This window comes from Melanotaenia boesemani, chromosome 7 (assembly GCF_017639745.1).
Source record: "Melanotaenia boesemani isolate fMelBoe1 chromosome 7, fMelBoe1.pri, whole genome shotgun sequence".
Lineage (NCBI taxonomy): Eukaryota > Metazoa > Chordata > Actinopteri > Atheriniformes > Melanotaeniidae > Melanotaenia > Melanotaenia boesemani.
The window spans coordinates 4,415,488-4,477,527 of NC_055688.1; the positions used below are offsets into that span (position 1 = coordinate 4,415,488).

Below are 62,040 nucleotides of genomic sequence, written 5' to 3' on the forward strand. Positions count from 1 at the left end.
CAATGACTTTAATCCAATGAGTGTGTGAGTATCAGAGTAAACACTGCTTTGATAATTATCTCCTGTTTTCTGTGACTTTGCTGTAATTTAAATCATGTTCACAACAACTTCCTTTTATTTAAGTGTTCTACACAAAGAGCTGCTGCCCCATCTATCTATCTATCTATCTATCTATCTATCTATCTATCTATCTATCTATCTATCTATCTGTCTGTCTGTCTGTCTATCTATCTATCTATCTATCTATCTATCTATCTATCTATCTATCTATCTATCTATCTATCTATCTATCTATCTATCTATATGTCTGTCTATCTATCTATCTATCTATCTATCTATCTATCTATCTATCTATCTATCTATCTATCTATCTATCTATCTAAGCTCTCTACTGCCCTCTGCTGGTTCTTTCTTATTTATGTCCTGTTTTCACACCAGTTCTGGACTCATATTGTGTCTGTCTTTTCTTCTCTTTTTTTTCTTTGTTTGTTTGTTTGTTTTTGCAGAAATTTCCTGAAAAACTTCGGTCCTGCTCAAAACTACCAACCATTCAAACAATTTAAACACTTTAAAGTTGACTGTTGTCCCCACGTTTTAGCTCTAAAATGTCCCATTAAACCCACATTTTTATCTAGCAGCTGTTACAAAATATAATGATGCATTCTGTTATGTTAGAGTTTATTTTCTAGATAAATAGTAAAACATGAGCATAAAACACTTGTGGAAAAAATAAAAGTTGAATTCTAAACTTGTGAAGAGAAACTTTCTTATGAAGAATTGTGTCATATGCAGAGAGCTGCTAAAATGTTGGGCGGATTGAGAGATAAAAATTTACCCAAATGGAGAAAAATGTTCAAAATGATGCTGATGATGAGATTTAATGTTCTCTTAATGTTCTCAAAGTTCCAGATCAGCAGCAGTTTCACCACTGAAAAATGAAAAAGTAAAATCTACATAAAAATGAAGGCTTGGATGAAAGTTTGGATTAAGAATGCTACCAAACCATAAATAAACTAAATGAACCATGCGGCTGCTTTGCACATTTATTAAAACATGTTTCCTGAAGGGAAACCAGATTTTTACTCTGCATTGTTTTTATGTAGATACCATCACAGTTTTACATGTTGACTTTGTTTTTTTCTACTCGTGTCCATTAAAACTCATCATTCCTATTAAACAAAGCAAATATCTTGTGTTATTTAAGCTGTTCCTACTTGTTTCTCAGGAACGAGCTGTACCTGTGGTTCATGTTGTGTCCTGATGGTTTCAGCTCTACACAGAAACATGATGAAAATAAACCATCAGGACTTTTGCACTGATTAATAGACCTGAACAGACACACATGCTCATTCAGTGTGATTTCTGTCTCATTGTGACTGAAAACATTTCTGACTTCCACCATGTTTTATCCCAGTTTGCATGTGTGCATAATGTGTGTGTGTGACCCAGCTGCTGCCCTCCCCCGTCCTCTAAGGACATTTGTCCAGCAAACATGACATGAAGTCATTCTGTGATGTCTTCTTCTTCTACCACCTCTCTCTCTTTGTATTTCTGTGTCTGTTTGTTGTCAAACCGGCCTGAAGAAACAGGATGTGGTAAATGAAAGGCTGAAGAGTCACTGTGGTGTCCATGTCCTCTGTGTGAGGTCAGGTTCCTTCAGTCAGCCAACGTTCAGGATCACCTTACTTCAAGCCTGAGACCAGTCTGCCACCTTGTGGCCACAAAGGGAAGAAAACTCCAGATTCATGCATCAAAACTGAGCAGAATCATTAGATTTAATCATTGTTTAGTTAGTGAAGAGACCTCACTGACGAGCCACAGAGCACACACCTTTCTCCAGGTAACATCACCACAGAGTCAGGCTGAAGCTTCTTTTCATAGCTCCACCTCTTCCTCTGAAAGTGACTGAAAGCACGTGAAACCAGTAACCAGTCACAGCTGAGTCCTGATTCCAGCTCCAACGAGAAAAATTACCAAGAGTCTGGATGAGTAAAAGTATATAAAGTTTATTACAGGACAAGTATAGAATACAGAATTACTTGCAAGTTGAGAGCGGTTTTCTGACCCACGAGAAGTCAGCAGAGAACTCCAACCTGCTGCATCAAAGAAAAGTTTTATTCAGCCCAACAAAAAGCGAGTGAAAGGAGACTTAATGTCTTCCAGTTCTTAGACGGGATTCACGCACCCAAGGCCTGAAAAACAGGCTGGTATTTCTAAACAACATTCCCATATCCAAGGCCTGGAAGAGAGTCAGTCTGCCCTCACACAAGCGTGCACAATAAACCTGCAGAAAAACAGTAACTTCAGTATTCTGTAAAATGAAAACACACAGTATGAAAATGTAATGTAATAAATGAGTATCCAATAATAAATGAATAAAGAAAAATTATTATATATATGTGTGTTTATTATATGAGTAAATATGAGTGATTACCATTTGCAGTAAAATTACTTTCACAAGAGAGACGATCCAACATGACAACAGCTCGGCTTTGTACTCAGAATGTCTTTATTATTACACTGTTCAACAAATCTGAGGATGAAGTCTTTCACTTCGTCACCTAAACAGATCAAATAAATAGACAAAACAGAACAAATTAACAATAAAATTGCAATATGATTTTATGCAGTATTGTGAGCTGCTGGCTCGTACATCCTCATAGGCCTGTAGGGGAACCCGGGGTGAGAGGAGTTCCCGGGTATATTCTGTGCCCTCCTGTGCTTTGTGAGCTGCAGATCCTCCAGTGAGGGAAGGAGGGGGGGGGGGGTCCTCCTGTCTGCAAACCTCATGCAGATGCAGGTTAAAATTCTCTCATGTGACTGTGATTCTGAAACATGCATGTGTAGGATCACATTGCTGCAGCTTTCTGGTGACATTCATGTTTAATTCAATACAGCTTTATTTGTGTAGAGCCCATTCACAACAAAGTCATCTCAAGGTACCTTACAGACATAATCAATTCAAGCCGATTCATTGTGATCCAGTTTATTATACCTGTGTTCATACAATTCAATTATTATTATTATTATTATTAATATTCATAATAATCATAATAATCATAATAATAATAATAATAGCCTAGCCAAGGAAACCAATGGATTGTATCAAATCTAGACTTCAATTCAATCCCCCATCCTGAGCTGCAGGGGGTGGCAGGTGAAAGCGGAAAGGTAAAAACTCCCGTAAAAAACAAGAAGAAAAAAACCTTCACCAGAACCAGGAAGGACGGCCATCTGCATGGACTGGTAGGGGTGGGGAGGACAGGAAAGAAACGCCAACATCCAGAGAGAGAGAAGAAGAAGTACAAGTTAATGCTGCCAAATCTGTCATAAATGTATACATGGGAACTAAAGGGTTGAGAGATGTGCCCAATGCATCATGGTACATCCCTCAGCGAACTAAGCCAATGGCAGCATGACTAGGGATGGCTAGACCACCACTAACTACAAGATTTATCAGACAGTAAACGTTTGAAGTCTCATCTGAAAGTAAAGAAGGTTCAGAAGCCAAAGAGGGATCCTATAACCGGAGGTTCTGCCTCCAGAAGCTGGACTGGGAGCCGGACTAGGAGCCAGTTCCACGGAAAGGGGTCCGATGACCGGAGGTTCTGCCTCCCATTCTACTTCTAGAACCTCTAGGAACCACCAGTAAACCTGCAGTCTCTGGGTGACTGTATGTATAAATGACTGTAATGAAATGCTCCGATGGGAAAATCTGGAATCTGGAGGTCTTTGAGATCCAGTGGATCTTGGTCATTAAGAGTTTTACATGTGAGGAGAATTTAAATTCTATTCTGGATTTAAAAGGAAGCTGATAAAGAGAAAACTGGAGAAATATGATCTCTGATGGTAATTCTCATCAGAAACTTCGCTACATTTCTGGGACAGAACAAAAATCAGGAATTATTAGTCCAATCTAGAAGGAGCAAATCCATGAACTAGTTTTCCTGCATCGCTCTGAAACAACTCCTCATGGAAGCAGGAGGTCTTAGAAACCTGTTTTATATGTGAGCCAAAGGTCAAATCCTGGTCCTGAATAACTCCATGGTTCCTCACTGGAAGTCAAGCAATACAATCCAGAGTAATTCCATAGCTAGACAGTCTTCCTGAGGTTCCCGGGTCCAAAGACAACAACCTCAGTCTTGCCTTGAAGGGGGGTTGTTGTTTCTTTCCATGTGTGACGTGCAGGATCTTGACTGCTGAGAGGCAGATAACTGGTCTCCACACCTGAGAGTTTTTATAGAATAGAATAGAATAGAATAGAAATACTTTATTAATCCCTTTGGAGAGTCCTCAGGGAAATTTGGGAACCATTTTTACTGGGAACAGAAGGAATTAGAGTGCACAGATGACCAGAATCCAGTGGAGGTTTGTGTTTAGTGTGTTAAGCCACTGAGGTTTTAATGTGCACGTTTTAATGTCTTCTCTTTTTGGGAGGTATTTTTGGAGTGGTTTTATCTGCTGCTGACCACCATGGCTTCATCTGGCGTGAAGGGTCTACCGTCGATGTAGAAATCTGATTTTATTTCTGTGTTGACTTTTTATTGATTACATCATCCTCATTTAAACTTGTTTTGATGGAAGAGACCTGTCCAAACGGAAACCCGCTTCTGTCTTTATTTTAATGTTACCATGGTTACACAGTGCTCAGCATCCAGAAACGTCCACATGTAGATTCTCTGGTTAAACGGTTCCTCAGGGATCCGGCTGCAGCAGACTCTTGTTAAACTCACTTTGTCTCTGCTCTCTAAAGTCAAAACTTTTTAAACAGTCTTTTTCATTTAAGTGAACTTTATGCGTTTATTTTGAAAGCAGTCTCTCCTTACTTCCGTGTGATCCTGTCTCCATGGCAACCAGCCTGTAAACACAGCAGTGTGACAGGCTGCAGTCAGGTGTGTCCATTCAGCTTTATTCTAGACTCATTCATAACCTCAAGTATAGAAGAAAACCTCATGTAACTATTAAAAATAGTGTATTTGTGAGTTTCAGTGTGTAAAGATGCCAGCGAGTGATATAAAGAACGATATGGACCGGTTAGGTATCTTTATGGAGATGAGCTACATCTCTGTCGGAGACAAGTACACTCCACCTCACAACCGTAAGAACACATTTATTTATCATATCTTCAGTCAACAATGTTAAAACTCACGGATCAATCCAGAAATCTTGGTGTCATTTTAGACTCTGAGCTAAAGTTTAACATCCATGTTACAGCAGGAACCAGATCAGCCTTTTACCACCTGAAGCCAGAGCCGTCCGTCTGCTGAGTGAGAGAAGCTAAACTATGAAGGAAATCACGTGTAGACGCTTAAACGCTGCTTGTTGTGACAGTTTTTCCTCCATCTAGAGCCATTTGATTTACTGTACGTTAAACTTTTCACGATACATCGAGTACGTTCGTTATATCGTCCGGCTGTAATAGGAAGATATCAGAATGAAAAGACCGGGAGACAGTTCTGACTTTATAGTAAAGAAGAAGGACACAGATCAGGTGGAGGCAGACCTCAGACCCAGTATCAGCAGCCCCACAGTTCCCAGCATGGAGCTAGCCACGCCAGGATCCGGTCTACCACCACCACCAGACAGTAGACCAGAACCGATCCCCCTACTACCGCATCAGGATCCACTCTACCTCCACCACCAGACAGTAGACCAGATCCGATCCCCCTACTACCGCATCAGGATCCAGTCTACCTCCACCACCAGACAGTAGACCAGATCCGATCCCCCTACTACCGCATCAGGATCCAGTCTACCTCCACCACCAGACAGTAGACCAGAACCAATCCCCCTACTACCGCATCAGGATCCAGTCTACCTCCACCACCAGACAGTAGACCAGATCCGATCCCCCTACTACCACATCAGGATCCAGTCTACCTCCACCACCAGACAGTAGACCAGAACCGATCCCCTTACTACCACATCAGGATCCAGTCTACCTCCACCACCAGACAGTAGACCAGAACCGATCCCCTTACTACCGCATCAGGATCCAGTCTACCTCCACCACCAGACAGTAGACCAGAACCAATCCCCCTACTACCACATCAGGATCCAGTCTACCTCCACCACCAGACAGTAGACCAGAACCAATCCCCCTACTACCACATCAGGATCCAGTCTACCTCCACCACCAGACAGTAGACCAGAACCAATCCCCCTACTACCACATCAGGATCCAGTCTACCTCCACCACCAGACAGTAGACCAGAACCAATCCCCCTACTACCGCATCAGGATCCAGTCTACCTCCACCACCAGACAGTAGACCAGAACCAATCCCCCTACTACCGCATCAGGATCCAGTCTACCTCCACCACCAGACAGTAGACGAGATCCGATCCCCCTACTACCACATCAGGATCCAGTCTACCTCCACCACCAGACAGTAGACCAGAACCGATCCCCCTACTACCACATCAGGATCCAGTCTACCTCCACCACCAGACAGTAGACCAGAACCAATCCCCCTACTACCGCATCAGGATCCAGTCTACCTCCACCACCAGACAGTAGACCAGATCTGATCCCCCTACTACCACATCAGGATCCAGTCTACCTCCACCACCAGACAGTAGACCAGAACCGATCCCCCTACTACCACATCAGGATCCAGTCTACCTCCACCACCACCAGACAGTAGACCAGAACCGATCCTCCTATTACCACATCAGGATCCAGTCTACCTCCACCACCACCATAGACAGACCAGAACCGATTCTGGCTTGGAGAGCTCATGTGGGGGTGTCCCTGAGCGAGACACTGAACCCAAATTGCTCCTGATGGGTTGAGGTTAGCGCCTTGCATGGCAGCTTCCATCATGAGTGTGTGAATGTGTTGTGTGATATTAAGCGCTTTGGGTATCATTCCGGGTACAGTAAAGCACTATATAAATACAAACCATTTACCATTTAAATCAAAATCTCCACACAGACCAGTTAGAACTGAAGAACTCTTCAGATGCAGTGAAACATCTTCAAGAAACCAAGAAAAGGTCCAGCTGCCTTTATTAAAACTCTGCCCAGTCATGGTTTCACCCTCATTTCAGGTCCGTTCAATGAGTCTGCATATCGAAACAGACAGATGCAGGTGGGCTTCGCCAAACAACGATGTGCGCTTCAGTCCGGCTTCTTTGACAAGTCCTTCAAACGAATATTTGAACGGGAGGCTCTGAATGAACCCCTGAAACTGGCTCGACAGAACCGGATCCAGCAGGCTAAGAAGAACCTGGGAAAGGCCTTCATGCCTTGTAACGGGATCAAGAAGCCGTGAGACTGAAAACACGCATGAACCGACAAAACCTACATAAAAGTCTTAATCTTGAAAGCAGTGCATGTGAGAACAGACATCCTAAAACATCACTGATGTGTTGCTTCCTCTGTATTTACTGCTGTCTGCTCTCAGATGCGGTTCAGGAAGCTACCACGGGACTCTGTCCGGACCAGTTGAAGCCATGAGTCCACTGTCAGTCACCCAGAAACCTCATCGCTCACCAGGACGCAATATCATCACTTCACCCCCAAAGAAAGGCAGTGGTTACAGGTTTATGCTCTGCGTGCACAGAGAGAGCCTTGGTGGTGCTGAAGCACTTGCCCTGTGTGCTTTTTATCAGAATATTTGTGTTTATATACTGTGTATCGTATCTGGTCCACTATGTTGACGCGATCACACACCCCTTACACACACATGCACATGCGCGTATGCCCGTTTCATTCCCGTCGTTTCTTTGGCAACGTGATCACGCAAAGCGGGAGCCAGCGAAGCACACTGTAAGCATGTGCATTGTGCATTGCAGCAGCTGGACCGTCTGTGAAGTTACCTCCAAGTGCTCCACCTGCCAATACGCAGGTAACGCTGAACTATATTGAGGGCACCGTTTGCTCCTAAACTCAGCCTGATACAAACTATTCGTCCCTGTTGTAAAGTTGCCTGTCTGTCTCATTACAGCCTGAATGGTCAGAGCCAAGACCAGAGTCATATTAACTGTTTAAGGACTTTTAATAATTAATAAAAATAATAATAATTCCTTACATTTCTATAGGCTTTTCTAGACACTAAAAGCACTTTACAATGATTGGGGGACCTCAGGTTTTTAAAAATTAACTCTTCCACAAATTTTATTGAACCATGTGAATGTGTCCACAATGTGGTTTTGCAGCTAAATCTGGTACAAGCTTTATTAGCCCAGTACTTTATTCTGTAGTAACACAAACATAAGTTGTTTTTATGTTAGGCCTTATAGCATTCACACTTATCTTGTATTTATTGTAGGCTAATAATGAAATGTTGACCATCATAAATACCCAATTAGAATTTGTCTGCAGAACACAGCAAGTGGTGAGGCACTGAAGTCAGACTGTGGCGGTTGCAGACTGGTGTTAGTCTTAGTGGTCTTACTCAAAGATGCATCACTCTATTCTCTCTACTGTCCCACAGTAGGCCATCAACCAGCATGGAAGATGAGGATGATAGAGAGAGCAGTGTCAGATCAGTACCAGGTTCATGTACAGTAACATATGTCAATAAATTTGCAAGTACATAAAAGCCTTCAATGTTAGTTTTTTTTCACTATAATTAAACATAGGTGGCGGTTCCATGAGCTCTGCAAAGCGCCCTTTTTTAAAAACTGAGCACCTGCCAGTCAAAAAGTCTGTGCATGCCACTGGGTTTATGGCAAGAAGAAGTAGTTCCAACCTCTCCACAGGGATTTCCTCAGCTTAGGCCGAGCAAACACCACCTCTAAGATTAGATGCTACAATAATCCTCCCATAGGCCCAGAAAGCCTGATGTTCCAGCAGCAAGAAGTAGACAGAGTAAAAGTAGACACAAAACAAATATATTGAAGATATAATGGTAGAAGTGCTGCATGGTGGTTAGCACTGCAACCTCACAGGAAAAAGATCGCTGGTTCGATCCTCAGCTCGAGGGAGGTTTTGAACACTCCACACAGAAGTGGCCTTTCTGTGTGGAGTCCCTGTATGTACATGGGTTCCCTCCAGCTTCCTCCCACCATCCAAAGACATGATGTTACGTTAACTGGTCACTCTAAATTCTCCCCTGGAGGGAGTGTGAGTGTGAATGGTACGGGGGAGAATCATTGATGTTCATTATAGACCAAAACAAACTATGGATGGACCATTAAATCCCTGGGGGGAGGTTTGTGCCTGATTCAAATCTTACGCCTACAGTACAACTCTGGAACAGTCAGAGCTCACAGTAAAGAACAACCACTGATGAAAAGTCGTGTTCAAAAACCATGAGCTCCAGAAGCGTGCTATTTATTTTACCCTAATGTTAACAGAATTTAAACGGTGGCAAGTTTAAAACACATGAGAACTGCATTAGGATTCCAGTTTTGTTTTTGTCTTTTAATGAGGCTTAAACGGGAGAAAATGTAGACGTTTTGATTCTTGGAGCAATGTAGCTCAAAATTTGTAAGTCCCATCTTTAGCACCAAAGGTTCGAAGGTTTGAAGCCAACTTAAATTCCTCTGGTTTGATATAATTTGTGACGGGAAGGCAGCTCTAGGTGTGAGACACGTTTGTTTGAGAAATTTTCAGAATCTGTTTTTGGGCCAGATTTAGATTGGAAAGGGATTTTGGGCAATTTTCAGATTTTTCCTAAAGCGTAACCTGCGATTACATAAAACTTGTAAAAGATATTAAGATGTCCTTTCAGCCAGTTAAGATTTTATTTTTCCTGATCAGTTTAAACTTTGAATAATGTTTCTAGGTGAAAGTAGGCCAGAGCTGTAAGTTTCCAAAGCAGGCTGGGTTTTGGCTCATTTTGGCCAAATCCCATTCATTCCTATGGGATGAAAAGTCCCAAGTTTTTGCGAATTACGTAAACACTGTGAGATTTTTGTACTGCAAAAGTCATAGGACACTATTCCTGATAGATACACATGTTTTGATATAACTTTTGTGGGGGAAGAGTCGAAGTTGCGAGTTAGATGCTGGAAGTCATGACAAAGCGATAGTAATATGTGTGTCTGATGCTTTCAGAATTGGCACTCATAATGCTGCTGATTACTGATGTAGTCATGGCAACCAACATGCTGTTTCCTACAGTTATCCCAGTGTAACCCTGTCCCAGAATGAACCGTACACCTCCGATCCGTACAACAGAGCAGAAGAAGCACTGAAGGTAACACCTGAAGGGCATCAGTTTCTCAGTGGTTCTCTTCACATTATTTAGTCCCAATTTTCAGCCATTTTATTTTACGTGAAATATTCTTTAAATTAGTGAGTGAAAACATGTGTTTAACTTATGTTTCTGCATCAGACCAACAAACTAAATCTTATCATCAGTGACTCTAAGAGTTGTCACATTTTCAGTATTTAAACATGAAGTCGATTTGTAGCACAGGCTCACACAGCTTCTTCTATATATATATTTAACACACTTCGTTACTAAAGCTGAAACACAATTCATTCCAGAGGGTAAAAAACTGATTCTAAGTTGTGACTTTAGCTCCATCAATAAACTTCTTCAGTCGTTAACATTTCTTTATGTGTTTGGTCCAGAAGGAGGCAGCAATCCATCGCTCCAAGGTCCAAGACGGCCCTTTCAAGATCAACCTTCATCCTAGAGAATATTTCCAAAGCAATCCATATTGCAGTAACAAGCCCCTCCCACCTGTCCAGAAACCCCTCCCACCCCAGGAGAAAGTCTCTCTGGTTCCCTTCAAGCCCTCGTCCCCCAGCAAACGGGTGACTGTTTCAGAGGAGAAGGTATCATGGCTGACGTGATGCTGGTGGCTTGGTTGACACATTTAATTTGTCTGTTCCTGGTCAGGATGGAGGAATGAAAGCTGGGACGATCGGCTCTTATCCCTCACATTCTGCCGAACCGTACGCTATCCGCCGGTTCAAACCAGCCAGTGAAGAGCCAGTCTTCCGTCCTAGTCATGGTCCTAAGAGCACACCTGTCAAGAGCATCATCAACGTCAACGTTAACAGGTTGGATTTCTTGTGTTTGAGTCCTCCACCTTCCAGATGCTCATCCAACAAACAAACCACCTTCTTTAGTTAAAAACCATCCCACACAGAACGAAATCAGACCTCAGTTAATATCCAAAACCTCACCATCAAAACCTCAGCAGAAACATATTTGGATCTACACTCTGCTACAGACTGCTTTATATAAAACAAACATACTAGCAACAAATGGTTTGGAGTTCTTCCTCATTTGTTTAGTCATGCCTACTCGTGTCTTCTTGTGTCTATATGACTAAAAGCAGTTGAACAGGTGGAGCTGATGTAGCGGACGGTGAGTTTAGGTGTGGTGGTTATTTTTGGAAACATCTGAGAGACCGAACTTCATGACTGATGTTGTTTATTTGGATATTACAGAAGATTGCAATATTTTTTTCTATGTCAGATGGAAACAAGCCAAACTTCTTAAATTCTTCTTTCCCTTTTGAGAAAGTTATCAGAAAGTCATTTTAATTGGTTTAATCTCGTAATGTTTTTTGTTCTTGTTCTGCAGAAGAGTCCACTCAGTGAACTACACCTCCACCATCCTGGCTGTTATGACCCTCTGACCACATCACCCGTCCACCATCTGTCATGTGATGGATCAAACGTCTTTAAACCGGATTCTGTTCACTCATTTCGTTTGTTAGCTGCTGCTTATTTCATCTCCTTCTGTGCTTTTACTGTTCTTTTCTGGATGGGAAAACCAGTAAAGTGATCCAATGTCTATGTCTACATGTAAGTCTGTCTGTCAGCTGAAAACACAGTGAACCTGAACACAGTGTGTGCTTCTCTGAAAGGACATCTCTGACATACTAACACAGGGATCCATCAATATCATGTCCAAGGACACCTGGACATGTCGGCTCCTAACAACCTTCTGATTGATTCAGATGTCAGAAAATACAAACAAGATGTAAACGGTCAAATGTTTTAAGTGGTTGGAAAAGAAAAGATGTGGTGTTTCTTCAGCCTCGGGACGAGGACGAGGACGGCTCCAGGAATGGACATAACTGTCAGTGTGGCATTAAAATGAGCCAGAAACAGAGTTTTAAGGACAGAACATTGATTTAAGTTGGTAGATATAAACACAGGGAATTAAAAAATATCTGTGTTACGTAGAAATATTAAAGGTCGACACAGGTTGTACTTATTTAAACACATATCATAGAAAATCCTGCTGAAGAGCAGGAACAAACTAAACTAAAACCAAACAGATTTATGAACTCTGCCCACAGTGCTGCAAGCGTGGAGCTGTCACCCAAAATAAAAAAGAAAGGGGACTCACGCGACAGTTTGATGTAAAAACGCTAAACGTATCACCGTATACTGTGATAAGTTTTATTGTAAGAACAGATCTGAAAGGAGCTACTGTATGCAGATGTTTGTTGCAACCTAGAAATTTTGGAGCAAAGTACATTTTATGGGAAATAATTATGAGTTAATTTTCTCATTATCTCGAGTTAACAAGGACTGTTTTCTTTTGCTAATGAGATAATTAATCTTGTTATCTTGTGAAAACGAAGTTTGTTTTCTTGTTAGATGATTCAGGTGGGCTCAAAGTAAGCGTGTGACATGACAGCTGAAGGGAGGGGCTACAGTCATGGTGTAGATGTGTAATTATCTGAATGAGTGATCGGTGAAACTTAACAGTCAGACGCGTCAAAAATTTCAGCCTTTGTCAGACTTGATAGAGCTAAAATCAGACTTATTGATTAGAGATGGATGTTCCTCAGTCTGGCATCAGCTTGCATCCATTGCTGTAGTGAGACATCCTGGTACAGAACAACCTGAACAACTCCTTCAGAGACAGACTGCTGCATCCAAAGCGTGAAGGAGTGCTTGGAGAAGGTCTGTGATTCTCTCGGTAGACCACAAACACACTCAGTAAAATCTAATTTATGAATGTACATACTTAATATTTCTTATTTTTATCATTCTCATATATTAACAACCGGTAGGTTTCTGTTGGAACCTGTGTGGAGTTTGCATGTTCTCCCCGTGTATGCGTGGGTTCCTTCCACAGTCCAAAGACATGTTGGCTGAACTGAGTCCCTAAATTCTGGCTAGGAGTGAATGTGATTCTTATTGAATGTTTGACTTTCTGTGTTGGTTTCATGATGGACCGGGAGCAGCTCCAGTCCCCTCGCAGCTCTGCACATGAATAATCTGTTATCTCGAGATGATTTATCCAGTTATCTCGAGATGATTTATCCAGTTATCTCGAGATGATTTATCCAGTTATCTCGAGATGATTTATCCAGTTATCTCGAGATGATTTATCCAGTTATCTCGAGATGATTTATCCAGTTATCTCGAGATAATTCATCCAGTTATCTCGAGATGATTTATCCAGTTATCTCGAGATAATTCATCCAGTTATCTCGAGATGATTTATCCAGTTATCAAGTTATCTCGAGATGATTTATCCAGTTATCTCGAGATGATTCATCCAGTTATCTCGAGATGATTTATCCAGTTATCTCGAGATGATTCATCCAGTTATCTCGAGATGATTTATCCAGTTATCTCGAGATGATTTATCCAGTTATCTCGAGATAATTCATCCAGTTATCTCGAGATGATTTATCCAGTTATCTCGAGATGATTTATCCAGTTATCTCGAGATAATTCATCCAGTTATCTCGAGATGATTTATCCAGTTATCTCGAGGAAACAGTGTAAAAAAACAAACAAAAAAAAAAAAATACATGCGAGCCTGGTTGCTCTCGGCTTCCTTAGCTTTTCACCACAAAACGTATCATGTCTTTTTTTGTTTTTGGTTTTGTTTTTTTGTTTTTAGTTTTGTTGTTTTTTTTTGGTGACTGCTCTATGCTATACGCTGCTCTCTTAATGTTAATAAAACAGTCTCAAAAGAATTTGACAAAAGTGTTATTTAACTTTTTATGGAGGAACTAAAGCCACTACATAAAAAAATCAGTAATAATGAACTTATATGACTTTTACACTGTAAATAATACCTTCAAAATAAATTGGCTCAGACAATTCATCAAGAATCATCTTCACTCTGAAACTGTTTTTCTGAATTAGGAGGCCTGAATTTTACTTTACTTTGTAACTACAATGTTGAAAACATCCTCTAAACTTTCATAATCAGATGTTTCTGTCTTGGTCACTGATATATAAACACAATTTTTCCCCACATAGATACTACAGGAACAATAAAGACATTACAAACAGAAAGAAATCTTTATTTTAACCTTTCTAGTACTCACCATATGCTCCTGGTTCATCAGCTGTTTGACCCAGACGGGTCATTAATGATGTACCAAAAATTTATCTTATGGTATCATAATCCCGTTTATTGGATTTAACACAGTTAAAAATGCCTTCCTTGATGGAATAATAATGTTATTTAAACATACAAAGGAACAGAATCCAACATTATTACCTACTGATCTAACCAAACTTTAAACTGGCCAAACAGTAGTCGTCACATACGCTCATTATTTCAGAGAGAAGTCGTATCAGGTCCATACGTGGAATCTTACTGGAACACTTTCATTAATAATGTTGACTGGAAAAAGATGTGGAACTTGCCGGCTGAATACGTGATAAATAATAAAGTAAAACAAGAATCTTCTTAAATAATTCACAGATTTTGCCCATCAAATTTTTTCTACTGTGATTCAAAGAGGACACAGATAACCGGCTCTTTGTTTGACGGACACCCTGAAGATGAACGTTCTCCACCAAACTGTGGGAAGACATTTGCAACTTGTGTTCTACTTGTATTGAAACACCTTTTCCCTTTGAACACTGCTTTGTTTTGAACATTGGCTTCACTAACTATCCATCTGAGAGGAAAAATATATATATTTATATCATTAAAGTTATTATATATTTAACCAAATGGCATACCCACAAATGTCAATACACTATTCAAAAGCCTCTCTTCTCTCTCTTTGATAATGAGGTCAAACATTATATTAAATCTATTAGACATCCCACTAATATGAAGCTAGAAGACGTGTGTGTTCTGATGTATTTGTGTAAAATGATATTGTGAAAGATTGTAACCGCCCTGGCGGCTGAATTGTGTTGCTCTCCACTGTTTGTCTCAATGAAGCTCACAAAAAAAGAAAAAAAAACCTCTAGGCTTCCGTAATAACCGACAAACTAAGAATTCATGGGTTCCATGTGATGTCACTGTGTTTTAACGGCGCCATCTTTAGGACCACACTGAGACCCAGTGTTCCCAGATGTACGATAATTATCGTATTTATACGATAATTTAACACTCTGTACGACCAATAATTCCACAAATAATGTACGATAATTTGGTTCCGCCATTGTGTGGCTAAGCTATTTCCTGATTAAATACTGTTGGGATACAGGTCCAATGACTGCTCACAGTTTCCTGCTTATACGTCATCTTACAACCAATCAATGCTGGCGTAGCTCACAACTACACCTGGCGGTGTGAGGAAGAAGAATGTAAATAATCAGTGTGTGGCGCATGTAGCAATTTGCAGCTAGCAAAGTACTCGCCAAGAGGCACGGCATGAGCGAGGGTTTAAAAAAGAAACAGCATCGCCAGCAGTTTTACAGGCAAGAAAGGGAAAAATCCTCTATATTTATCATTCAAGGTCTAAAAAACAGCTAGATAAAGAAAAATGCCTGGTTCCAGCACAAACGTTGGTAGCACAATGTTTGCAGAAGACCCCAGAGACCGCTCAGCTCGAGACAGCCGTGAAAACAGAGGTGAAGTTGGCTGGCTTCTTAGCAGAGCACAACGTTGCCATGAGAGCTTTGGACCTTTTAGTGGATGTTTTAAAAGACATTTTCAAAGACTCAGAAACTGCACAGAGCCTCAGTTTGGCCGTACAAAGGCAACTGCAAAAGCCAAACATGTTATTGGTGACTGTTTTTTCTTAGAGTCTCAGAAATCCTGAAAAGGAAAAAGTTTAGCATTTTGATTGATGAGTCAACAGACACAGGGAACGTCAAAACCCTGTGTTGTCGACACTTTTTGGACGAGGAAACGAAGAAGGTTCAGACTCGTTTTTGGAAACACAGATTTTTCAGACCAACACAGACATTTCGTCAGAGAAGGGGCGACAGCAGAAAGGCTTTATGAGGGATCCTCAACTGGCCCACACTAAGGTACACCAGGAAACACTTTAACTAATAATTCTGTCTAAACTGTGTTTGCAAACCATCATATTCATTAGAATTTACATCATGTTTTATTAAAATATAACCGTCATGTTGCTGTATCATCTTAAACCTAAAAAGCCACCTCTCCTTTGCTTCCTTTCATGCTGAAAGAGCCTTCTCCAGAGCTCTGAACAAGAGGCTGGGCTCTTGACTTGCATGGAGATCGGAGATGTTAGGAACTCTTTCTTCATTTGCATGAATACCTCAATAAGACATTATAAAAAATGCCAAAAGCCAAATCCCAGCCACATATGTGTAATAAGGTTAGAAATCAGCTCTTTTTTTAAAATGTGGTTTAATGGTTAAAATTTTGTTTATAATACTGTTTTTACTTTTATGTGTTAAGAACACTTACGGTTAAAAAAGCTAAAGTTCAAAGCACAAACTTTGATTTGATGTGTATGTTACTGATGGTATTAAACATCATTGCAAAATGTTCTGTTCTTTAATGTTTGTTAAAATACAGACAGGGCTGCACGGTGGTGCAGTGGTTAGCACCGCAGCCTCACAGCAAGGTCGCTGGTTTGAATCTCAGCTGTGGGGAGATTCGAACCTTGAAGGCAGTGGCCTTTCTGTGTGGAGTTTGAATAGTGACCTGTACACTATAAAGGATTCCCTTCATCTACTTTTATTACTCATTTGTAAATGCTTATTAGCGGTAAAAATTATAGGCATTGCAACTTTCAAGCACTGCTAGGTGCAAGCCTCTGAACGAGTTACATCACCTGATCCTGCTAAGTGCATGGTTCCCTAGCATTAAAATCTCAGTAGATGCAGGTCTCCTGTCAAACTTTTCATCTATGTACCTTGTTGCCTCGGTTGCAGGTCTCTCTGCTCTGGCTGCCTCACTAAAAAGTGATGACGTGACTCTTCCTTCCCTCTGATCAAACCAAACCTTACATTTACTTTGCTCCCTGGTCTCATCCTCAACTATCACACACTGAAAAAAACAGCGACACATGAATATTTAGCAGTTAACTGAGTTTTAAAGTACACTGATGAAACTGAAACATCAGCCACAGGACAACTTTCAAAATGAACAATAAACAAATTTGATCTATTTCTCCTAAACTGAAACATTAATGATGTGACCTTTCAGTCATTACAGCTATTATACTCCAATAAAATGAAATTATACCTAGTCTGAATTTAAATACTTACCTGTTCCTGTGTAAGATGAAGATTATCATGGCACTCTCTACCAGAAGTGAAGGCAAGTCCGTCTCTAGCCGGTCCAGCTGCATCACCTCTGGGATGAACCTGAGAGGGAGGGACAGAGAGAGAGGGACAGAGAGGGAGGGACAGAGAGAGAGGGACAGAGAGAGAGGGACAGAGCGGGAGGGACAGAGAGGGAGGGACAGAGAGGGAGGGACAGAGAGAGAGGGACAGAGAGAGAGGGACAGAGAGGGAGGGACAGAGAGGGAGGGACAGGGAGAGAGGGACAGGGAGAGAGGGACAGAGAGGGAGGGACAGAGAGAGAGGGACAGGGAGAGAGGGACAGGGAGAGAGGGACAGAGAGGGAGGGACAGAGAGAGATGGACAGGGAGAGAGGGACAGGGAGAGAGGGACAGAGAGGGAGGGACAGAGAGAGAGGGACAGGGAGAGAGGGACAGGGAGAGAGGGACAGGGAGAGAGGGACAGAGAGGGAGGGACAGAGAGAGAGGGACAGAGAGGGAGGGACAGAGAGGGAGGGACAGAGAGAGAGGGACAGAGAGGGAGGGACAGAGAGGGAGGGACAGGGAGGGAGGGACAGAGAGAGAGGGACAGAGAGAGAGGGACAGAGAGGGAGGGACAGAGAGAGAGGGACAGAGAGAGAGGGACAGGGAGAGAGGGACAGAGAGGGGGGGGACAGAGAGAGAGGGACAGAGAGAGAGGGACAGGGAGGGAGGGACAGAGAGAGAGGGACAGAGAGAGAGGGACAGAGAGGGAGGGACAGAGAGAGAGGGACAGAGAGAGAGGGACAGGGAGAGAGGGACAGAGAGGGAGGGACAGAGAGAGAGGGACAGGGAGAGAGGGACAGAGAGAGAGGGACAGAGAGGGAGGGACAGAGAGGGAGGGACAGAGAGAGAGGGACAGAGGGGGAGGGACAGGGAGAGAGGGACAGAGAGGGAGGGACAGAGAGAGAGGGACAGAGAGGGAGGGACAGAGAGAGAGGGACAGAGAGGGAGGGACAGAGAGGGAGGGACAGAGAGAGAGGGACAGAGAGGGAGGGACAGAGAGAGAGGGACAGAGAGGGAGGGACAGAGAGAGAGGGACAGAGAGAGAGGGACAGGGAGAGAGGGACAGAGAGGGAGGGACAGAGAGAGAGGGACAGAGAGGGAGGGACAGAGAGAGAGGGACAGAGAGGGAGGGACAGAGAGGGAGGGACAGAGAGAGAGGGACAGAGGGGGAGGGACAGAGAGAGAGGGACAGGGAGAGAGGGACAGAGAGGGAGGGACAGAGAGAGAGGGACAGAGAGAGGGACAGAGCGGGAGGGACAGAGAGGGAGGGACAGAGAGAGAGGGACAGGGAGAGAGGGACAGAGAGAGAGGGACAGAGAGGGAGGGACAGAGAGAGATGGACAGGGAGAGAGGGACAGAGAGGGAGGGACAGAGAGAGAGGGACAGGGAGAGAGGGACAGGGAGAGAGGGACAGAGAGGGAGGGACAGAGAGAGAGGGACAGAGAGGGAGGGACAGAGAGGGAGGGACAGAGAGGGAGGGACAGAGAGAGAGGGACAGAGAGGGAGGGACAGAGAGAGAGGGACAGAGAGAGAGGGACAGGGAGGGAGGGACAGAGAGAGAGGGACAGAGAGAGAGGGACAGAGAGAGAGGGACAGGGAGAGAGGGACAGAGAGGGAGGGACAGAGAGAGAGGGACAGAGAGGGAGGGACAGAGAGAGAGGGACAGAGAGAGAGGGACAGGGAGAGAGGGACAGAGAGAGAGGGACAGGGAGAGAGGGACAGAGAGGGAGGGACAGAGAGAGAGGGACAGAGAGAGAGGGACAGAGAGAGAGGGACAGAGAGGGAGGGACAGAGAGAGAGGGACAGAGAGGGAGGGACAGAGAGGGAGGGACAGAGAGAGAGGGACAGAGAGAGAGGGACAGAGAGAGAGGGACAGAGAGGGAGGGACAGAGAGGGAGGGACAGAGAGGGAGGGACAGAGAGGGAGGGACAGAGAGGGAGGGACAGAGGGAAACGAAATTTAGAGCTAAATTTCAACTACAATGAAAACAGAGACATATGTGATGCAGCTGCTTAGCAGCATCTACAAAATCCACCTTACACATCGACGTATGTCTGTTCTCCTGCAGACATAGGAGGAGATGAAAAGGAGACACTTTTAAAGTTGTTGGTGTACCAGAAATGGAACAGTAGTTTCCACAAGGAGTGGCATTTATCTATAAAAAAGTAAAGGTTTGGAGGGCTTTTTCAGGCCATCTAATCTGTCTTACCTGTAGGAGTGGCCTTCTGAAACAGAGGATGACACTTTTGGGCTTGGACTCCTGCTTCTCGCTGTCTTGAAGCATCTCAAGAAATCTCTGGTAGTCTTCATTTGATGGTGTGATATCAGGACCAGGAGCTTGAGTCTGGCGGGGCTCTTCATGAGAAAAGCTGATGTTGCGTAGATGCCCCACTCGGCTGAGTCCAAGCACAGGGCTTCTGCGTGCAAGCCTGTCCATTTCTAATCTCAAAGCAGCCACGACTGAATACATGAGGGCTGCTGCATGAGAGCACACCTCTCTCAATCCTGCTTTACAGGTTCAAGGAGCCATAACAATGGTCCCATCCTCCTGCACGGTGATCCAGGGGTGTGTGGGGGTCAGTCAGACTCTGTGAATATTTCACCTGCAGTTGACCACACACACACACACACACACACACACACACACACACAAAGAAAAACAAAAAAAGAAAGGAGGTTTGGTGTTCCAGCACCTTTTGATTACGTCCACTGCCAGATAATCAGGATATTATTAGATTATCTGGATATTTTTACATCAATTATAATCATACCTGTCAAGAAGGTCAGAAGACTCCCGTATTTTACTTGTCTTTCCCGTGTTATCATGTTCCCGTAAATCTCCTGTATATTGGTTACAAGGAGAAAATAAAACTTAAAAAATGTCCGACCGGAGAGGAACCTGTGGCTGACACATCTCTTTCTCCCCCCGCCGCCCTCTCGGCTCATGTCGGAGAATTTCCCATATTTTCTAATCCAGACCTTGACAGATATTATTATAATCAAATAATTAAAGAATAAATAAATAAACGCCCCCTCCGCTAATTTTATGGCTGTTTTTTTTTTTACAAAGCAAACTAACGCACTTGTAAATAATATTATCTAGACAGAAGAGATGGCAAATGTGACTTTTGTCATACTGCTAATCGTCCATAAAGCTGGTAAAGTAGTGAATAAAAACACAACGTACCTTTTCTATGACCAAGAAAAGATTTTAGTCCACTAGGTGATGAAGTTTGGCCTCAGTTACCCATCCTGATGTGAAGTAACGGCAGGCGTCGATACTCTTGGACTCTTGGTGTAGGGGGAAGGATTGTGAATTAGATAAATATAGACGTCGGCAAAAGACAAATTAGGCAATTGTTGGGCAGATTTCAGAGGACTCAGTTATTCAGATAATATATGATGTGGGTCCAACCCTAAAATACCGTTTTTTTTTTAATAGCGTTCTTTTTTTCTAGCAGAGATGAGCGATTGCCATTTTTCTCTGAGAACAGTTGATGGCGCTAGGTCCTAAAGATGGCGGCCTGAGACCGTCTCAGGGTAACTTGAAAGGTGACACATCTTTTCTCGCAACGATCTTTGGTAGCACTTCCGGTTTCCCATAATGCACCGCGAGAGACGCTTTATTAAACTGCGATCTACATCCGGTCTGTCTCTCGGTCTGAACCATGCGGGACAGCAGAAGAAATGATGGACTGTCTGACTCTGTAAGTTATTCAGATTTGATCTTTATCCATTGAAAGCTGACAAAATAAATAAGATCAGTAACTTGTTCAGATTTTATCTTTAACCATTTAAAGGAAACGCATATATATATACATGACTAAAGAAAACGTTAATATGGACGTAAAATAGAAAAAAACTCAGAGAGGAGTAATAGAATCAGAATAAAAGAAAAACCGCGGTTTCCTTCTTGGTGTGAAGTGGATTTCAGAGTTTGGGTGAATTGGGGAATAGTTTCAGTTCTTACCAGACTGGCCTAAATGTATGTGAATTAATCTGGAGAGTCTCGCGCTGGTAAGAAGCACGAGGGCGCCCTTCGCCGTCCTACAGATAATTATAAATCTTCTATTTAAACTACAATCTAGTTTTCCTTTATGGAGCAAATCATTCATTTTCACTCAGTAACTAGTTGTTCTGTTTGTGAGGAAGCAGATAAAATTTTAAAAAAGAAAAACTTTAAATATGTTTTAATATCCAAAAATAGTTTTTATCATGTAAAAAACTTTGTGCTCCTCACTGTGTGAAAAGAGCTTTAAAAATAGAATTTAGTTAGATGATGCCACATGATTGGTCGTGTATATTTTTCATCACTGGGCTTCATGTTTGTTTTTTCCTTGCAGAGGTTCCGGTTCCCCACCTGAACATCATGGAGGCTCATCAGCCATGACGTAAAGCCCCCTGGACCTCCATGTGGACCTCCAGGTAAGCCTTCAGTCAGGTGACGTCCTGCTGTGTCCCCAGCTCTCAGTCAGCTGACCAGACATGTTGTGTCTGGTTCAGTGTTACAGGGCTGGCAGAGGGAGTCTCTGTACTTGGTCTCGGTGGTTCAGGTTCTGTTTTAGGATCTGCTGCTGCCGAGCTGCTGCAGAGCGCCGCCCAACGAGAGTGGCCGGTTCTGATCACCATCAGGACCGGCCTAGTAGAGGGCTGCACACCACATCCTCTCCCCACCTGCAGAGTCGCTTGGTGTGAAGCTGGTTCTGATTGATGGTTGTGTTGCAGGCGAAGCCTCTGCGGCCGCTCGCTGTGACGCCGACGATCCTGATGAAGACGTGATGAAGGTGAGTCTGAAATGCTGCTGATCTGAAGATGTCCTGCTGTGATGACTCAATATAACACATCATGCTGACAAACCTCGTGGTGAAGTCTTCTGTCTGAGCACGGCTGCAGGATGAGCAGAGATCAGTGGTCTGGTTCTGTTTTCTGACTGATCCTCATCCCTGTTCAGATCCAGGAGGAGGAGGAGATCCAGCAGCAGGAGGAGGAGATCCAGCAGCATCAGCAGGAGATCCAGCAGCAGGAGGAGGAGATCCAGCAGCAGGAGGAGGAGATCCAGCAGCATCAGCAGGAGATCCAGCAGCAGGAGGAGGAGATCCAGCAGCAGCAGCAGGAGATCCAGCAGCAGCAGGAGGAGGAGATCCAGCAGGGGTACCTGCAGGTGGGTGGGGTGCAGTATGGTGTATGTTGGACCCAATCCAGTACTGCTGTGGCAGACTCGGTCTCCTCTGCTGCAGAATCTGAGGATTGGGAGAGAAAGTCGGGACTTTGGCACAGGTTGTTGTAAATGTGATTTACTCAAACCTGACTGAAGACCTGGAACATTGTGTGTGTGTGTGTGTGTGTGTGTGTGTGTGTGTGTGTGTGAGACATGAGCTGAATGGCGGTAAAATGACGAGTCTTCTGCTTTCAGGCTGCAGGGATGCTTCTGCTCCTCATCAGCTGGTCTGGACCAACGGGGCTGCAGCCATCAGTCAGAAACCTTCCACCATGACTTTATGGCCATTTATTTTATGATGTTTTCAAATAACTGTATACAGAGTAGTTTGTATTAATTTAGTTTCTAACATTTCAGATGAAACTTTTCTGTAAAACCAGGTTTTGATAAACTGAATTGATGTTTGCAGTGAAAAGTCAGACATCACATAAGCTGTAAGACATGATCCCGATTATAACGAATAAATGAAACTTTTCTCTTTTAGGCTGAATTACTGAAATTTAGGTTTTGTGCGAAACTCAAATCTTTTGAGGTGTGTGTGTGTGTGTATAAAATTTTATAGAAGTATGTAAATATAAGTATGTAACATACCATAGACAGAAATCCTGGGGGGGGGCGCGTGACGTCATCAAGCAGGTGAGGGAAGAAGGCAAAGCGGCAGTTTCAAGGTCCATACGGCTTCAGCCAAGGTAGAACCATCCATGAGGGGCCACAAGACGCAGGATGAAGGCCGAGGAGGGTCTGAGTTGTGGTCGAGACGACTAAACGTGGGACTTTTAACGAGAGGATGAAAGTTAGGGTTCTACAGGAGGTCTGTTTTCCAGAGTTAATCTTTCTCTTTTGATGGAAGGGGACTCAAAAAACCGTGTAAAGCTGTTTTTGGTTTTGTAAAGGACAAAAGTCTGATTATCTCTTCAAGAAACACTGATCAAAAAGACGTTAAATTTTGGACTCGATGAGGATAAAATGCTGTGGGACGAATCGATCAGCAGGACGCGTGTTCCCACAGATGCCTGCTGGGAGGAAACGGATGATGATGGACAGCATGTGTGCTACAGACTGATGTGCTTTCTTAGTTCTGGTAAATCTATGGAAACGATGAACAGATTAATGGGAATTTGTTAAAGCAGTTCCAGACAGAAACACGGTGGTGGGAGGAGGTTTTAACCAGACTCCTGCTGAGTGGATGTTCATCTGTTATCTGGAGAGCCTCAGATAGACGTAGACAGCTGACTGGCTTTAAACAGACGAAAGGCACCACTGCAGCAGAAACTTGACTTACCAACAGATTGTAATGAGGGTGGAATAAACAGTATTAAATGGCTTCAGTCTCTTTTTTTAATGATAAATATGGTTTAGACCGTCTGGTGTTTAGTAAGTTGGATGGTTTAGAATTTTTGTTAAAATCTCCAAACTTGCAGGAAAAGTTTCTGCATTTCAGCAGCATGTCCTGCTGCTGCTGAATGAAGGGGGGACGTGCTGGAGCCGGAGGAAGCCAACAAACAACTTCTGCTGGTTGTACAGAAGAGTTATCTGAAGCATCCAGCTTCGGATAAACGAGCAGTTTTCTAAGACGGCACATGGTCATCTTCATGTTTCCAGGCCCGCCAAAGATCCTTCAGAGTTACACCAGAGCTGAACTCAGAGCTGTAAGGTTTCCCCATCCCTCCTAAACATCAGGAAATCCTTTCCAAACTAGAAATGAAACATATCCTGTAAGGAATTTATCAGATGCAGAGGAGAAGTAGGTCGTTGTTTCTGTACTGAGGAGTCAGCTGAACACAGACGCAGGAGGAGCTTCAACGAGAATCCAGATTTTCTCTTTCAAACAGATAAAATTTGGTACGGCGATGAGAGAAAAGCCAGTAGACTTCTTAGTCAATAACATTTTACCAAGTTTTACACATAAAAGCCGTTTGTCTGACTGCCCCAGTGTGGAATGCTTTAAAACAAACTAAAATGATTTTACAGAAGTCTAAAATAAATAAAAAACCTATATGTTCTTACCTCCAAATATAACTTAAGCTAAGCTTCTATTATTTATATTCTATTTATTTGTCTTTATTTTGAATAAAAGTCTTGTTTTTGTTTTGCTTTTGTGGCAGCATGAGGTGGTGATGTTTTTAAGGGACCAGTAAACGCCACCCAGAGGGAACACGGACACATGGTGGTTCGGCGCGCCGGTTCGTCGTTACACCACAGGGCACAGTAAACACAAATAAAATCAAGAAAAGGTTCAATGAAACCACCCTAATTAAAAGTATGGGGCTGGGACCAGCAGCAGCATAAAACCAAAACAGGAGAAACTCAAACCAAACCAGCCGTGCTCTACATGCCGACGAAAAGCCACCACCAGGAAAAGGGAGGCTGCCTCGGGCCCAGCACCTGCATACAAAATAAATGTTAAAAACCACAATAAAACAATATCAAACTTTATAAAACACAATCAGTTAAAAGTGTCCGCAAGATAATTTAAATAAACAAAAGGACTGTGCTGTTGCACTAAAAAGAGGAATCCAGAAAGTCCAGGCGGTCCTATGTGCTGGACCTATACTGTGAATGAACCGGAAACCAGAAGGATGCGAGAGCGAGAGCGCCCCCTATCTATGATGCCCCGCCACTGCATGTCATCAATCTTTATGAAATTTGCTACACGTGTTCTAAATCCTGGGGCAAACAAAAAATCCTCTTGGAGCACTGCCCTAAAATAAACAGGAAGTCGGCCATTTTGGGTCAAAGTCGCCATTTTGGGGTTTTACTGACCTTGAACATTTGAACGAACTCCTCCTAGAGATATTATCGTACTAACACCAAAATGGCTCAGGATGTTCAGAAGGCATGTGTGATCAAAAGTTTTCAAAAACTTTCTCAAAGGAGTGAGGGCGTAGAGGGGGCGGGGCCTCAAAGTTTGATGTCTCTCCATGAAAGACGAAATTGATATAACTCCCACATAAAACAACACATCTGAACCAAAAAGCCATGTATGATGCCAGTCCCATCCTGAACACATCTATATGTCAATATTTGGATTATGAACAGGCCACGCCCCCCTGGTGACAGGAAGTCATGTTTTTTACTCGATGAACCCCTTCTCTGACATTTTGAACACAACCGGGGTCAGTCTTCACCAACGACTAGTTTGTGGTGGCGTGACTTCCGGGTTGTGGCGTAGGTTTGCGCTCATCCATACTGGGAGGGGACACAGATTCTGGCAGACTGAGAAGCCCTGGCTGCCAGAACTGCGCCCCCTGTACAACTGTGTTTATAAATACTAAACTTTCTCATATTTATTGTCATAAGTATAACTTATCTGAGTCAGTCTGCCTCCAACTTTAGTGAAGAAAGTGTCAATTTCTTCCCATTTTCTAAAGTACTAAAATATGATCAGGTGTGCAACACACCTTGTAACCAGACTGAGCTTGAAAGAGAGAGAACATAATAGACTGTATGCACAGAATGATGGTGGAACTTCAGCTACTGGTACCTAAAAATAGGCTTTTTGCTATGGAAATGCCATTTATATATTTACTATAAATACTGCAAAGTTCTGCATGCTTCACATCAGTCACTGAGCCACAGGAAGCGTAACAATGATTGCAGGTTCTTTTAATAGTATCTTGTTTCGTAACTTCTTACAGCGAGTCAGAATTTCTTTATAGCATATGTAATCGACTCATGAAGGACATAACGACGTCATAATATTGTTAAATGATTATGGAAACTGTGCTTGTGGAGCAAAACAATTCAGGTTGTGGTGTACTTTTGACACAGTAGACCACATTTTTTAAACTGAATGAGGGAAAGAGGGGTCATGTTGTTTGGAAATACCCTCTTTCCAAAGTCACCAGCGTTGGTGTCACCATGGACGACGATTTTAAACTTGACAAACAGCTCAATGCTGTTTTAAAATCGAGCTTTTATCACCTTCATCTTTCATCAAAAGTTAAATATTTTTTATCTTTTAATCTTTTTAAACAGGTTGTGCATGCTTTTATATCTTCTCTTCTGGACTACTGCAACGCTCTTTACTCAGGCATCTGCAATAACTCACTTTCCCAGTTGCAGTTAGTCCAGTTAGTCCATGACTTTTAACTGGTGCCAGGAAATGTGAGCACATCACCCCTATTTTAGCTTCTTTGCACTGGCTGCTTGTACATTTTAGAACTGATTTTAAGATTTTATTGTTTGTGTTTAAAGCTTTAAATTGACTGGCCCCCAAATACATTACTGACTGCCTCCTAATTTACCCTCCAGCATGTGCTGAGAGCCGGTCCCAGCTCGTGGTGCCTAAGACGAGACCATCAACTGGAGGGGACGGGGTTCTCTGTAGTCGGCCCCAGACCTCCATGTCCAATCTGCCTCCACAGTGGAGGCTTCAAGTCTCGTCTAAAGACCCACTTTTATTCTCTGTAAGCATATACCCACTGACCGGAATATAAAATGTTATTTAATTAGATGTTTTTTAACTGAAAAAGATTTAAATTTGTTTCTGAAATACACTTAAAGAAATTATTAGATAGAATTTAAAGTATATTATATACTTTATATATAGTTTAAGTATTGTAAGTATACAAACACTAATACCTTTTCACTGTTTATTTTTTGTTCTGCACTTCAAGTCATTAAAATAGATTTTTACAGTTTGTACTGTTAAATACTGAAAATGAGCATTTTGGAAAAAACAAAAACGTAGCAAAGTTGGCAGGTATGATACCTGACTCCGTACCAAACGCACCATGAGCGAGCTTGAAGAGTTTGTACTGCTGACAAGCTGGAACTAGAACACAAGAATGTCCACACACTCATGGCGGAGAAACGGCCTTCTTAGGGACCGTCAACAAATAACCGAGTTTCTCTAAAACGGAAACAATATTTTCAATAAACTGTCCTCATGACCCAGCGGAATTCTGACAGAAACAGAGACAAATATATTTTCCTTGTTATACAGGGTGCCAAATCTTTGGATTGCTCCATATTTAATGGAAATTAAATCATTTCTCTTGAGAAAAAATGAATTCTTCAGTTGCTTCTAAACCATGTACCCAGTCACTTCAAACCACAGCTGAAATAAAGCAGGTGGCAATCCAAACAAGACACATCTTCCTGCTTTTTTTCACCTCTTGTCATATTTTATATGAATATATTTATTAAGATAATCAAAAATCGTTATTGAAAGTCTATTTATTGAGTAGTTTGAAGCTGCAATTGTCCCGGAACACAAAAGAAGTCCTCCTGCACTCTAAACACTCATTATATTTTATATTAATAACTTTGTAAAAATAATCAGTAACTCCTGCTTTAAAACTGTACTTTCATTATTAATATATAGTATTTCTAAATGTGCCGCATCAAATTTATTCCAACACTGTTTTAATCTATAAGACATTAAGACAATAAAACCCTTCTGTTGTACTTTCATTGTAATTATTGATTTTGTGGACTCCTTCTGTGTTTGCGCATCAGATTGCCTTCGTCATAACAACCACATTTTGGATAATTTGTGTAGTATATGACTCACAGATCCACACCACCAGGATCTACAGCAGGGATATCGAAATGTCATCTGGACTGAAGAAATGTGGCTGAATAGTAACAAAGAGAGGGAAGGTGGTCCATATAGAGGGCATTGCACTCCCAGAGGGCAGAATAATATGTTGAGGAGAGCTAATGATAACTGTTCCCAATCCCACAAGGAGTAAGACAAGTCAGGTCTACAACACCAGGCAGGAACCCAGGGGCAGGCTGTGCAAAGAGGCCCCTGAAACAATCCAGCACCTCACAGCAGGGTGGAAGATACTGGTAGGAATACATGGAACGCCATAACCAAGAAGCCGGCAAAGTGAACAGAAACGTGCAGAATATGGACTGGACCCCTTGGTCACAATGGGAAACACCTCCCACCTCCTGTTTGGATGGTCATCTGCTTCACTTCAGCTGTGGTTTGAAGCTGGGTGCGTGGTTTAGAAGCTATTGAAGACTAACTTTTTTCTCAAGACAAATGATTAAATTTCTATTAAAATATGAATCAATCCAAAGATATGGCACCCTATAAGAAAAACACGTTATTTGTCTTCAGCTAAAGTCAAATAAAAATGTGGGCTCTGTATAAAAGGCCGTTTTCTTAGCGGATTTACCAGGACTTTGTGTCTTTATGTCGGAACTGGAGCATGTGGACAGTTGATTGAAAATATTGTTGTACGTCCTTCATGAGATTTTCCGTTTAAGGGAAAACTGGCTATTTGTTGATGGTCCCTAGCAGAGACACTGGCAGCTCCAGGGAGAAGATCTGCAGGATAAACCTGGTTCACCGAGGCCAGCGGAGCCACTTCCGCTCGGATCCGCGGCGGGGTCGTGAGTTCTGCAGAAACCCGGACGGATGTTTTCATCACGAGTCTGTTTGCAGTCAGCAGCTTCCCGCGGACACACAGAGGCCTGGAAAACCTGGAAACCTGGAGAATCCGGTAAGAAAACGGCCTTTTATGCAGAGCCCACTTTTTTTTTTTAAATCAGACTTTAGCTTAAGTTTTAATCCAGAACCGGAACCAAGAACCCCGCAGAGCTCTGCTGCTGAAACCAGTCCAGGTCTAGGATCCTGTTCGGACTTTAAACTGGGAATTGCTTAACTTTAACTCAGTCAGCTGCTTTGTGAATCTTTAACTTCACATCTGAGTTTAGTATGACAGCAGGTCCAGATCTGGTTCAGTTCTGGGTCTGATCTGTCAGGTTTGGATCATGTGATCAGCTGAGTGGCAGCAGGAGGTGAATCAGCTTCTTTTAAACTTTGGAGGAAACAGATTATTTCTCAACGTGCTGCAACTCTGAAAAGAGAAGTGGACTCTGATTGTCCAACACATGAGGAAATCAGTCCAGATGTGGACATGAAGTCCCCCCTGAAACAGGAAGTACTGGTGAAGCTGCAGTTCCCTCAGGTAACATAAGCTCTTACCTGTCTGTGAGTCCGCAGTGAACTGAGCCAGGTCGTCTCTCTGGATCCAGCCTGCCAGCATGGCCCGGTACCTGAGGTACTTCACCACCGTAGGAGACCAGCAGCCGGGGCAGTGGGAGGAGGAGGAGGAGGAGCTGCACCAGAACAGCGAGGACCTGAGTCCGGCTGCGGGACAGTTCCCGACCTTTAGGGATTCCCTGAAGAGGCTCTACGGCTCAGAACGCTTCCAGGTAGGAACTCAGAGGACTTTTCCTCCACCAGCACTGCGGTGGAGGAAAAGTACGAGTCAGCTACATCTACATCTACGTCTACTGTATGTCAGCTGTATGAACAGTCCTGCTGTTGATACAGTATCCATGGTAACGTGAAGGACTGACATGGCTGATGAGAAGCCTGTTTAGTTTCTGTGTGAATCTGAGTCAGTTTGTTATGTCATGTGATAGAAAGTCCAGCTTCTCTCACTTCTGAGCTTTTACTTGTCAGGACATGAAACCACCTGTTGCTTGTCAGCTGTTGGAATCGAGTATTTGAGCTCACACCAATGATGCTGATCAATTACTGTATTAGTTCCTGATCAAGCGGTTTTTTCACTTGTTCTGTTTTCTGTTAATAAAAGATGACACAGTGAGACCTACGTTAATATTCAGAGCCCTCATTTCCACCAGGTGTGTCAGTCCACACCGGGGGGGGGGGGGGGGTTAGTTCAGCTTTATTTATACAACAACAATGTACAAACATCCATCATATGATCCACACCAGTCCAGTTTATAATAACTATGTTCATATAAACCAGTTCATAAAATAATGACCTAAGAAAACCTTCACCAGAACCAAGACTAGGAATAAAGCTGGAAGGCCGACCATTGTTGTAGAAAAATTACCAAGAGTCTGGAATAAGTAAAAGTATATAAGGTTTATTTACAGGAGAAGTATTAAATAAAGAATTACTTGCAAGTAAATGAGAGTAATCGTCCCGACTCGCATGAAGTCGGGAGAGACTCTGGTCTCCAGCTGAAGGTCAAACAGCAAGATAATATGAGGAATAGACGATTTAGTGGCGCCACTTTCTTCCAGTTTTCAGACAATGCCCACATACCACAACAAGCTGATATCCCAAACAACTATTGCTGTCTAGCAGGTGGAAAACCAGTCTAAACTCTGCCATATCAGAGTTCTGGGAAGAAAGTGGTCAGTCTGACCTCACACACACACACACACACACACACACACACACACTGAAAACTGTAACTTCAGTATTCTGTAAAATGAGAACACACAATATGAAAATATAAAAGTGATTGGATTAACAATTTTAAATTAATAAAGAAAACTGAATATACGTGATTATTATATGAGTATATGTGAGTGATTACCGTATACAGCTAAATTTCTTTCACACCATCTTCCTGGATCTTCCTGGATAAGTGGAGTTTCCTGGTGTATTTTCCTGACTAATGAATGAATTTGAGTTTTTCAGACGCAGGAATGAGGAACGTCAAACCTCCAGCCAGTTTTTCTCCAGCCAGCAGTCAGACCTTCCTGAGTGGAGGAAGGTTTGGATGAGCAGCTGCGGTGTGTTTGCAGATTCTGGTGGTGTGTTTGGTCATCCTGGACGCCTTCTTCGTGCTGGCGGAGCTGCTCATCGATCTGTCTGTCATCCAGCTGGAACACGGTCACCTTGCTCCTGAGGTGACGCAGCTTTCCTTCAGACTGGAATAAAACCCTCAGACCCACAGAAGGACTAACCCTGGTTTGTGTTTGGCAGATTTTCCACTACCTGAGTCTGGCTCTTCTCACCTTCTTCATGGTGGAGCTGGCTGGGAAGCTGTTTGCTTACCGCCTGGAGTTCTTCCAGCACAAGTTTGAGGTGTTTGATGGCTTGGTGGTGGTGGTGTCTTTTGCGCTGGACATCGCCTACATCTACCACGAGGACTCCTTTGATGGGATGGGTTTCCTCATCCTACTGCGACTCTGGAGGGTGGCCAGGATCATCAACGGTCAGTTCACCCTCTAACAGATGTTAGCCATGAAAAACTAGCATATCTGCTCATAAAGAGAGAAAGCTCGTTAGAGGCTGGGGAATGTTGGTCATTAAAGACGAGGAAATCTCTGAAAGGTGATTCATCTCCATCCCAGTCAATCTGCCCTCGTCCATGTTCCTTTGACACGTTACTAGGGTAACCCGACGTCCACGTGTACTTGGACTGGTCCTTCTGTTAGACCTAAAAATGCATCTAGCAGGATTTTGCTTCATGTCTGCCTCAGATGAGCTGATTGGCTCTATGGATGGATTCGAGGGCATCACACCGGTGGGGAATGAAGATGTTTTAACATCTGCACTTTTCCTGTATTTATTAAAAAAACTAGAACTAGAAAAGTTCTAATAGGGGGCCGGGCAGGAAAAGGGGGCACAGATGAGACCTTTTTTTAAAAGGTCTACATTTAATTAAATATTGAAGTGAATATTACAACTAAAGTTCTAATCTAATGTAAACAAGTGAGGCCAGTTAACATTTATTAGGACAGAATGATTTAATGACGGCGTGTTAATGTGCTGCAGGGATCCTGCTGTCGGTGAAGACTCGCTCAGATCAGAGAATCCACAAGCTGAAGACGAGCTACGACCACCTGGTCCAGAGAGTGACGGAGCTGCAGAAACGCAGCGATGAGCTGGTGATTCCTCGGTTTCTTCTTTTAAACCTGTTAGCTGGTAAAATCCTCCTTCAGTAACCCACACTCAGCCATGCTTCTCATCTCTGTTGTAGGCACAAGAGAACCAGAAGCTGCAAGCTCTCCTGAAGAAACACAACATCGACTTCTAACCTCCACCATCATCATCATCATCCTCTTTCAGATGCTGCAGCAGTTTATTTTTAAGTCACATTATAAAAACTTTTATTTCAGCACATCTGTCTGTAGCGTCTCCATTTCCTCCTCTTTAAGGTCTCCTCTCACTTCATGTCAAGTTTCCTTGTAAATAAATAAAAACTTCACCTGGACTCATACAGAAAATATTTACGTTTCATGTTGTGAAATCAGGTTTCAGTATGCAGCGTTAAAAATTATTAAATAAAAATTTATTTACAATATTCACACAGTTTACTGATGCAGATTGAGGTGATGAAGGGGAGGATGGAAGCATTACACAAACGGGAAGAAGAAGTCAAAGGGCAGCTTGGCATCGATGGTGGGCGTGGCTCTGTATCCTGGAACAGCTGCTGCAGATGCAGGGATGAAGGCCACGGAGCTGCTGACCGGGAGGATGCTGCTGCTGGAGAGCACCGTCTGTCGACCACAGTCACGCTGGTCACTTATTAACGCTGACAAATCTGGATTCTTTCTAAAGATTAAATCACCTGTTTGATTACCAGCTGTGTCCAGATAAGCTGATCAGTGAAACATCAGGAGCTTATTGATAAACCTTCCACAGAAAATTATTTCAATGCCATCCTCTGAATAAAATTTATTTCTGTGTGCAGACATAAATAAATCCGTATTTATCAGCCATGAATCATATAAACATCAATCTGAATGAACGTTCCTGCTCATTCACGCGCAGAAACGACCTGGTTGGCCACATGTGGTAACAGCAGAGAGGAAACAGCAGCCACGTTTACCTGGAGCTCAAATATAAAAGCTCACGATTGGAGGGTTGGAGTTACACGGGAGTTCTCCACAAGGTCCCACCTTAAAAACCTGAAACAGCTCTCACGGAAATTTCTGTTAACAGCCACAAAAAGCAGGAAATTAAAGCTTGTTACGTACTCTGTGAGAAGCAAGAACTTTGTTCTCACGGCCGCAATAACAAGAAAAAAAGTTGGTATTAATCCGGTCAGTTCATCCTCCACGAGAAGCGCCGCCTGCATCGGGCGGGGTTGTGCGCGTGGCGTGTCTTTAAATCCCACGTGTTGTTTATGTACTTTCTCACCACCCCAGTCAGATGATCGTTAAAACTATGTGTTCATCTTAGCATCAGGGGAAATGCGGAAGCCACAACTTTCCACGTTAACCACGCCCACCTCACATGTCCGACCAATCACACAACACTTCCCGGAGCCCCATGAGAAGAAAGTTCTTATTATTTATTACACTGTTAAAAACGAAAAGGAAATTAAGGTAATGGTTCAGGATGAGAGGACAGATTTCTGTCAGAAACCATTAAAAAGTGTGTGAATTCTGATGAAACGTCTTCCTTCTGTCACTAAAACACTGGAAATCTTCTAATGAAACAACAACAAACATGAACGTGAAGCAGATGTTTCCTAGAAGAAAATGTTTAGATGGGAAACAAGAAGCTGAGAAAGTGAATGTCTGAATGACCTGAAGCGGAAAACGGAGACTGACTCGGAGGTCGAACGTGTGCTAAAATGTCAGCTGATGTGACCTGAACTTTGTGTGTGAAGCAGGAAACAGATCTGCTGGGTGTCTGTAGTGTTGCCATGGTGATTTAAGTACAAGATTCTGCCTGGACTCAGCCTGAAGCTGCTCTGAAGCTTTGTCTCAAATCTTTATTTTCTGAACAAACCAAATTCCAGTTTTCCCAGCGTAGGAACAACAAGTTTTACTGAGCGGGTGGCTGCAGCATGTGTTTCTACCTTTTAGCCTGGAACACCCATAACGATTTTTGGGCTGTTTATGTCCCGATTTTGCCTCTACCCGACCTCGGACAGGAAACGTCCAATCATCATTGTGTTACGAGCCGATTTGTCCCGATAATCCGCTCTGAAACAGGTCGTAGCCGACAGATGGCAACATTGATTGTGTTTAATATTTCAGAGCCGATTTCTGAGGAACATCAATGACTCGTGCATTGTGACTGCGTGGGTGGTGACGTGGTACGGGATGTAGCCAATCAGAGAGCGAGCTTTTTCTGTTAACAATAGTCCCAAGACCACCATCATTCCCTCGTCCTATATGTCCTCTTCCATGCTGTGTGTTGTGTTTGCCGGTTGTTGCTATGCTTCTTCTTCTACATTTCGACGTTTGTCCGGCTCGGAGGACTAGATTGTAGATCCGCTGCTGGACAGCATCGTCATGTGTGTTGTTCTGTGATTACATTTTCGGCACACACCACACACAATACGATCAAAACAGATTTTTTTATCTTCACGTGTGAGGTCTCGACCAGATAAAAAATCTCATAAGATTAAAAGTCGTTATGTGTGTACCAGGCCTAAGGGACAGACTGGAATCAGAGCGAGTCAGAAAAAGAAGGGCAAAGAGGGGAAAAAACTACAGAGTGAGACATCGTCTTCTTTTTTTTTAAAATCTCTGCTGAGAGTTGCACATGAGCAATAAAGTCCGCCAGGGGAAAAATATGGTGGCGTTCTAGGGAGGAAAACGGCGGCAGAGAACGTTAAAAGTCTGGGATAACTTCACCTTAAACTTACAAAATAAATTAAATACATGTGAGATTTGTAAAGCGGACCTTGTGTACCACGGAAGTACGTCTACAATGCTCGAACATTTAAAGAGGAGGCACGTCGGACTTACTTAACAACCTGAAACAAGCTGAAAGTGAAATAAGATCCATATATAATAATCATGAGATACATAATAGTCGGTGACTAATCGACCTATCAGAATAGTCATTAGTTGCAGCCCTACTCTGAATAACTACATACTGGGACCATGGTGGCAATAAACAAACATACTGTACCAACACAAACTTCCTATAATGTTAGCTCATGCAAAACATCTGAAGAAGCAGGTGTAGGACTGTCAGGAGACCACGATCCAGGTCTAACTTCAGGTCTTACCAAACTGCTGGTGTTGGTCTGGATGACTTCTCTGATGCTCACTATCTGAGCCTGGGGGTTCAGCAGGGATCCATATTTGGTCCATTCAACTTCCAAATGACGTGACAGAGGGATGCTGCAGCCCGGAGAGTCCTGCAGATGATGAAGATCCCCGTTCACTTCAGCTTCATGATCCAACAGCAATTATTTTTATTATTAATACGGATGATCATTTTTACTATTAACTACTAGATATGGCAACATTTTGATAAAAGTAATGGTTATTATTATATTACATTATGTTCATGTCAAATAGACTGAACTCATCACACCTCAGGATTTCCATGTGAAACGAACAATAATAGCTCCAGGACGTTCAGGTGTGTTATTAAAATAATTTTAACTTCTAAATTTTAGAGGAAGTGGGTGCATTTCAGCTGAAACAGGAGAAATGTGGTCTCCCGTGTTTAGACTAAATTCCAGTTTCAGTCCTGGATGCGAGGAAAGCTGGAATCAATTTTTCAGCTTCGCTTTGGGACAAGATGAAATGATAGAAGATACTTCTGGAAACTCTGGAAACCTGTTTGACATGTGAATTAAAAGATAGCTGTGATGACTCAAAGGTTCCTCACATTCGTACTGGGAGCCACGGTAACACCACTCAGAGAGACGACAGTTTGAGTCCCGACCTGTAATCTGAAGTCAGGAACAAACCTGAACTTGTACTCCTACCCAGGAGACCTCCTCCCACCACTGAGGCTCCATTTTCAGACTCACCGAGGGATGCACCAGGCTCCTGATCTGTATCCAGTCCAGTGGACTTTCTAATGGAGAGTTTCCAAAGGAGGCCACATACTGGGGATAGTCTGGTCCTCTGAGAACATCCAGAACCAGCTGGGAGACCAGGGAGCAGTTAGTGTCCTCCAGTCTGCAGAGACAAGTCATTGTTACAAACACAGCAAGACCCACCGACACCACAGTACCAGTTCCCAGGTCCAGGATGTGTTGACTGGAAGAAGCCGTGCCTTAATGTGCAGCCGGACACAGAGTCCAGGCCGAACAGGACGGGGGAGCGCCGATGTGGACCCTGCAGACAGTCTTGGTCTGGACTGCTGTGGAGGACAGACAGAGTGTCTCTGAGGTCCAGGCTTCGGCTGATCCCATTAGAGAGTTGGTCAAGGATGAATCCTGGTCTGTGGAGTCATCATTCCATCACAGAAAAACACACCTGGACATGAACTTTCATCTTTTAATGAAAATGAATCGGTTTTTACGCTACATTCATCCTGAGGGAAAGCAGCTGTAGACTGGGATTGTGCTTCCATGGATTCCTGCTCGGGAAAAGAAAAAAAAAAGGATATTTTGTTGTTCTTGTTCCGGACACGAGCGGCATTCCCACCACGTAACCTGGATTTCCACTGTACTGCACAGGCATGTCTCCTCCGTTCTCCTTTTCAGAAGACAAAAGACAGGTTCAGGATAAGTACAGTTTCAGTCGTTTGCTTCCATTTAGCTGCTTCTTCTCTAGATATTATGAAGCTGCTTCAGTCGCTCACATTTAGATCCACTCGCTTCCTCGTACAGCACCAGTAAAACACACATGAAGCTGCATATCAGTGAAAACACAAGAATCCAGAAACACCCCTGGATGGCATTAAAGTTCATTTAAAATCTTCTTAGTTTTTTACATCAAGGCCTGGCATCCACACAATGTTTTTCTCTCATCAGTTGCTCAGAACAAGAAATAAACAATAATAAAAGCTTTTTTATTTATGTAGGAACTCGAGTCTGAGGAGGTTGGTGTGAGGGAAATCTGGCTGAGGACGGCAGAATATGAAGACGTAGGTGAAGGAGGTCGGTCAGGTTCTGAGGAGCCACCCAGAGGGTTAACGGGTGAGAAGGATGCTGTAGGTGATGTGGGATGGGTTCGGGAGCCAGTTGAGACAGGAACATCGTGAGTTGGAGAGGTCGGTCTGAAACCTGGGGAAGGCTGAACCAGAGAGCCAGCTCCCGCTTTCCTAGTTATGACATGACTGATCACAAAAAAAGGTTACCATGACAACTTGAGTAACTTTCTGAAAAGTTTAGAGCTTTTCCTCCAGGTGGTGGAAAACACTCTGTATGGACCTCAGACCTATCTGAGCTGACGTGGAATTTATTAAATACATCAAATTTCCAATAGGAGAGAAAAATCTTTGGCAGCCAACATGTCCAACAGGAAGTACCTGGATGAACGTGAGCTGGAACTCCTGCTCCAGCAGAACTGCAGCTTGACGGATGAATCCCAGCACCAGAGACACCGTTGCATTCACCACGTATCCGGCCGACGTGTACTTTATCACATAAACAACCTGCGGACACAGAAAGGCTCTACTGAGTCCAGATCCAGAGACCAGATCCTTTCATTTACGGGTTCTGAGTCCAGATAACGTCACACTGACTGGTTAGTCTGCTGCATCACTGAACGTTGTGCTGAGACCCAGATGTCCACAGAATCTGCACCTCTTCTCTTTGGCCTTTCAGTCAACTACCTGATCATTTGTATTTAATTGTGTTTTTATTATAGTTTTGCTGTAAAATACCTTCATTTAACATCAATATTCATCATGTTAAACGTGTTTTAATATGATTTTGAGCAAAGTCTTTCCATAATTTAATCTCTACAATCCTAAACCAGAGAAAGCTGGGACAGAATGGAGGAAAAAAAAAACATTGATTCCTCCACAGCAGACAGAATGAACTATGATGTTTCATATTTTGTCTCCTCAAATTCATGAGTTAACATAAATTTAATTTTTCATTTCACACCTGGAGTGTATTCCAAAACAAGTTGGGACAGAGAAACTCAGGGTTAGTCAGCAAGTCTAAAAGCCCAGAGATTTATGATAGTATGGGTTCGGATCAGGGTTCTGTGATGGTATGGGGTCGGATCAGGTTTCTGATGGTATGGGGTCGGATGAGGGTTCTATGATGGTTTGGGGTTGGATCAGGGTTCAGTGATGGTTTGGGGTTGGATCAGGGTTCTGTCATGGTTTGGGGTCGGATGAGGGTTCTATGATGGTATGGGGTTGGATCAGGGTTCTGAGATGGTTTGGGGTTGGATCAGGGTTCTGTCATGGTATGGGGTTGGATCAGGGTCCTATGATGTTATAGGGTTGGATCAGGGTTCTATGATGGTATAGGGTCAGATCAGGGTTCTATGATGGTATGGGGTCAGATCAGGGTTCTGTGATAGTATGGGGTCGGATCACGGTTCTATGATGGTATGGGGTTGGATCAGGGTTCTGATGGTATGGGTTCAGATTAGGGTTTTGATGGTATGGGGTTGGATAAGGGTTCTGGGATTGTATAGGGTCGGATCAGGGTTCTATGATGGTATGGGGTCAGATCAGGGTTATATGGTGGTATGGGGTCGAATCAGGGTTCTGTGATGGTATGGGGTTGGATCAGGGTTCTGAAGGTATGGGGTCAGATCAGGGTTCTGTGATGGTATGGGGTCAGATCAGGATTCTATGATGTTATGGGGTTAGATCAGGGTTCTGTGATGGTATGGGGTTGGATCAGGTTTTTGATGTTATGGGGTCAGATCAGGGTTCTGTGATAGTATGGGGTCGGATCACGGTTCTATGATGGTATGGGGTTGGATAAGGGTCCTGGGATTGTATGGGGTCAGATCAGGGTTCTGTGATGGTATGGGGTCAGATCAGGTTTCTATGCTGTTATGGGGTCAGATCAGGGTTCTGTGATGGTATGGGGTTGGATCGGGGTTTAAATGTTATGGGGTCAGATCAGGGTTCTATAGGGTTGGATAAGAGACCAGAACCACAACCCCGTACGTCTTTGAATGAAGACTGGGACAAACAGCACCTGAAACTCTCCATCAGTTGGTATCTTCTATGTTAGAACTCCTCTAAAAACTTCCCTAGAGGGGAAAGGTGAGGCTGAGGAACGGTACGTGATGTTGACATAACATGCCCTGCCTGTTGTGATATGTGATGATGTATTATGTGAATGTGTCCTGCTTATGGGAAAAAGTGTGCGAAGGGTAATGGAAAAAATCATTTAGCAAAACAGTGTCGATCAAAGTGCGAAACCAAATCTGTAAGGTTGGTTGATGAACCTGAGCTTTGTGAAACTTTCTTTGTGGGCATGGTGTCATGTGAAGGTGCAGATACTTATAAAAAAGAAAATGATGTATATTCAGACAGTGAGGATTCATGGATTGTTTCTCTCCCTTTAAATTGAGCGTTGGTTGCACTGAGAATTGATACAGGGGCTAATTTGATCAGCATGGCAGATGTATATGCTATGAAGGAAAAGCCCAAAATATTTGATAAAAGAGCGTGTTTAAAATACTACAATGGAAAAGATACTGAAAGCAAAGACTCAAAGTGATGGTAAAGAACAAAGTTCACAATGTACTGTTCACCATTGTATCTGAAGATCGTGAATCATTGCTTAGTGGGGCTACTTCAAAAAAATTAAATCTAGTCAAAAGAGTTTATAATGTTCGCTTGTCACCAAACATGGAAACAGTGAATTCCATTGTGAAGCAGTATGACGATGTGTTTAAAGGTTTGGGATGCTTACCATATACTTACAAGATTCAGCTGAAGGACGATGCAGTACCAGTAAATCATGCATCAAGGCGAGTTCCAGTACCACTTTGGGATAGTCTTAAGAAGGAACTGGACCGAATGAGTCTGTTGAAAGTCATCACCAAAGTAGAGGAACCAACTGAGTGGGTTAACTCTATGGTTTGCGTGGACAAAAAGAACGACAAAAAAGAACTGAGAATATGCATGGATCCTGGTGACTTAAATAAGAACATCAAACGCGAGCATTATCAGATTCCAAAACGAGAAGAAATTGCTAGTGAGATGGCTGGAGCCAAGAATTTTTCGAAGCCAGATGCTGCCCAAGGTTTCTGGCAGATCAGACTGGACGAAAAAAGTTCCAGGTACTGTGCTTCTAATACACCTTTTGGCAGGTACAGGTTTTTGAGGATGCCTTTCGGGATAATTTCAGCTTCTGAAATCTTTCATCGTGCCATGGACAATCTGCTGGAAGCACTTGAAGGTGTTCCTTGTTACGTGGATGATGTAATAATATGGGGTTCCACTTTACAAGAGCATAATGAAGGACTGATCAAAGTGCTACAGAGGGTGCGTGAAAATGGGTTGAAGCTGAATCTAGCCAAATGCCAGTTTGGTGTACCTGAAATCACTTTTCTTGGAGATAAGCTGTCTGCTAAGGGTGTTGAGTTAGATGAGTGTAAGATTAAAGCCATACTTAGCATGCCTAGTCCAACTGATAAGAAAGGTATACTCAGAATAATGGGTATGATCAACTTTGTGGGGAAATTTATACCGAACTTATCAGTGAGAACGTCGGCTTTACGTGAGTTGCTGTGTGACTCTACTGAGTTCAAGTGGACATGCAGACATGAGCGGGAGTGGAATATGTTAAAATCTATTCTTACATCTACGCCAGTGCTAGCTTATTATGATCCAGTTAAACGTCTGAAAATATCAACCGATGCATCTAAAGATGGGCTGGGTGCTGTGTTATTGCAGGTTGAAGACGACACTTGGAAGCCAGTAGCATATGCTTCTAGATCAACGACTAAAACGGAGATGAAGTATGCTCAGATTGAAAAAGAGTGTCTTGGTTGGTCATATGGTTTGGACATTTTTCACTGCTATGTTTATGGTCTACCTACTTTCACGTTGGAGATGGATCACCGCCCACTGGTGTCCGTTGTAAAAAAGGGTCTGGATGAGATGACACCAAGAATTCAGCGCCTCATGATGAAGTTGCAGAGGTATGACTTTGACTTGATATACACGCCTGGCAAGCAGTTGGTGTTGGCAGATGCTTTGTCACATGCACCGGAATTAAGCTGCAGAAGCACAGCTGAAGAAGGGGTGGAAAGGCCCGTGCACATGATTGCTGAGTCTCTACCAGTGTCAGATGCTAAGTCAAAGCAAATCAGTGAAGAAACTGTAAAAGATGCAGAACTTCTGTTGGTGATGTCGCAGCTTCAGACAGGTTGGCCGAGAGGGTCATGTCCGTCGTATTATCACATTAGATCAGAGCTCAGTGTGGTGAATGGATTGTTGCTGAGAGGTAGGAGAATTGTGATTCCTCGTAGCATGAGGACGAACATGCTACAGAAATTACATGAGGGACACTTGGGCATAGAGAAATGCAAGAGAAGAGCAAGAGATGCTGTATACTGGCCAGGTATAAATAAGGATATAGAACAGCTGATCGCAAGATGTGAGGCATGTCAAAAGTATCAGAGCAGTCAGGCAAGGGAACCGATGGTGATTCAGGGTCTTCCCAATGTACCTTAGAAGAGGGCTGGGACAGATCTGTTTCATTACAAAGGAAAGGATTACTTGCTGGTAATTGATTACTACTCCAACTATCCTGAAATAGCCTTGCTCTCAAGCACAAATGCGATTAATGTTATCACACTTGTTAAGTCTATTTTTCTAGACATGGCATACCGGAGACTGTAGTGAGTGATAATGGGCCATGTTACAGTTGCAGAGAGTGGCGGCAGTTCGCTATGCAGTATGGTTTTCAACACGTGACGTCTAGTCCTCAATATGCACAACCTAATGGAACGGCAGAAAAAGGTGTACATATCATCAAACAACTTTTGAGGAAGGCCACTGATAGCAGGTCAGATCCATATTTAGCTCTTTTGAGTTATAGGACAGCTCCGCTAGAGTGTGGTTTATCCCCTGCAGAGTTGCTGATGAATCGCAAGTTGCGTACAACTTTACCTTGCTATACCGATGACAGACAGCAGGTTGGTTTGAAAACTAAACTGGATAATTTGAAAAGGAAACAAAAATATTACTATGATAAGCCAACCAAGGTACTTTCACAGCTGGAGAAGAATGATGTCCGAATATAAGATCAGGTTGCATGGAACAAAAAGGCAATGGTTTTACAGGAAGTTGGACCGAGGTCTTACGAAGTGAAAACTGAGGATGGTAACGTTCTCAGGAGAAATCGTAGACATCTTCTGAAGACTTCAGAAGTCTTCCAAGAAACTAGTTGTGTTAATGAACAAAGTGCGAATGCTGGGATATCTTCTTCTACAGTGTTGGAATGTAAACCAGATGAGCTGAAATCGGAAGAACATGAGCAAGTAAATGAGGGTACATCAGCATCGTCTGTGTTAAGGAGGTCGAGTCGGCATATAAAAAAACCTGATAGGCTGCAATTGTGAACCTGTGGATTCATTGGTGTGTGTTTGACATTGGTTTATGATGGACTGTAAATCATGGGTTGATATGTGCGGAAGGTGAAATGTTTAGTGCTCATGTGTGAGAATACTGGATGTGTTATTTTATTATTAGCAAAACATGTGAAAAAAAAAGAAAAAAAAAAGTAAGAACTATGTGTGTTAGTGGTGTTATATTTTAAAGCAAAGAAATATGTTAAGTGTTTTGATGGAAATTTTAAAAAGGGTTCATTTGGTTGTAAGGGGGATGTTGTGATATGTGATGATGTATTATGTGAATGTGTTGTAACAGCAGAGGGCGCTACTGAACCGACCTGCTGCTGAGACTATATAAGCTAGTAGGCATGAAGAAGTGCTCACCGACAGTATGTATTGACATTTAAACAAGAGCGCAATAAAGTTTAGAGCGTAAGCTCATTTGATCTGTAATGATGCCTCCTCATTGACAGAACAAAACACTGCCCTGCCGTGTTCCCCTGCCCGCCACCGGCAGTGCCCAGGGGAACGGGGGTGTGAGAGGTCCCTATTGCCCTCACCCTCCCTGCTCCAGACTGTTTGTGAAGTGTGTGTTATTCGCAATTAAAACTGAGGGGCAGTGACTGCACTGTGCTGGGAGCGGGGCCACCTTAGCAGCCCCGCCCGCATGGCACGCCCCCAAGAAGTGGTTTGTGAGTTGTGTTTTGAATCAAAACTGAGAGGCGAGTCACCACAGGGTGCAGCCAAGGAGGCCACTTAGATGGCTCCCTCCGCTCCACCCTGCACGACGTCCAAGCCTCACAAATTTTTACTTTTACTTTACACACAAGATTTTACTTGTGTGTGTGTGAGAGAGAGAGAGAGCGAGAGAAAGAGAAAGAGAGAGAAAGAGAAAGAAAGAGAGAGAGAGAGAGAGAGAGGGGGGGGGGGGGGGGGGGGGGGGGGGGGGGGGGGAAGAGGGCTAGAAAGTGAACTTCCCTCTAGATGGTGAGCTGCTAGCAGCACTAGGCACCCCAGCTCCCCGGGAGGCCTCCTCAGGGCAAGACAGGCCGGGAGCAGCCAATCAGCCGCCACCGAACCCAGAGGGCACCAGGGCTCCATACTGCGACCAAATGGTCGCATTTTATGACTAAAATGTGAGATAGCGCGAGTGAATTTTTCATCTACTCATGCAATGGCGACCAATACATTTGCCGGTCTTTTTCTTGTAGTAGTTATAACTGAACGTATTTTGTCACTAACAAACTTCGGCTCCCCTCTTCAGCCCAGAAGTTCACAGTAATGCAAATTAGCTGCTGGTTTGCCGACTCAAACCAACTTCAATACGAGAAAAGGAGACGAACACCAACGAAGAGGACGACAGCCAATGTGCATGTGAGCGTGGAAAACGATTGGCTTATGTGTGAGAAGAGGTGGGTCTTTGGGGAATTTATTATTCCTCAGTGATGCCAACTTAGCGACTTTGTCGCTATATTTAGCGAGTTTTCAGACCCTCTAGCGACTTTTAAAAAAGCGACTAATGACAAATCTAGCGACTTTCTGGTAATATTGGAGCCTTTTGAGACTGATGTGAATGAATGTATTTTACTCTTCCCATTTAGGAGTGGGTGCTGCGCAGACCCCTCCCGCTTACAAAGGGAGCTCCCAGCTGTTTTCAGAGCAGACGACAAAATGACTGTCTGCTGCAAACCACGATGCTTTCCAGAGGGACAAATTAATAAAGTGATGATGGTGATGATGATGTTACTGTCACGGAGTATAAAAAATTGACTGAACCAACTTTTTCTGGAATGTTTCAGGTCAGTTATGTAAAAATGGATCAATATTAAATAATTAAATTAAGCTGAAGTGAAAACAAAGTTAAATATGTTGAGTTCAAACAATCCACTGCATTGTTTTAAATACCTGCATCATCACAGCATTTTCTGATTTCAGGTTACAGTAAAATCTTCTATACTGTTAAATAGTTAAAGGATGACCTGCAAAGTAACCTGGTACAGCAGTACTCTGAACCATGAGCTCAGTAAACTTCCTAAAGTACAACATCACACCTGCTGACTCCAACGTGATGCTGAAAGATTAAAACCTGAGACTTTGTGCTGTTTGGTCAGAAAAGAGATGGACTGTGTGAAAGAAGCAGTTTACACCAGAACCTGGATGACTTACCTTCAGCACCACATTAGCACAGAGGGTGGGCCTGAGAAGAACAGGGCGGAGGTCTTCTCCACCACTGATGGTCAGCTCTGTCTGCGTCCCCTCTGCAGACTGCAGGATGATGGATTTCACCTCCACAGGAACAACCTCCAGGAACACAGTCACAGTTTTTACTTTCTGCTTTATTCTAAGCTTCATTTACAGGTTTACAGGTTTATTCTCTGGAACATGTTGCTGCTCGCTGTAAGTCTGCATGTTATCATGTGATTTTGTTCATGTTGGAGCTTCATGTTTGTTACAGGGAGACCGGCAGTGGAGCAGAACATAAGCAGCTCTTTCTGCAGCAAAGTTAGAAGACAAGTTCAGACTCGGATCATCTGGGCAACACATCTGATTCCCTTCATGTGAACTGATGACAGTCACCTCTGGGTGCGGTCTGAACCGCAGTGTCTGGCTTTCTTCTGCATGTTTAAGGTTGTCTTTAAGTGTGTTCTGTTGCATTCAAAACTTCAGCTGAAGAAACATGAATGTTTGATTCTGAATTAAAGCTCGTCATTAACTGGGATGGAGAACAAATCTCAATAAAGTCCTACTGAGTTCAAATTAGAAACTGTTCAGTTTCAACCCAGTTTAACCCAATTTACAATACCAGTTCCCAAAAAATGTGGGATGCTGTGTAAAATGTAAAAACAGAAGTCATAAACCTCATCAAGTCACATTTCATTTTCCAGTAGAAGATAAACAACATGTCAGATGAAGAAATTTTACCAGTTCATGGACATTTTGAGCTGATAGGGAATGAACTGGAACTGTGGTTGGACTTGTCCGTCTGAAAAGTGTCTCAGCTGAATCACTGACACTTTCCTTGTGGAGTCATTTTACTGAAAGTTTCAGGAAGATAACGCACCCGTGGCTTTGACACAGTGTGTTGTCAGAGTTTCTGAGGACTTCTTTAATTTCATGCCACGAGTGTGAAGTTGAGTCACAAGGCCAGAGCAGCTGAAGATGCACAGAAACTTTACAAAATCACAGAATACTTACTGCTGCATCTGTTTTCTTCCCCTGTGGAGCAGAAAGGACAGTATTTAATAACCTTAACAGACAGTAAAGTTCAGGAACATTTCTGTGGTTTTTAAGCATTGGAGGATTTAAAGAATTCTGGTGATGTTGGTGAATCGACCTTCTCTTCCAGAAGAAAAAACACTGACTGGGACTTCATAAAAGACCCTGGATCAGGACTGAAACCAATAAAAACCCAACGGGCCACTACAGCCATGTGTTGTTGTCCTCCATGGAGGAGGATTGGATCAATAAGAACATATGAAGGGAAAACAGTGGCAGTATTTTAAATTTCTGTTAAATGAAGCTCCTAATTACAAAAACTGGTCCTTCATAAATCTGAATACCAGCTCATATAATGAAGTTTCGACTTGTAACGTATTAAAAGATAAACCAGTAAAAAGTTTCCAGTTACAGTCAAATATTCAGACGAAACAAAAGAGAGTCGCACCTGAAGCTCAGAACTCAGAAAAACTAATGAAATCTAAAACTGCTGCAGCTGAATGAGCGGAGGGAACTTTAAAAGGTATTTTTGATCACATATCAGATCTCTGATAGCAGAATCCTTCCACACAGCAGCTGATCGATCAGAGTGATCAGCTGATATAACAGACAGACAGTTAGCTTCCACTGATCTGTAAAGTCAAATAAATGAGTTTCAGTAGAGTTAAAACTCCAGAAAGTGGCTGCAGCACAGAGCTGGGAAAAACTCTGATACCTGCAGCACGTGAGGCAAAGTCGTACAGCAGGTCTGATCTTCTCTGACTTGGGACAGTATAAAACTTCCTTCTTTCCTTGTGCACATGCTGCTTGGTGTACGATGGCAGCATGCACATGGTTGACACGACTGCGATGCAGACAGAGTGAAAGAATATCTCATAATCTCCGCTGGACGTTCCTCTGCCAGCTAACCGCAGAAACCACTTTCAGGTGCTGGGTTTCAGCTTTTTTTTTTTTTTAAATGAGATTCGTAATGTTGTTGTTATTGTAATTTTATTATGTAAATTGCTGGAACAAAAGCAGTATGAGCTTCAAAGAATCAAGAAATTCGGCAGCCCGTATCGGCCATCGGCTGGGATATACTTGCTGTTAGCACACATCTGCGTACGTATCATGTTCCCAGTGTTCGCTTGGCAGCTGCAATATTGACTTGAATGCTAGAGGCGACCATGAGAACAAGAAAATGAACACAGGTCTGAAGTAAACACAATGGCGGTTAGTTTTGAAGACTGTCTCGCGGATCTTGTCCACAGCTACCAGAGTCTGTAAGATTTTTCCTCCCCGTTGCACAGAGACAAACACTCGTGGCTTAATAGTTGGTAACAAATTGGGGGTTTTGGGGGTTGATGCCCCGGAAATACAATGTTTGGTTTGGTTGACCTTCTTACTATTTCAAAGCCCAAGTGGTCTGTACTGCATTTGTAGTGCTCTCCATGCGGTGACCTCCAATAATGAGCGTTTTTGCCGCGTCATGCTACAGTCGTTTGCAGTAAGTATATACATAAACGTAGTGGATTGCTGATGTGTATGCTAGCGTTCACAGCAAGTATATCCCAGCTCTATGAGAAAAAAAAGAACGGTGTCAGCATCGGTCCCAATAAGTCCATATCGGTCAATTCTTAAAATGTGTGGAAACGTTCCTTTAATCACAGTTAACAAGCATTCAGCATGATGCGGTGATGATGTGAGACTCACAGCAGACAGCTGGATGTTGGTGTAGGTGTTCATGTTGAGTCCTGGCAGGGAGCTGCAGTCCTGATCCAGGACCACACGCCGGGAACACCGACTTCTCTGATCCTTCAGGAATGCTGGAAATAAAAGCAGGAAAAACTAAAGCAGTGACACACATGAAAATATGTTCTCATCAGTTTTACACTGGAACATGTGTGAAAAGTAAAATATGAGAAAACTTAAAAAAGGAAAAAATGAACTCCGCAGGACCTGAGTGAACACCAACAGGAGAGTTTGGTATGTTTTTAGGGGTGACGCTCCACATGTTTAGCTGTTCTGCTCATTCCACAGAAGCTCCACCCATACCAGCTCCACATGGTTGTCAAGGTGATTAATAAGGCTTTCCAATCATGTATAACACAACACCAACTGGTTTTTATTAAAGAGGAGAAATAATTGGCTGAAATAACATTTCCAACTTTGAGGAGTTTGGTATTTATTTACTAGTCTGTAGAAAAATTAACCATGAGGATAATTTCGAAACTAATGTCAGCATTCAAGTTTTAAAAAGTTTTAAAGTTCTGTATAATTATAACGAGATAACACACGAGCTACTCGGAGTGACTTTAATTTAAAGGGAAATAAATATGAAGTTTAAAATCTGAGTTGAAATTTACAGCCAGAAATTAGTTAATAAATGTTTGGTACAAAGGAACGTGTAAAGATAAAAACTAAGCTGGTAATATGATACTTGATTGTCAGACGCGTCTGAAATCTGTTTTGTCACGTCAGCAAAATGTTAAAAAAAAACACTATATAAAAACATGAAATTTGCTCACATTTACACCGTATAGATCATGGACTACACACACACTGGATTCCTTAAAGTTATACATTTAGTTTTAAAACTGACTGATGTATAAAAGAGTTTTTCAGTTTTCACAAGCACACCCAAAGTTTATTACAAAACAAATGAAAGAAAACACACTTAATCATATTCTCTCACACACAAGCTGGAGTCCCACTTCTGAACCTACTCTAAAATAAACTGTCTCTAACTAAAAAATAGCAGTATAAACCAATATTTGTCTTGACACCAGGTGAGGACACTATATCTTAGGGGTCCATCCAGACCAAGAGCTTACCTAACTTACAACTTTTGGTCGTCGCCATGGGAACGACCCAGATCAGGGCAGAGTGGGTCCACACCACAACCATAAGGCTGCAGTGCAGGGCCCTAAATTCCCCTACAAGTACAATCCCCACGGTAATGACCACACGGCCAGAGCAGGCAAAGCTGCCAATGCAGAGAAGCCCATGATGAAAAAATAAATAGTTTGGTTGCAATTCTGTATGAAAAAAACAAAACAAAAACAATACAAATAACAACAAAAAAACAAAACAAAAAAAAACAAGTGTGTGTTTGTGTACAGGTGCTCCATACACCTTATGAGAGTATAAAAAATAATAGGGATAACAATAATTATAACAAAACATTTAAGGCAAACAGAGAATGAAAATTAATAAATAGCTAAATAAATAAAACAAAAAACAACAACAACAAAAAAAGAAAACCTACTGCCATTATTTCTACCACTACTAAAATAATTCATACATTCATTTTCTGTACCACTTCATCTAATTCAGGGTCGCAGGGAAGCTGGAGCCCATCCCAGCAATTAACAGGCGAGAGGGAGGGTACACTTGGACAGGTCACCAGTGCATCGCAGGGCATAATAATAATTACTAATAATTATAAAAATGACAATAACAATAACAACGTTAAGAATAATCATTGTCATCACCATCATCATTCTAATAAATGCATAAATAAGTCATTTTGTTGTTGTGCCTCCACCCTGCTCGCCACAGCTTAGGGTATGTGCCCAAAAAAAGGCCATCCATCAACAAGGAAGAGGCTGGTGTTCTGCTGAGGTGAAAATCTGGATTGTGACATAAAGGGGTGAACTTTGAGCACCGCGCTCCCAGGGCATCACCTGGCCAGCGTTTGCTCTCTCCCCAACAAGAGCTGCTTCTTCTGAACAGGACCAACAGAGACTTTGCACATGCAGCAGCTCTTTGTTTCACAGAAATGGCTCTGAGACTCCATCCTGGACAGCGGACAGCATCTCCCGGGCTTTCAGCTGTTCCGCGTTGACCGCGTCATGGAGTTGTTGGGGAAATCAAAGGGTGGCGAAATATGCTACATACACAATATACACAAAGGCTGGTGTACTGATGTCACAGTGGTACACAAACATTGCGACCCAAACCTAGAGTTCCTTGATCTGAACTGTAAGCCTTTTTATTCACTGCAGGACTTTTTCCTCCTTCATCTTGGTGGGGATCTACATCCCGCCTCAGTGAGCCTATCCAGCAGCTGGCTGAACAGATCACACATTTATAACGGGATCATGTGGACTCTCTGGTTGTAATTTTAGGGGAATTTAACCGAACAACACTCAGCCATAAATCAGCCTAAATGCAGACAACATGTGAATTGTCCCAACAGGGACAAAAGCCTGTTTGACCATTATTTCACCGTTCTGAAACATGCTTATCGCTGTGTCCGTCGCACAGCTTTGGGTCACTCTGACCACTGCCTAGTCCACCTCATTCCAGCCTAAAGGCAGAAACTAAAATCTGCTAGGCCTGTAGTTAGGACTGTGAAGAAGCAGTCAGAAGAAGCCGAACAGAAATTCCAGGACTGTTTTGATTCCACTGACAGGAGTGTTTTTGAAGCTGCAGCCACCAACCGTGATGAACTTGCAGACACTGTGACATCTTACACTAGCTTTTGTGAGGATGAATGTGTGCCAACCAAGTAATTTCACTCATACAGTAACAATAAACCTCTGTTCACTCCAAAACTTAAGATGTCGAGCCAAGGAGTATGCAGGAGTGGAGACAGGGCCCTGTACAGGCAGGCCAGGAACACACTTGAAAGGTAGATCAGTGGCCAAGAAGCTCTAGGCTGAAAAGCTGTGGAACCAGTTTTCAGCTAACGACCCATCAACAGTGTGGAGAGGCCTGCAGGTGATCACCAGCTACAGGAGATGTCCCCCATGTTGAAGCCAACAAAGCCCTGCCTAAAGGCCTCAACAGCTTCTACTGCAGATTTGAGTAGGAGCCCTTCACACTTCTTCCTCTCCTACTGCATCCCCTCCTCCCACTGACAATGACCCCCCTGGCTCAGCACTCATCTCAGCCCCCTGACCCACTTCAACTCAACAACAGTGAAGTGAACCGAACGCTCCAGAGACAGAGGACCAGGAAAGCTCCAGGTCCAGATGGAGTGTCCCCTCCTGTCTGCGGGCCTGTGCAGATCAGCTGGCTTGTGTCCACACTCAGCTCTTCATCAGATCTTCGGAGCTGAGTGAAGCCCCCTCCTGCTTTAAGCCTCCACCATGATACCAGTCCCCAAGAAACCCACCATCCCAGGACTAAATAACTACAGGGCTGTTATATCTGTAGTTATAAAGTCCTTTGAATTCCTGGTGTTAGGCCACCTGAAGTCCCTCACAGGAAACCTGCTGGACCCCAGCAGTTTGCCTACCAGGCAAACAGGTTGGTGGATGATGCAGTTAACATGGGACTGCATTACATCCTGCATTACCTGGACTGTCCTGGGATCTATGCAGGACCTATGTTTGTGGACTTCAGCTCTGCATTCAACACCATCACCATGCACCAAACTTTCCCATCTGACTGCCGCCTGCCCTCTGTAAGCAGATCCTTAGCTTCCTCACTGACAGAGGGTAGCAGGTGAGGCTAGGACAGTTCACCTCGGACACCTGGGCCATCAACACTGGTGTTTCAAAGGGATGTGTCCTCTCTCCACTGCTCTTCTCCCTCAACAGCAATGACTGTGCCTCCACAGACCCCTCTGTGAAGCTCCTGAAGTTTGCAGACGGCACCACTATCATCGGTCTTATGCAGACTGGTCACCATCCTGGATATCAACAGCAGATGGATCAGCCAGAGGTCTGGTGCAGTCGGAACAATCTGGAGCTGAACATGCTCAAGACGGTAGAAATGACTGTGGACTTTATGAGACACCCCCTGCTCTACCCCCACTCACAGTCCTCAGTAGCACTGTGTCCATTGTCGAGAGCTTCACATTCCTGGGCCCGATCCTCTCTCAGGGTCTGAAGTGGGAGCAGAACATCAGCTCCACAGACTGCCCCACAAGCTGCTGCTATACAGCAGTCATGGAGTCTGTCCTGTGCTCCTCCATCACTGTTTGGTGTGAAACTAAGAACCCTGCAGACCAGGTCTAACAGGAGCCTCAGAACCCTGCAGGCCAAGACTAACAGGCACCTAAGAACCCTGCAGACCAGGTCTAACAGGAGCCTCAGAACCCTGCAGACCAGGACTAACAGGAGCCTCAGGACCCTGCAGACCAGGTCTAACAGGAGCCTCAGAACCCTGCAGACCAGGACTAACAGGAGTCTCAGGACTCTACAGACCAACACTAACAGGAAACTCAGAACCCTGCAGACCTGGACTAACAGGGACTGAAACAGCTTCTCTCCACTGCAGTCACTTTATTGAACAGATAGCTGTTGCACCTCATCACTCACATTTCATTTTCTACCTCTACTGCATCTACTGTATACAGTGTAAACTGATTTAATATCTGTAGTTGTAATTTATATTTGCACATATTGCTCTTTATATATTAGACACCAATATATAAGAGTCTGTTTTATTACTTGCTACTTATTTTATTAATTTTTACTTATCCTAATACTTGCACTACAGTGATAAAATCTGCCTGCAAAAAATTCCTTGTATGAGTTTATACTTGGTGAATAAAAGCTGATTCTGATTCTCACAGTGTGCAGTGGTGGAGTTTGTGGTTCTGAGGACGCTCCACCGGGCTGTCAGAGTCGTAGATTTGGCAGAGCTTTTAAGTAGTTGTGATTTTTAAGTGAGGTATTAAGGAATGATAGCTCTAATATTTTCAGATTTTGGCAGTATTTCTGCTCTAAATTGAAGTATTTTTATTGGTGCTTCTAGCCCGCCTTGAGGTTTATTTTTTGAAGGGTTGAATACTTGATCTTGGCTTTCTTATTTTTCAAGAAAAACAGTGAAATTGAACTGTTGAGTGATGAGAAGCATTGAAAAAAATCATTTATTTGAGGAAAATTTTCCTTTTGCTATGCAGCCTGACAGAGCGGGAGATTTAACCAGCGTTTTAGATCATCTTGCATTGTTCTAAGAAGTGGTGAGTAGTTAAGTGAACATAACTCTGACAGCCTGGGGGAGAAACTGATATCCAAATATTTATTATTTCCAACTCTAAGTGATGGAAGTGAAGTCTGAGGTGCAGAATCCCAGACATTATCTGACAGTGGAAGTAAGGTGGATTAATTCCAGTTTACTGTATAATTAGATATTTTAGAGAAGCTGTTGATGATTGTGAATGTCTCCTGCACTACCTGGATGGGGTGTAAGTGTAGGAAAATATTGTCAGCATATAAACTAACTTTGTGTTGTGTGTTTGCAGACTTAATTCCCTGAATCGTGTTATTTTGACAGACTGCTTGTGTGAGTGGTTGAATGAAAATTGTGCATAATGAAGGAGAGGGGTCATCCTTGTTGTGTTCCCCGGTAGAGAGTGTATGAAGGAGAAGTGATCCCATTTGTTGTGATGGTGGCTCTGGGTGAAGTAAAAAATATTTTTATCCAATGAATGTACGACTCCCTAAACCCAAACCGACGCAGTGTATAAAACAAGAATGGCCAGTTAACTCCGTCGAAGCGTCCAGTGATGCAATAATTGCATTAACAATAAAAAGTTTGAGCCCCTCAGGGGACGAATATTAACACCTTTCAGTTTGGTCCTTTGGCCAGACCCTCAACGCTACTGCCTACTAGTGTCTGCTAAATAACCGTAGACTAGAATAGAAAAGCGAATAATCTGCTGTATTCCATTATTCATGAAGATGGTCGGATCAACGAGAGTTTTTGTTTCTTTATGTTTGATGCTAATGCATCTGTAGTGATTTTCAAGTCCGGCCTGCAGCTGGTGGGTAGTGTTGGATCTTCATCTGGCTTTATTCCAGCTGCATTCATATGTAACGGAGTTTCTGACGTCGTTTCCTTTACGAGTCTGTCAAATAATAGAGAGCGAATGTTCCAGAATTGCTTGTAAAACTTTACGCCATCAGGTCCTGGTAATTTATTGGTGGGCATCTGGAGTGGAGCTAAACAGTTCTGTTAATGTGAGTCCAGCATTTCTATTGTTTTCTTGGATAATCGAGGCAGTTTTATGATAAAAAATAAAAAAGGCTCTTGTTTCTTCTGGATTAGGTTCTTGTTTAGGTGAATATCGTTCACATGTGGAATGTTCTGTTTATTTCAGCTGGATCATCAATGACTTCCCCTGCTGAGTTTTTTTTCTGGTATTAATTTTTTATCTTTCTTCAATCAAATAGATGTGTAAGCTATTGCCCTGACTTATTGTTTTATTTAAAGTTTTGGTATTTAACTGTTGGATAATAAACTGTGTGTTTGTGTGAATGATTTCTTCTGTTGCTGTTGGCCAGCCCTGATAATCCTCTGTTCTAACAGAGTCTCCGTTTCCAGTTCTGGTTTCTTCTTGTGTGATGAAAATGAAAATGTTTTTCCTCTGATGACAACTTTGCTTGTTTCCACAAAGTTGCAGCAGAAATTTCTGGGGATTCGTTCAGTTCCATAAAGAATCCACTGTCTCAAATAAAGAAATGAACTCTGAGTCGTCGAGTAGAGAAACACTAAAGCGCCATCTTGAGGGGGTTTAACGTACCATTTCAAACTCAGTGTTAAAGACACAAGTCACTAATTATAATTGGATGTGTTGCAGTTTGTTTTACAAAGGCTAGTAATAAATAACTTATTAGGAAGTGGTCCAAACAGGAAAATGACCGATGTGGAGAAATGTGTATATCTTCTATCTGATGGGTGTGACGTTCTGCCAGTTTTTGTATTTTGTGGTAGAATGGTCTTTTTCTGGATTTAAGTGTTAAAATCTCCTCCGGTTATTATATTTTAACTTCCCCGTAATATTGAAATGGTTATGAAAAAGGAAGGGACATCATCATTTGGTCCGTATATATCACATACTGCTGCATTTACACCGACAGGCTCTGTAACAAGTGAATGAAGGTTGAGTCCTCATCTTTTCTTTACTCTGATTGAAACGCCTCCTCGTCTGCTGCTGAGAAGACCCGATCGTTGCACATTCCGTGTTGACGGCAGTTACCTGCAGGACTGTTCACACAGTCAGCGGTGACAGCAGCAGCTGGAAGGTACAGCATTCCTCCATCCTCGCCATCTCCTGCTGTCAGCATCACATCCCCAAACTGAAAAGAGTCAACATGATGCTTCAGAGATGTAGTGAAACAACGTGTAAACAAGCATCTGCTCAGTCCACCTCAGGTTCACGGAAAGTGTCAACAAATATAAAAATGTGTTTATTAAAAGCTTTGGACGCTCATCCTTCCCTCCTGTTCATCAGGAAGGAAGGAGAATTGTTCTCCCGATGGTTCCTCTGAGATGGAGTCAGAAGGAGTCTCCCTGTCATCCTCCCTGCTGCCTCATTCTGAATTAAACCATCAAGGCTCTGTGGTTTGCAGTGGTATCCGTTCATGGTTAACATGAAGGAAGCACTGGGAAGAATCCATGTGAGCTTAAACTCACTTTCTGTGAATGGTTGATCTTTAATTTGATAAAAGCTCAAACTTAAAAAGACTTTCAACATTTTCCAGGTTTCCTGGACTGCTGGCCTCTGTTGGTTGTGGTGTTTGGTCTGTTCAGGTGGGTGGAACAGGTAACAGTCTAAAGGTGTAGATGAGCACTAGTATTTTAGAAACCACTGCAGCTGATGAACTCGGTTTATAAACATCCTCAAAGTGTCTATTTTAGCCTCTTCTTAACAGACCTGCACAGGAAGCAGCAGATCCTACAGCACAGAAGATGTTTGCAGCCACCAGGAAGCAGCAATGCTAACATGTAGCATAGCAACATGATGGGAGAAACTCAGCTAAAAGACTCTACCAAGCACTGACATCCAAACCAAACACAGTTCAAACCCCAGCAGTTATATGTGAATGTAAGAAAACCAGGACAACAGCTTTGTCCACTTTAAAGTTTCTGCTAATTTTTCCACACAAACAAGGAGTCACATGACAGCAGAGACTCTGCTGGATACAAAGACGTCTGTCTCATCACTGTGGGACAGAAACTCTGGAGCGAGCAGCCAGAACCAGAAATTATGTCTTATTGTTGCTGTTTGTGGAGAAAAGTTTGATTTCAGCTCTAAAAACTGCTAATGTTTCTCCTGTGACTGAAATGAGCCATGAAGGTCCTGCTGGTTTCCATGGAGATAAAAGAGGTTTTATAGTGAAGGATTCACTCTTCCTATCATAGACTATGTTGGGCTTCACTTCTTTCTGGATCCTCATGGTGTTTCTAAGGTGAATGTGGGGCTCTGACCATTGATAGAAGTGACCATCATCATCATCAGCCGATGGCTTCCTGACATATTTACATGCGTAACACCTAAATTAAACACCTGGAAACCTGGTCAAGTTCACTTTTACCTTCTACCTTTGCACAGTTCCTCCTCAGATATTACTTTACTCATTCCTAGGTGAAGGTGGCTTCGATCATGCAGTTTAATTTGAAAGTAATTTTCTTTTAGGAGGAGATAACTGGGTATCATTAAAATACAGACCATTAATTATTCTGTAGACACAAGATATTAATAATAATAATAATAATAATAACAACAATAGTCTCTGCATTTGACCCACGTCTAGTAGGTTTACTAGAAAGTAGGGGGCTGCCATATTTGGGCGCCCAGGGAGCACGTTGATGTGTTGGCCTTCAGTGAACAACCAGTAATGAATGGGTATTTTCATACTGTTTATTTCTATAGTGATAATAATTAATGATCCTCACCTGGTATCCAGATGAAGCCTGGACCTCTGCAGGAAACATCTTATCGCTGCTGACAGAGCCGAATATGAAGCTAGTGAACTGTTTAAAGAGCTCCTCAAAGTTGGATTCAGTTGGTAGAGTCGGTGAGGGATGAGACAATCCATCAACACCTGCACAGAGTAAACAGACAGCAGCTGGTACCGACTCAAAGCCAAACTCACAAACCTGGATATTATCAGGCATCTATGTTGTACATTTCACACATGTATCTGCAGCATTTATAGATTTATCAGGGTATTTCCCTCTTTAATCAAGAAAAAAAATAGTTAACTAGTCTGGAGTCACTGTGTGAAGTAAAACAAGCGTACTCTGAATATATATATATACATATATATATATATATATATATACATATATATATATATATATGTATATATATATCAATTTATGTTTTTCATATAGGGATAAAAGATAACTATCGGCCCAACGATTATCGGCCCGATAGGAAATGATTACGTGGTCAAGTCCGATATCATAATAACTTGCCCCGATAACATTTTGTCAGCACGGCAGTGCTCCGCTTATACTCTGAGACCTGAATGGTCTGCAGTGAATGCTGCGTTCATGTGACGTTGGCATAAAAAGAGAAAATCTTTCTGACTGGAAAAACGTAAGAATAACCCCTCATGCTGGAAGATAACTCGTTAAAACTCGCTCATAGTTTTGGTGTTTTTGTTATTTCTTATCTAACCAGAAAACTGAATTACTGACTTAAACCGACATCCAGTGTATTTTTCGACATGTTACAATAGAAGCGTGAACTTGAAAAGGCTGGAAGCACGACTAGCAAACGTGGGAAAGGGGAATTTCCATCACTCCATGAATGCAGCATCACCAGCATGCAGCACAGCGTGCTTATGTTTGACATGGCATCAGTAGTGTGGGAATTCGCTGGTTACTTGTAATAATTATTATTATGATTTTGTAATAACTGTTTTAAACAATACTACAAACCTGATCAGTCACCTGAAACATAATCATTGTTTCGACAGTTATGAAAGTGTGTGAGGACGCCTGCTGCCAAAGACGCAAAAACCTTAAAGCCAACCGCAAAGAAGCCACCGGGACTGATAAACATCTGTGAGGTGTATTTGCCAGACATGACCCACAGGCGAAGCTTTTGAAGATTTAATCATGGAAATGATGGCGCTTGACGACCAGCCCTTTACCCTCCTTGAGGACGGAGGCTTTTCTAGTCTGATTCATCATTTGGAGCCACGGTTTACGATGCCGAGCCACCGCTACTTTGCTGATGTGCTCCTTCCATCCAAGTATGATGCTATCGCCAAATGTATTCACACATTATATCCAATAGTTCTGTTTGATATCTTTAGAAAATGTTTGAGAGGCATGCTAAAGGTTTTTCACTGGAAAAAAAATCAATGTCTCTTCATATAAACAATGGAAAGTCTTTTAGGTTTTGTTAGTATTGATGTCATGATCTTAAGTGTGTTTGTTATCGGTTATCGGTTTAAAAAATGGTTATCGTGCATCCCTATTTTCTTATGTACATTTCTTAAACATTGTGTGAGACTTTCTGTAAAAGAAAGACACTTTCATTATTTAACAAAGTAAACCTCTGACTGATTCATAGATGAAGAGCTCTGAAGACTCACGGTTCTGTGACTGAATACAGAAGACATCGTAGTTTGTCTCCTTCTGGACCGATGACGTCAGCTCTGAGTAACCGTCTATTTTTGTCCTCAAAGTATATGAAGCTACGTCCCGCTCGCACAGCTGCCTGCTGCCTCTGCAGAGTCATGGAGAAAAAGAAAGACTCATGCACACATATAAGAAATCCAAACACAGAATTTCATTATTATTAGATTCATTATTTCTCTCTTCTGTATGTGATAAGCTATCTGAAGCTTAAAGAATTCCAGCACTTCCCAGTTTTTCCAGTTACAGTCATAAACCCAGCAGAACAATTTAAAAATGAGACTGGTATAATTAAACTGCACAGACACTCGAGCCACTAAACGAACCACTGGAATAACGATCAGAATACACAGAATATATTTGATTAATTAAATATAGTCATTTATTACAGAGGTTTTTATTTTTGTTTCTGCTGTCAATAATAAGAGTTGTTCTGTAGCTGCTCTGTAAGAAATGTGGACTAACACCTCCATCTCCACATGGAGCTCCTCTCTGGATGAACGATACTCACCTTACAGAACCAACGGAGCACCTGGTGAACAGAGACTCCTCCTCCTTACACTTTCTGTCACAGCAGCAGTTCATGTCACACACATCCTGGTGGTCATCACAGGGACACAACCTGCCAACTAACACACACATCTGATCAGCCAATCACATGGCAGCATGTAGTCATGTAGACATGGTGAAGACGACTTGCTGAGGTTCAAACTGAGCATCAGAATGATGGGAGCTACACAGAAATAAATGGACCTTAAATGCATTTTCTTAAATAGAATAAAGGTTTCACATATCAGACACTGTGCTTCAACAAATCTACCAGCTCTGTATAATTCAGCCAAGACATAAACATCCCAAGTCTAGAAGTTTTCAGCAGAACCTGGTCTAATGTGCACTGCATGCCAACTCCCCCCACCCCATAAAACTACCCCTTATTTCATTTTCTTAAGTATAATAAAAGGTTTCACAATTAGAAACTGAAATGAGGTGACCCTCACACATCCAGGATCACAGAGGTCACTATTTCTGATTCACAACGTGTGACTTTACTGTACCTCCATTATAATGAACTCAGACTTAAATACAAGTGTTTACACTGTCTGCGCTCGTCTTCTAAAGGCCTATTTATGCTCTCTAAGCAAAACACCGGAATACTTTCAGCCCTGCATGGTTATTGGTCTGAGTGTTTAAAGGGATTTTCACACACAACCATCTCCAGGGTTTCCAGAGAATGGTCTGAAGAAGAGAAAATATCCAGTGAGCAGCAGTTGTCTGGACCAGAATGTCTTGTTGATGTCAGAGGTCAGAGGAGAATGGACAGACTGGTTGGAGATGATAGAAAGACAACAGGAAGTCCAATAAGCACTGGTTCCCACCAAGGTCTGCAGAACAGCATCTCTGAACACACAACACGTCCAGCCTTGAAGCAGATGGGCTACAGCAGCAGAAGACCACACCGGGTGCCTCTCCTGGGATATTTTCATGATGTCCCACTTTAGGCCCCTTTACACCAACGTGGCCTGGTTTAACCAGCAGAGCCGACCTGAGGATTGTTGCTGACCATGTCCATCCCTTTATGACCACAGTGGAGCATCTTCTGATGGATACATCCAACATAACTTTGACCAAATTTAATCACACTCCATGCAAACAATACATTTCTCAGCGCCCTATTTTGTGCCCAGACTATTGAAGGAATGAATTAATCGTTAAGCTATCAAATCCAGTTAAATAAATGCCACTTGGGCTCCAGGTGACCCTGACCGCGACAAAGCGTTCACAGCAAACCACTTTTCCTCTGAGTTAAACCGTGATGGTAAATTAAACATTAATAAGCGGGGGTAGCCGGTGTTTACCGTCGGTCACCGGGGTGAGGAGGCTGCCGGAGACGGGCAGCGGCTCGGCGGGTGGGACAGGCTCCGTGCTGCTGTAGCTCGGTGTTGGGGTCGTTGTCGGGGGCTTTGGGAGGTCCGTAGTTGTATAATTATCTGTAGCATTATAAATAAAGCTTTGGTCGTCCAGAGCAGTCGTATTAAAGTCACCGCTTGTTGCTGGTTGGTCTGTAGAAGCGGAAATAATCAAGACAAATGCAGAGAAAATGGTTAAACTGAACCAAACTATAATGGCCGAGGCCGCCATCTTTGTTTAACCGTTGCTATGGTTCTTCTTCTTCTTCTTCTTCTCTTCTTCTTCTTCTTCTTCTTCTTCTTCTTCTTCGTGTGTGTGTGTGCGTGTGTGCGTGCACGCGCGCGTGTGTTTCACTGTAATACTGCCACCCTCTGTCAGGCCGCGTAATTTCATTAAATTCATTCAGCTTTATTTATATAGCACCAATTCACAACAAAGTCATCTCAAGTCAATTTTACAAGCGCCGTCAAATTCAGTCCAGTCCACTGTAGTCCAGTCATACTCCACTTCAAAAATCCATTATAATAGTCCTATTTGTGATTCACAAAAGCAATGATATAACCAAGGAAAGCATCAGAAATGACTGATCACAACTGAAACAGGATTTATAAAGTTTTGTCTAAATTTTTAATGTCCATGGACGTTATCTTCCATTTAGCTATGCAGATATGTCTGATTAAAACACTTTTGTTTCAGCAGCTTCTATGTCATTTCACCGAAAAATAAAATGTGCCAATTGGGCCCTTAAAATGTTATAGTATTATTTATTTATTTATAAACCAGACAAGCAAGTCCTAGATTTGACGCAGCTATCATTATGTAAAATACACATTGTGCTCAGTTATCAACACCCAACAAAGCTGCAAAAACAACATGTAAACATGACAAGCAAGAAAATACAGATTAAAAACACAAGCTCCAATCAGTCTGATCTCCATCCATCTATTTCCAACCAAACTAAAGACATTAAAACAAGGAAATAACCAGGAATTTTTATTTCTGTCTGACTGAGATTAAACTGAGGGAATTTCGTCCACTAGATGGCGACACAGTACAGGTAAAACAGAGCTCAGCGCTCCTTCATGTCACCCAGCCTTAAGTTTACCTGTACTGTCTCTCAAGAATCCTTCCTAACACTGAATCTGGAGATGAACCATTATTATTCTGACAGTTACTAAAAATCAGGAAGAAACAGGAAAGAAATTCAAGATTTGCATCTATCAGATACAATGCAAGAAAATCTACATTTAAATTGACAGAAGAGGTGAAATATGAAAAAGTGTGGATGAAATGCTGCAGGACGGGTGTGTGTTAATCTATAACGTCATAAATCACTTGGCTGATCCTATAACTGAGTTTTCATGTTAAGTTAAACTCAGCTGGGACATCCTGCTGACATGGGAGGAAAGTGAAACATCACCATCACAGATTCCCAGAATTCAATGCAGCAGAATTTACTTCAGCCCACATTACTGAGTTCTAGCTGAAGCTCAGACAGGAACGATGTTAGGAACACGATTCCTTCAACTCAGATGAAGGTAGCTGGGGCTCAGAGGACAGTCAGATGGAGGGCTGGTGGTTTGATTTCCAACCTTTCAAGTCCACATGGTGAAGTAGAAAAATACTGAATCCCATTTTTCTCATGGCTCCAACAGGTTGGATGTGTTTATCCAAGTTCTGTGACTCCAGTGGACGTTTTTCTATATTACAAAGTGTTTAGTCATGTTTAGCTCCAAACAACAGGCTAATCTTTTTGTTGCTTTCATTATATTTATTTTTGAACATTTCTTTAACATGTTATGACTTACTGTGGTAAAAACTGTTGGATGGAGATTAATAAACGAAAGGAAACCATGATGAGATAATTACTGCTGGAAGAATTCGAATAAATTTAGTCTCTGCATCACAGAATGAACTGAAAACAATTTAGTGAATGAGTCTAATGCAGTTCAATGCAGCTTTATTTAAACAGTTCAAACCAACAGATTACATCAATATTCTCTTTGGTTCAGTCCTCGATCTTAAGCTGCACAAGGAAACAGGAAGGTGATACCTCCATCACAACCGGAACCAGAACCA

General features: G+C 42.7%; 3 protein-coding genes, 2 long non-coding RNA genes and 1 other non-coding gene across 7 annotated transcripts; 5 read left to right on the plus strand and 1 right to left on the minus strand.

The window, feature by feature from the left end:
* The first annotated feature begins 4,326 nt into the window (after positions 1 to 4,326).
* c7h4orf47 (chromosome 7 C4orf47 homolog) lies at positions 4,327 to 12,517 on the plus strand. Its single transcript, XM_041991276.1, has 8 exons — positions 4,327 to 5,098; positions 7,052 to 7,271; positions 7,408 to 7,545; positions 10,074 to 10,149; positions 10,530 to 10,715; positions 10,801 to 10,964; positions 11,494 to 12,097; positions 12,443 to 12,517. Exons 1-7 carry the CDS (start codon positions 4,999 to 5,001, stop codon positions 11,546 to 11,548), a joined length of 939 nt encoding a protein of 312 aa, XP_041847210.1. The 5' UTR covers positions 4,327 to 4,998; the 3' UTR covers positions 11,549 to 12,097; positions 12,443 to 12,517.
* An 8,466-nt stretch (positions 12,518 to 20,983) lies between these two features.
* Positions 20,984 to 22,388, plus strand: LOC121642587. The gene is made up of 4 exons (XR_006010922.1): positions 20,984 to 21,087; positions 21,724 to 21,805; positions 22,106 to 22,164; positions 22,332 to 22,388. It is a non-coding gene; the product is annotated as an uncharacterized LOC121642587 (long non-coding RNA).
* On the plus strand, positions 21,840 to 22,039 carry LOC121643730. Its single transcript, XR_006011162.1, has one exon. It is a non-coding gene; the product is annotated as a small nucleolar RNA SNORA74 (small nucleolar RNA).
* A 14-nt stretch (positions 22,389 to 22,402) lies between the features above and the next one.
* On the plus strand, positions 22,403 to 23,075 carry LOC121642588. Its single transcript, XR_006010923.1, has 2 exons — positions 22,403 to 22,541; positions 22,794 to 23,075. It is a non-coding gene; the product is annotated as an uncharacterized LOC121642588 (long non-coding RNA).
* Positions 23,076 to 28,871: 5,796 nt separating this feature from the next.
* On the plus strand, positions 28,872 to 32,558 carry hvcn1 (hydrogen voltage-gated channel 1). Of its 2 annotated transcripts, none has more exons than XM_041990274.1 (6): positions 28,872 to 29,059; positions 29,556 to 29,774; positions 31,129 to 31,233; positions 31,310 to 31,541; positions 32,105 to 32,217; positions 32,310 to 32,558. In XM_041990274.1, exons 2-6 carry the CDS (start codon positions 29,604 to 29,606, stop codon positions 32,364 to 32,366), a joined length of 678 nt encoding a protein of 225 aa, XP_041846208.1. In that variant the 5' UTR covers positions 28,872 to 29,059; positions 29,556 to 29,603; the 3' UTR covers positions 32,367 to 32,558. The 2 variants fall into 2 exon arrangements, with proteins under 2 accessions (XP_041846208.1, XP_041846207.1); XM_041990273.1 differs by having other exon boundaries at positions 28,874 to 29,059; positions 29,563 to 29,774.
* Positions 32,559 to 32,604: 46 nt separating this feature from the next.
* tctn1 (tectonic family member 1) lies at positions 32,605 to 60,266 on the minus strand. The gene is made up of 14 exons (XM_041990272.1): positions 59,910 to 60,266; positions 58,565 to 58,682; positions 58,011 to 58,144; positions 56,356 to 56,504; positions 54,656 to 54,755; positions 47,431 to 47,543; positions 45,718 to 45,738; positions 44,689 to 44,823; positions 37,508 to 37,633; positions 36,644 to 36,732; positions 36,308 to 36,445; positions 36,060 to 36,210; positions 35,304 to 35,435; positions 32,605 to 32,829 (listed from the first exon to the last, which is right to left on the minus strand). The coding sequence occupies exons 1-14, from the start codon at positions 60,190 to 60,192 to the stop codon at positions 32,686 to 32,688; spliced, it is 1,833 nt and encodes a 610-aa protein (XP_041846206.1). The 5' UTR covers positions 60,193 to 60,266; the 3' UTR covers positions 32,605 to 32,685.
* Between the last annotated feature and the right edge of the window lie 1,774 nt (positions 60,267 to 62,040).

Bases quoted from the DNA above. Each gene is read 5' to 3' on its own strand.
- c7h4orf47 (XM_041991276.1), top strand. From the start codon at position 4,999: ATGCCAGCGAGTGATATAAAGAACGATATGGACCGGTTAGGTATCTTT. The intron at 10,150-10,529 runs GTAACACCTGAA...TGTTTGGTCCAG, and splicing joins GAGCAGAAGAAGCACTGAAG to AAGGAGGCAGCAATCCATCG. The intron at 10,965-11,493 runs GTTGGATTTCTT...CTTGTTCTGCAG, and splicing joins ATCAACGTCAACGTTAACAG to AAGAGTCCACTCAGTGAACT.
- hvcn1 (XM_041990274.1), top strand. From the start codon at position 29,604: ATGGCCCGGTACCTGAGGTACTTCACCACCGTAGGAGACCAGCAGCCG. The intron at 29,775-31,128 runs GTAGGAACTCAG...GTGTGTTTGCAG, and splicing joins ACGGCTCAGAACGCTTCCAG to ATTCTGGTGGTGTGTTTGGT. The intron at 32,218-32,309 runs GTGATTCCTCGG...TCTCTGTTGTAG, and splicing joins AGAAACGCAGCGATGAGCTG to GCACAAGAGAACCAGAAGCT.
- tctn1 (XM_041990272.1), bottom strand. From the start codon at position 60,192: ATGGCGGCCTCGGCCATTATAGTTTGGTTCAGTTTAACCATTTTCTCT. The intron at 36,733-37,507 runs GTACTTCCTGTT...TCTTCTGAAAAG, and splicing joins TCCAGCTCACGTTCATCCAG to GAGAACGGAGGAGACATGCC. The intron at 35,436-36,059 runs GTGAGTCTGAAA...CATCATCTGCAG, and splicing joins GGAGCCTGGTGCATCCCTCG to GACTCTCCGGGCTGCAGCAT.